The sequence below is a fragment of the Schistosoma mansoni genome (genome assembly GCF_000237925.1).
Source record: "Schistosoma mansoni, WGS project CABG00000000 data, supercontig 0126, strain Puerto Rico, whole genome shotgun sequence".
In the NCBI taxonomy this organism is placed as follows: Eukaryota; Metazoa; Platyhelminthes; class Trematoda; order Strigeidida; family Schistosomatidae; genus Schistosoma; species Schistosoma mansoni.
Genome location: NW_017386035.1, coordinates 866,967 through 917,620, shown reverse-complemented (window position 1 = coordinate 917,620; position 50,654 = coordinate 866,967). Strand labels below are relative to the sequence as shown.

The window sequence follows — 50,654 nt, the reverse complement described above, 5'->3', positions numbered from 1 at the left end:
AGTCTATGTCTAAATACTCTCCACTAGACTATACTATTACTCACTCAAAATTCCCATAGTATACAATCAGTTTCAACTCAACAGTAAACAAGTACATAGACCAGATCGTCATTTTCAGGTTGAAAAAGATTATATTTTACAGGTTCATTACAATAAACAGCTTGGATTAAACTAGACAATTCGAACTTTGCAGTTGAAGACAGTCAGTGTAGCAACGTCCTCTACAGCGATAGGCCTCAACATACACAAGGGAAAAAACAAGATCCTCAAATACAACACGAAGAACACCAGCTAAAGCTAGCCTTTACGTGAAAACTATAAAAAAAACCGATAGTGAGCTGAGGCGAAACCACAGTTAACTATTAATTTGAGTGAAACACAAAAAAAAAGAAGTAATCTACCGAACGCATAGCTCAGAATAGATTCTTTAGATCGGAAATGGTACTTTTGTTGCGTAAGAACACAGCAAAAGTTTGAGAAATGTAAATCATGTTAGGACTAAACTTCCCATTCGATTGGCTTAGTTGTTTGCGCGCCATTTGTCCAATATTATCAGTATCTGCGTGTTTTTGATGAGAAATTAAAACCAATCATTTTCTATGCCCTCGCTTCTTGGTGTTAAGGTTGGGTTACGCTGACCCACATTCCGAAATTCCACAACTTTTTTCCTCTTCCTTTCCTGAAAACAAACGTGAAATTTTAGAAACACGTAGAATCATATGCAACGCAGCAGGATATTATATTAAGGAGCAAATATAGTGAGCAGTTACTTCACCACCAGGAATTGTGCTACTTGGGTTACGGAAGAGGCAGAGGTGATCTGAAAGTCACGTTCGTGACTCCTTGGGTTTGTAACGGTTTCCTACAACTGAATATATATCCCACAAAATTTCCTTTTTCGATGTAAAGGCAGAGTATCTTGCATTTCTTGTTAGCTTGATAGATAAGTTAAATATTCTGAGCGCCAATCCTTGTCAATTCTTCATTCCGTGTCTGCAAGTGAATGATATTTGTGTCCTACAACGTACAAGTCGAACTGCGATATATGACATATCCCTAGTGGTTTTATGCTGCCCTGGGTTGGCTGTACACTGAAATAGGTAGTTTGTGGGTATTGTCGTGAAGTTTAGAGACAGTTTAACAAGTGGTAAAACCATAATTTCCGCGATTCTTGCATGTTCTTTCAGGAGGTTCATAGATGTTGAATCAGTAAATAAATCCCCATCAATAATTTGTTAGTCTTCGAAATAGATTCTGACCTCACTAGTTTTACTGAACATACCCTAGCTGAAAGCACTCAGTCACACATCCACGTCGGAGCAGAGAGTTTCATCTGTGCATCTAGACCTTATTTTCCAAAAACTACGAAAACATAACATCATTGTAAATATCCGGAAATGCCGAATCAGGCCAACCCCCTGGATAGTCTCGGAAATGCACCTGACTCTCAAGGTATTCGCCCATGCAAAATGAAGTGGCAACCAGTCCACACTACTCACGGCTGACCACAGCCAAGCAAACGTTGAAATTCAACCGCCTGACAAGTTTTTTCTAGTGGTTCATATGAAGCTGTGTGTCTCCTATAAAAAATATTGCTATACCAGATTCGTGGAAATGCAAACATCATTGATTTGGATGATAATCCGCAAAGGCATTTTCCATAGTGAAGAAAGCATCTTCAAGCCAGTAATGTTTGCATTCTCCAATAACAAATCATCTATCAGCATCGCTGTGGACACAACCGGCTGACCAGTCGCAGGAGTTTTAAGAAAACGCGTGCACGAAACTTGGTAACATTTACCGTTCTCATAGTGCGAGTGACAAGGCACAGAATTAAGGTATGGCAGTGAACTCTCAGCTATGTGTTAGGCCGTGTGACACTTCCAACACTCTGTGGAAGGCAGAGAATTCACTTTTTTTCACCGATCATAAACTCTTACCTTCTCTCTAAGTTCATCTCCAGACAAGTGCTCACCTCGAGAGTCTCGATAACTGGACTATATTTCGCAGTTTACTTCAAATATACAACATATCTCTAGAGCAAACAATCTAGTTATAGACACTTTGTCTCGTATACCCTCCTTGAGCAGTTCTAAAGGGATGGACTTTCCTTAACTCGTCCAGATTAAGAAGGTAGACACTGGTCTTCAGCACCAGTTATCTTCAACAACCATGGAACTAAGTGTCAAAGAAATGGAACAGGTGAATGAAGCCTTAGAGTGTAACACATTTACAAGTAGGGATAGTCCAATCGGGCCGAAACACTATCGACGCAATGCCTTCAATATGTTGCACAAGCTTTCTCTTCCAGGTGTTCGTGTAACCATCAAGCTTATAAAAGAACGATTTCGTTGGCCCGGGGTGAATTAAGACGTGAGGGTGATGTCACTCTCCTGTGTAAGCTGCGAGAAATCAGGTGACTAGACACAGCGAATGTCCCTTAGGCCCCTTCACAACTCCCGATGCTCGTTTCGACCATGTTCATCTGGATTTGTTAGGACCTTTGCCAGATTCAAACGGATGCTCTAGGCATGTGTGGATCGTTTCACTCGATGGCTAGAAGCAGTACTCATAAAGGACATTACTGCTGAACCAATGACCTGCATATTTGAACGCTGGTTAACGAAGTTCAATTGTCCTTCAACCATAACTACAGACGGTGGACGTTATTTCGAACCGGAACTATACGTTCTCTTACCACATTGCTAGAAATCATACTATTCTCAACGACCGCCTGCCACTCACACGAAGACGGGTTGGTAGGACGCTCTCAATAACAGCTAAAAGCTTCATTATCAGCTGCAAACGTTTAACAGTGGACTGACGCTCTTCCATTCGTTTTACTCGGTATTCGCAATGCAGTGAAGGCCGACATTGGGTACACTGCAGTTCATCTCGTTTATGGAACGACAATTCAAATTCCAGGAGAATTCGTGGATCCTTCATCTTTTTTAGTGAATGTAGATCTAAAATCCTACATGAACAGTCTTACGAACGCAATGCGTTTACTTAAACCTATTTCCACTCGACTCAAGTCTAATGATGTTTTCATTCAACCTACAATACGATAGAGCACACTTGCACATATATATAAATATGGAAATGAATGAATCATCGAATCAATTAAGCGATTAATAGTAAAGCTAGCAGAATGAATATAGGCAGTAAGCAATGCTTAAGCATACATATTTATACAAGTGCAACAATAATAAAGGTACAATAGTTTAGATATTTTGTCATTGTACGAATGACTCTGTCCGTTAAATACGTTAGCAAAAAGATTAAACAAATTACACGTGAAAAAAAACCAGTTGTACGTGAGCTGCCATAAAATTACTGCCTTGTGATATACTGGTGTTTGATTGACAAACCACTGATAAGCTTCGAGAATTATAAGGAGCGTCTCTGGATTCTAGGAATTCTGGACGCAACAATATGTGCATCGGTAGTTTATTGTGGCCGAGTACGGCCACCTCGATTAAGTGTTCCTGATTCCACGTTTACCGATATTCCCCACGGGTTTAGTGAACCATGTAAGTCTTCCAAGTTATTTTATGCTCAGCTTCAAGGATCATATGGTCAGGAATTAGTGTCATTAATAGCGTACCGTCATTGAATTGAGACATAATACTAACCCTATTGACTGTTTATTTTGTGAATAATTTTTAATGACATCGGTATAAAAACGTAACTGAATTTGCAAAAGTAATAACGAAAACAAAAGAGATCTTTGTTTTAACGTGTGAAGCTAGTCCTTAGTTGGGGTTTCAAGATTTAAAAATTGATGATTGTGAGATTTTACGAGCAGCAACGATCTTGGACTTTACATATAGGTGGGATAATGATGATTTACTGTCTACAGCTTAGATGTTTTCACTATTGAATGGCAAATGAAAATTGTTGAGTATTTCATTAGTGGCTTAACCATGGAACATAGGAAGGAACATAAACCGTAACCAAAGGGTGTTATTACGGACTTTTGTTGGCGTGTTTAGATCACAGCCTTGAGTTCACTCGTTCTGTTCCACAATCTGAATACAGACCTTCTACAACTACTAGTCTGTCCGCTTCTATGGGCAAAACGAGGAGTGTCTACCGGCCGAAAGACCACACCGATCCACAAATGTCAAATCGTGAATGATGGCTTGACGATTGACCACAAATGCTTTCAAAAATTCTCTAATTACTTCGATGGCGATGTAGACGAACCTGTACCGTATAAAGTCTGTGGGGATCACTACCTAGTGTTCTTTCCCGACAATGAAGTTGTGAAAAGACAAAGTATACAAATAAACGAATTAACGGCTTGGGTGTGTTTCAAATTGAAAGAAATCAAGCATCTGAGAACTAATGAAAACAACAGTTGATATATCTTTAAATCGAGCATCCATACATCCGTGGAAATAAGTAAGATATAGCACACGATATTTTTAAGTTTTGATTTGAAACAGCTGGAAAACCTCTGACTAGGGAAAATGTTAACCACCATTCATTCCTTACTGGCCCACTGAATCTTCACCGCTAAGCTGCAGAATCTTTGTGAATTTCGTGTTGATTTGGACCACCTCTTGAATACCAGTGTCACATCAACGTGAAATGACTGCAATAAATGTTTGTGGATGTCATGTGCAGTAAGACTGGTGATGAGCATAAGGAGAAAGTTGGAACACTTGAGCTACATTTAGAATTGGCCAATCACCTAATAGTGATCAATGTTTATTGTGTCAAGTCCTTGTTCAGTTACTATCATTCACAAATCACTTAGAGTTTCTTAAGAAACACAGATATAACTAATTTTATCAGTCACGTTGAGTAGAGGTGCCAGCGGTAATGTTTTATACGATAACAACTGCGTCGCTTTGTGAAAATCACTAGAATTGTGTGAGACTGCAATATCTTGGATAGACATTTGAAACAATGGAAACAAGCTATCTGATAGTACATTAATTTGTTTCGTCGGTGAATGAGGTAAGACATTTCGTAACTGCCAGAATTATGACAAGGGGAGTTAAATTTTATTGGGATCGCTAAAATCTCTTCAAGCACGATGACCTCTCGACTGAAAATAAACTCAACTCCGGTTCGTAATTTTGGCCGTCTACTTAGCGACCAAACGGGGTGGAGCTGGAATCATCGTTTACGCCATCCTTGCAAGTAGCGGAGGTTGGCTTGCCTCGTTCTGTGTGTTTTCCACCGACTTTTCGGTATCGCTTCAGAATTTAATCTATCAATGTCCCGGGAACTCGTGGCTAACGTAACACTCTTAATGTTGTTGCCAATGTTTTTAAATCAGTATTGTTTGTCGGATTTCGCTACTACCACCCAAGTTACCCTATTATTACCAACATACTTACGTGTTTTATGCGACAAATGTCAGTGTGTTCTGTTTTGAGTATTTTTTGTAGGTACCGGACACCAGCTTTAGCGTTTTCTGGCTTACACTAGTGTTGCACAGATCTGGGATTTCCTATCTCTTCGCATATTCGTTCCTAAGCGTTATTTATGATGTTGTCGGGAACCATGGAAGCAAACGAGCCCCGTTTTTTAATTCTCTTTAGTAATATCGATAACCTCCTTCCATCAACGAGTCAAATCAACTTTGGGTGTATATTTGCTGATATCAGCTTGATACTCAGGCACCTGACACCTGTGTCCGAGTCAGGGGTGATGTCATTCTCTTGCAGAAGGTTTGTTGCTGAAAATATAGTATTATAACATGATTTAGACTCTGTGTGCGGTGCATGAAATCAAGTCGAACAATGAAAAGCCAGAAATCTACTAACCTTATGTCGTGTATATCTGTAGTTTTGACCATGATCATATGAGGAAATTAAAACTTATGGACGTTTCCGTGAAGCAGTTTACGTCTACTCGACATACAACACTAGCAGAGGAAAGTAAATTAAACTGTTCTACCTATTGAATTTCGTTAGTTATAAAGCGTTCGAGTTGATCGCTACAGATATCAGTAGACATGGAACCTCGGTTATATTTATCTGGCAGAAGGAGAATAGGAAGTAAGATATGGTATGGATTATAAATGAATCAAAACCAATCATGACAAACATTAACCATACTGAAACATTTAAATTCAATAGTGAAAGATACTTCAGAAAGTACTTGTGCAGAACTAGATGGAGCGGAAACACAACTGAGCCGCAGCTGTCGACAGTAACATTGTATCTTTGGGTAGCAATAAAAATAACCGCATAAAAATTCGCATTGGTAGATTGAACGCTCAGACGCTTCTGATTGGCCCGTTCATAAATTATGGTCTTGCCTTATATTCAAGGTTATTCAGTTAACAATTCATTGGGAAGTAGCTAATCAGGTCACAAAGATTAGCACAAGTTTGGTAAATGCTTGTTCAGTGGAGAGTCACACTCATCCAATTCATGTGTATTTCGTAATTCTAAATGCTCTAAATGTGGTATGATTGGACACATACAGTCAATTTGTAATACTACTGCCAATTTCTCTGCAACTAAAACTAAACGTTGTGATTCTGGTCCTATTAAAATGAGCACTTCTAATAATCACTTATCCTTATCCACGACTCTGGAAAACAGTATAGAGTCACATAGTAGTCCAGAATTAAATGAAACTCGGAATCATTGTGAGACAGTAGTTTCTAATAAACAAACTTCTTATCAGTTTTCTCATGTTATTGTACCAGACATGGTTTGTCCCAACGATTCACATATTCTTGATGAGAGTTGTATATATATATATATGAACAATTTGATATAAATAGTAACATTAGACGTAGGGGATAAACATGTGATATAAGATTTTTCTAAGTTTGCTAGTTCAGTAATTGTTTAGGTAGTACATTTATTACATGTATTACAGCAATCCAATGAATCAGCAGGAAACTCTTAATTTTATTCTTAAGTGGATAGCCTGCTGGTTTATGAACGGTGTTATTTAGGTTTACTTCCTGTGTCAGAACGAATTATTGATAATTATCTGCAACTAGAGAAAGTAAAATGAGACAGAGAGCATGTAACAACAAAACAATGATTACCAAAATGTGTCGTTCAGGTTAACCACTGTTCATGTTAGATATTATTCAAATAAGTTAAGGCTGCTAGGAACAGTGTTAACGTAAAGTGACAGCAGGTAAGTGGTTTTACTTAGGGGATTCACTAAAAAGAATGGCTAAACATTTAAAGTTCTATAATCTCACTTGTGGAGTGAGTTCTTACAAACCTGAGGAAAATATGTTAAGTGAATCAAATCATGATCGAAAATCTGATGAAGTTTTGATAGATGGTTGTTCTAATGATCCATTATCCTCCAATGACATTTACAATAGATTTGAAGAGAATGTTTCAAAAGGAACAAACTCTGATGTCATTCGTCCTCATAATGCATTTGTTTCTTGTGGAAAACTTGTTCACTGAGAAGCACGAGTACTAAATGAGTTCGATTTTGATTACAATTCATATCAAATGTTTATCGTTATCATGAAGTCACGTTCAATGAATACTCTGGTCAATGTGAGAAATTTATTTTAAATGAAGCCACATTATTCCTAAATTGGGAATATGATGATTGAACATTATTTCGTGGGGGAGTGTTGGAAAATATATGGTTCAAACTCTAGATATCAGTGGTTTTAGTACATAGCCGAAATGTTGATCATGTACAATTCCAGGACCCATGTGATTCCGTTCGAATTTTAGTTGGTAATTCTAATACTAATGAGTATATTCTAGATCATACAGAATCTACAGCTACTACACAATCGGACAGACACATGATGAACCTAAGGAGAAGAGGTACGATTGATTTTCATCTAAGCTGTGGCGGTTGTTGTGTTTGTATCAAATAATGTTTCCTTTTTACTCGATGACTGCTAGATTTACGATTCTAAATACGATACGTTTGTTCTTGCTCATATAGTTCTTCTTGGTCAAATTGCGTCAGTCCTAGGATTTCTAGTTTGTACTATAATTCAAATACCTCAAATTATCACAATCACCCAAGACAGTTTCATGGGGAATGCTAGTGGGCAACCTATGCTCCCCAATGAGGAGCGACAGGAGTAGGTAGGTAAATGAAAAAGAAAACGATGTTATTTCAAGGACAAAACTTACAGTCGTCTAGGCAACATGGGTGATGTCAGTGAAATGCAACTGAGTTCTAGCCAAATTATTATTCACAAATAGCTTATCGGTACATAAGCGTTGTGAAGAAATCATTTTGTGAACACAGAACAGGAATAAACGATTATGTATCACCAAACGAATAATAAAATAGAAGGAAAGATTTGTTTAAAAATAAACAAACAAATAAGAAACTAAATCACTGTTGCAGTAAGGTTTGATGGTAGAATAAGCGTTTTTGCAGTAGTAGTTAGGAGTGATGCTATGAGTCTCAATTAATCCCAAAGGACAATCAAATATCAATTTGTATGAGTCACATATAGGTGGTGAAGATTAAACGAATCTGGAAAATTTAATTTATTTGAGTGTAACACAAGTTACTGTCTTAATTACAAACTTCTGATACTTAAGAATAATATGTATTTAGAAGGAAAAGAGTGAACGAGAAAAGAAATGAACAACTAGTGAAAGGGTTCAGCCATGATAATGAGAGTGTAATGAATATCAACCTCTGAGGTAAAACATCCGGAAGCCGAATGGTTGAATGTCGAACAGTTCACCGACCTTCATTAGGGTCACGGACAGCCAACGAGCATCAATCATTTGTAAGGCATGGACTTACTAATAAAATAGTGTTCATGCTCTGTTCCCTTTGCGCATCCTCATTAATATATTTGTGTAATAACGTCGTTTGTGTTGTACGGTCGTCCAAATAGCCATAGCACCTGGAAAATAATACATCTTCTTCCTGTTCTGGTCGACAGGGATTCTGTGTGTTGTGTGCAATTGATCCTAACCGATTATACTAAAGCGGCTCGGTCGTTTTTGTTCCATGAGCCGTAAGCATCGTAGATCTATACCGAACTTTAATAACAAGATACAATAACGAGGAACGGAGGAGTTTTTAGACGAGCCTACTCACCTCATTGTATTTTGTCTTCGCATTGACTTTATCAGTCAGAAACGGATACTCCAGAAGTAATACTAGTGATAATAGTATTTAATCCGTCTGAGCAAACTTAGATGAAAATTATCAGCATCATTGAGGAAACTTTGCTTAATAATGTTGACAGTGAAAAAAGCTTAAGTTTTTCCATGTATGATTCTGACCAGTTCTAGTGATTTAACCATATCGAGTAAAGTCCCAAAATTTTGTGAGGATGATGTTTCAAATGAATCAAATCCTGACCATATTTATTTAAAGCGTGGTCAGAACTCTGATGCCATTTCATCAGATATGGTTTATTCTCATAATGATTTACCTAGTTTCTAGCGGAATCCTAATTAAATGTGAGAAACAAATTGAAGATGAGTAGAGATCGGATTACATTTCTGATAGTGTAGCATCAGATGTCATTTGCTCTCATAATAGATATATTTAGGGTGAAATCCCCGATGAATGGTAAATATGTTCTAAATTAGTCAAATTATGGTCTTATTTCTGATATTGTATAAGATGTTGGATGTTCTCACAACCTATGCATGTCGAGTAGAATACTCAGCCAGTGGCATGATGAAACAGAAGACATAGAGAGCTTGTCCGAAACAGTAAGAGAGCCAGTTCTCCAGATGTAAAATTTGCACAGGCAGGAATTTTTGTCTAATTCAGAATTATCCTGATGAGTATGAAGTAAATGCATATATCCTATTTGAATGTCATGTAGCCGAATCAAACCTCTATGAATCATGTGTTAATTACACATATCGACTCCAAGAGTGCACGTTCATGTTATGGCTAAAGCGATGGCTTCGTACTTTTCTCTCGTGAAATGTGAAACGAGTAGTGCATCGCACTTTTTGTGAAACTCATGACTGACTCTCTACACTTGACACGCCCGTAGCATGATGGAATCGTATTTTGTCGTAGGAAACTTTGAATTTTTCACATAAGCCAGCGTAAACAACAGAAAACGAAATACCCCCTTCCTCATGGATTGTGGTTGTGTAGATAATAATTCTTGCCCCATTTTGACTGGTTGCCAGTTCCGTGTGTAAGCATCACATGTGGGTCCTTACTAGAGTAACGCCCATCTTAAAACCTACTTCGATCAACAAACAATTTACTTCATACACTAACCTTAATGCGGGTAGTGTGCAAGTTACTGCATTTTTGTGGTTTGCAGCTGAGTAGCCGCGAACTATTATACAAGACAAAGAGGTTCAAGTATCTGTAGGAATACACGTTTTAGAAAGTCCTGAAACTTTTAAAAGTTCCTGGACTGATGCTGGTTGCCTCCTAGTACTATACACCAATATCACTATTTTTATTGGAAGACCCACCAATCCCTACGTATGTATTCATTTAGTAAATTGCCAGCATCTAACTTTTCGAAATCGGAATTCGTGTCATTTAGCATATTGTCGACTACACGGTGTAGGGTCACTGAATATCGAACAGATCATTGATCCCTGTCAAAGTCAAGGATAGTCAACAGGCATCAATCAATTACACGCCATGGACTGGCCCACGCGGCAGTGGTTGTTCTTTCACTTCTGTAATTTCGTGGTTGTACCTTGACTAATATATTCTTGTAATAACGTCTTTTGTGTTGTACAGTCTCCATAGCGTCCATGATTCTTTCATGCGTCGATGGTCCAATCCACGTAAGGGCCGGTCGTGAGTTGTGACTTCAGCGTTAGTTGGTTCGTCACCATTCTCGTCTAACTCTAGTAGGCCCCCAATCATTTCGACATAGAACGTCAACGTAGATGATCCTACACTGGTGAGCAAGGCTTCGAATAACGCAACCTATCATTATGATCTTTTTTCTATTGCATTCTATACTTTTTGTTTTCATCTTTAACTTCGGCTATCTTTATCAGTTTCTGTGAACATTCGTTGCTTCATATCATTGTTGATTAGTATGTAGTGGATGTCGAGTCGTGGACGGACTATGATCACCACTACTATTCGATTACGTGTCCAAAAACGACTGGGTTCCCTTGATAGCCCGTAAATCAGAAGGCTTTACTAGTCCAGATCAAGTATATTTATTGGCGATCTCGTGGTATCGAAATAATACCGAGACGTGCCAAAGAGTACAAGCGAATAAGCAGTGCGTGAACAAGCTCGAACCAAACAAGGCGGATAGCGGAACAAGAAGTGAAACTGATACAGTTAAACAAATATAGTAAAACAATCTCTGGTACGATTGGTTACAATAACAATAATTGTTTCTGTTATTCCAATCGTGTTCTTATCGAGACTGGCCGGTCACTACAAGTATTTCAACTGAAATAATTAGTTCGATCGATAGAACTAGCCAATCAACTACGACTATAATCGACTATCATGGTTCTTTAACAAGCATTAGCAGCATGTAAATGCTCCTGTGTAATATGTCTGTTAAAATATCTACCACTCGTAAGTATAGCCTCAAGGCAACACGAACGCTTATCTGTTTGCAACTTACCTACTTGTATAACCAATATAGGATTAACTGTCGATTATAAATTCATCTTTCTGCTTAATCACTACCAACTAACTACTATCAGAAATTATCTACTAGAATATTTTACTTTTTGACCACTGCCTGCCTAATTTCCAATTGCTGAGTTCCATGGCGAATCAGAGGATACAAATGCTAGAAATTTACGGTGAGTTTGAACTAAAAATTTCCTGCAATGTTAGATCTTGTTTAGACTGTTTCGCCAGGCAATGCTACGTGTTTGGCTCAAATTAAATTTGGACGTATATCAATTCAGTCTCCAACGCTTCGTTAATCTACGAATTCGATCAACAAATTTCAATTACTTGGGAGCAAGAGTAACCCAGGCGAGTTTCATAACTGTGTTAAATAATTTCGTATAATGTTTATGATGTCTAATAATAATTTCGAGGCTACTTTCACTTAGAGTAGTCATACATTCTGTCACTGCCGTCAAGTTTTAGTCGAAACTATGTACATTTATGACTCGTAAGTCAAAATGCTGTAGAAAAATGTATTACGTGTACACGAGCAATCTTAATCCATATCCTTACCAGACATTCATCGTACTTAATATTGTCACTTAACGCTAGATAATAAGCTCTTTTACGAAACGATCACGTTATCTAAACCTAAACTTTAGTTACATTGGTGGTTACCATTTAAATTAATGTTTACTATGCGCTTTGTATTTGCTGTTATCTCACACGGTAAATCATAGCTCGATTTCCTTATTGCACGAAAGTCACTTCAATTTCTTCGGTTTATTCACATGCAATATGGGTTTGGAAAACATCTAAACGACCTCCGAAACTCTCCACGAACCCCACGATAGTATGTTTGCTACTGTACATCCAATCGCTACATTAACAATGCCCAAACGAACGTTCAGTACAATTGTCAGTATACGAAAGAATGTTACTTCGATGTGACATTACAACACATCCGAACTATTGTAGTTATTCAACTTCGACGTCGTATTTTTTTCATCTCATGAGGTATTGTTTCCGCGTTGCTGTTATCTAATAGATGATTTCGGTACATCAATCGGCTGTTCAACTACTCGACGATCTAAAGCCTGTCCAGTTCAATTGGTGGTTTGACGACACTCATGCACACGAATCATCGGTTTACGCAGTCGAGCGAATCTCCTGCAAACTGACAACGATATTGTCGTCTCGACCCCAACACTGACAGCATTTTTCACCGATTTCATTGACATGAGTCCAGAGTGACACTCTTGGTTTCTTATGTTCTTTTCGACATTTTTCGGTTCACTCATCAAACACATGTGCAGCACTCACCATTTATCATCTTTTAGAGATTTCATCGTGCCACCTTCCGCTCTCGCTCTGTATTCTTCGACCCATATTTTCACAGCAGTTATCAGTTTTTCCAAATTGACTGCAAGTTGATCAGAAGCTTCACACAAGGAAACCACGACTTATCTTCACGGTTATACTTCTGTACTTACAGTTAGTCTGTTAAATATAGATATAACTAGAAATCGACGCTTACGAACAGTTTTCAACGACACTTACTGACTTTCTACTGTGTACCGAGGACAGTACAAACATTGGCATCGATTATTAATACACTTATCGTACTATCACTGTGACATCACTACTCTGCGGGCAAACTTAACGTTTCTCGTCTGAGGAACTCAACCACTTGTCATAGCTATATTTTTCCACGCGACTTGATAAAACTCTAAAATGTCATGTTTCTTTTTCTATTATTTCTATGGTTGATCGCTTAACATTCAACCAACGTCCTTGTTACGTGTTATTACTCGCTTTCCGACCAGTTTCTGCAGCCTCCTTTCCATTTCTCTTACAGCTCGGCAATACCCGGAGGATTCATATTAATCGTCTGGCAACCTCCGGCGCGCGACTACTCCCAACATGTTTGGTATCGATTCAAACGACCGTTGAATCTGGTGGGGGAGTATTGTAGGGTCACTGAATATCGAACAGATCATTGATCCCTGTCAAAGTCAAGGATAGTCAACAGGCATCAATCAATTACACGCCATGGACTGGCCCACGCGGCAGTGGTTGTTCTTTCACTTCTGTAATTTCGTGGTTGTACCTTGACTAATATATTCTTGTAATAACGTCTTTTGTGTTGTACAGTCTCCATAGCGTCCATGATTCTTTCATGCGTCGATGGTCCAATCCACGTAAGGGCCGGTCGTGAGTTGTGACTTCAGCGTTAGTTGGTTCGTCACCATTCTCGTCTAACTCTAGTAGGCCCCCAATCATTTCGACATAGAACATCAACGTAGATGTTCTACAACGGGACACAACACAGACTGTGTCTAACTCGTAAGTTGCATCAACGTTTATTTTTGTTCCTGCAGTGTTCAATTTTCAGTGACAGACGCCTCAGAAGTAATGTTTTGTACAAACGCTGTGTCTCTGGAGTCTAGAAGTCTTCACAACCCAGTTAACTGCCACAATAAAGAGGAATCGCCAGAGTAAGCAATTTTGCTTGACACCGGTCTTCAGTTGGAATGCGTCTGTCAACTGTTCTCCATGCACCACTTTGCAGTGTAGTCCGTCGTATGAATTGCGGATGATGTTGACGATTTCCTCAGCTACTAACTCAATAGTGTCGAAGAAGGTTCCATAGTGTTCTCCTATCCACAGAGTCGAACGCTTTCTCATAATCAAGGAATTTGATGTATAGTGATGAGTCCCATTCAATTGATCGTTCAGTGATGATCCGTAGTGTCGCAATTTGATCTGAACACGATCATTACTTACGGAACCCATCCTGTTGATCTGGAAGTTGGGCGTCAATTGAATCTTTTGTCCGGTTCAGCAACATTCTGTTGAAGACCTTTCCTGGTGCTGACAGTGGTGTGTTGTCCATGTAATCCTCACATTTGTTGAGATCTCATTTCTTTGATTTTTTTCTTTCCATTTTGTTGTTACTTGTTCTTCCCAAATATTTACGAAGGAAATGTGGAGCACGTTTACATTCACCTCTATATCGGAATTAAATGTCTTATCTCGTTCAGCTGCTCTCTCACTATCATTTTGTCTGATACCCCTGTTGTTTGTGCGGTAACGGCTATAGGAAGGTTCGTATGTGTTGTTCTCATGTCCGAAAGGCCCATCTTGGTTTCTTTATCCAAACGTTCTCTAGAGTGCTCTGCTTACCTGCACCGCTGGTCTTGAATCTCAGTGAGTGGCTCTCCTTCCTTCTTCTCAACTGATCTCCTGCACGGGCGATATGTATTTACAATTGATTGATCACTGTTTAGTGACTAATAACGTGTCAGGTCCTTCTTAGTGCAGATCGAACTCTACCGATCAAGTGACACGGGGTCAACTCCACCAGAGAGCACCAGTCACCTCAAGATTACAGGTACACCTTGCTGATGAGTAAAAACAGCACAAGACCTAGATCTAAGGTTTCCTGCCGACTACCTTTGACCAACACCTCATCTCAACATAGTGCACGCGATGTCAAGTTACCTAGACTAGTAGCCACATTGCAACTTGGTCGACAAAATTTGACATGCACTAAGAAGGACCTGGCAAACATGGCACTGGTCACTAACCAGTAGTCAATCAATTGAAAAGACTAAACACGTATATATCTAATGTCGAGATTATCATGGACCAAGTATGTTAAATGTAAAGGGAATTTCAATCACTTTTACTGTAAAAGTTTATTTAAGTGACAGTATATATTTACAACTCAACAAAAGGAAACGTCAGAGGAAAATGTTGCAGTCTCACAGCAATAGTGGAAAATATATTAACGACCACCATGAGCAGTAGTTTTATCAGTCCTTCGGGTTTCTTTATGTTTGTCGATTAACTCTTGTCGACGTTGTTCATGGTGACGTATAAGATCCTGATGTTGAATTTGAACATCACCTAAAGCTATTCGTTCTTCTTCTAAGCACAATCGTGATCTGTAATGTCCAAAAAAGTCAAAACATGTACTAAACAATATATATTTACTTGATAAAGGAAATAACCTTTCGTAAAGTTAACTAAATCAAACTCTTTGGACACTATTATTTAGATAAGTATTTATTAGAGTTTCTTAGTACACTTTGTTTAATAAAACTAATGTGAGAGAAAAATAGAGGAAGACTATTACTTCAACTACTTTGTTATTCATCTTGTTGTACTGATTTACTACGACAATGTGAGCCGAAGCACTGTTTTGTCATTTTCATGTTGATTGTAATTTACTGATTGATTAGACAGGATGCAACTATCAGTATTTAGTAATTTACTTCATTGAAGAAGCATTATCAGAACCGTAAACAATTGGCAAGAAAATGTTAATGTGTAATATGTATTCTGTACATTATCGTAAACCCCATTCCTATTGATAAGACAAGATATCCTTTTTGAAATCACTGTGAGTAAAATGCTGGACGACTATTGTAAAATGGTGAATATAATAAATTTATTTCCTAACCTTGTTAAATTCAGATTAACAGTTCAGAGACTGTTACTAAAGAGTTACCACCTAAAACCTAATCTTCAGTATCGATGACATTATTGAGATGACTGTGAATGCTTTCTAAACATTGGACCTGCAATCGACGTCGTTCAGTCGTGACATCCAGATATATAGTTCTCAAATAATATTTAGCTGATTAGTGATGTGTTCATAATAGTAGTATGTGGTCTAAACAACACAACTAGAAATTTGAATTGAATTTACATTAAGTTTGTTCGTCGCCACTAAGAGTGAAAGATAGTAAGGGTTTTTAACATGGACAGTGATAAAGGTAAGCGGCGTAAGATTTCTAAATATGGAACTTCGATAATGCGATATGAAGACGAAGTTTATCAGAATTATGTGATATATTAGCGCAATACATTTCGAACAATCTGATCACACATATACTTGTTAAGACATTTTTATATGAAAATTAAAAGGTCAACTAGACAGGTTAAGGTAAGAAAATAAATAAAGTACACAAAAACAATGTGATGACTACTCTGGATAATAAATCAGCATTACCAGGATAGGTTAAGGCTAAGAACAAATTGTTTTTGAACACATAAGGGGGGTTTCAATTTCCGTATAGCCAAGGCTTCAATAAACCTTAGTATACGTCCTTGAAGGCTTTTGTACAACACTACAAACGCTGATTCGATGTCAACCTTATGACCAGTTTCAACCAAATGTTTCGCAATGGAGGAAGATGTTTGTCTATCCTGTGATCTTATTTGACCATTGGAATTCATTTGGTTCTTCAGCCATTTAGGTATGTGTTCCGCCACCCTTATTTGCAGATCACGATTGCTCCTCCCTATGTACGTGTTTCCGCACATACATGTAAATTGGTATACACAATGGGATGTGACACAATCGCTTATGTGTTGTTTAGGTTTTTGGTGAAACATCGACCTTGTCTTTTCAATGATGACAAGTTGAGCTGCATAGAATGTCCTGTTTATGGCTAATTTTAGTCTCCGTCTCAATATGAGACTATTTGAGTCACTTCTAAATGGTAATGTAATATAAACTCGCTTTTGGGTGCCAGAAGCGTCATAGGCCTAATCGTATTGCAACTCTTCCAGCGGTTTATGAATAACCATTATTCAATAACGTATCAGTTAAAATATATAAGAACACTCGTCTAAATTAGAGCGAATGTCACAGTATTTGAGCGCCAAGTTGATGTAAGACATTAAATAGGAATAATATATATTTGTAAAATCTCAGCGAATGAATTTGGAGTAAATCCAACGTTTCGCCTGGCAATCTGGTCCAAGCTTTTTCAAGGAATTATAATCAAATATCAAAATTATCGAATATAAATAGGTACATGGTTCTCCGGGTTCATTGTACACTGAATAGGTCATCCAATCAATGTTAACAAAGTCTACACTAGGTATGTGTATTAGTGTGTAAGAGATGTGTGATGTGAAATGATAAGCGTTAATATAACATATTGTATAGAAAACGTAAGAGGTGAGAGGAAAAATTACATTTACACTATATATTGTCTCTTATCAGTGAATTTATAAGGAGATACCTCAAGAGTTGATGAGTCAGAATATTTTCTTAACTTATAGAATAATATATACACAAATAAATGTATGTATATATCTTTGAAATTCAGACATTTATGATCATATTGTAAATTTTTAAAAACTGTATGTATGTGTCATTTCTAATGTTCCAGTTAATTGTTTAACAAATTCCGATAAGACAACTGATTAGAATCATTGAAAGCAATTGTTGTCAATTAGATAATACGAAATAGATAAAAAACGTTAAGGAGTTCAGGTTTTTACTTATTAATGATTAGCTGCCATGCACTGCTAATTGTATTCCATCCCTCCTATTATTATTGTTTGGATCAGCCCAAATGTATAGGGCTTCAGCTGTTTGCCTTTCCTTGTAAGAATTGAAATCTTTTTGAAGGATTTTTGTGTGAACGAAATCAATTGTATGACCCGATTCTATCGAGTGTAATGCTATCGCTGATTTGTTCTCTCATCTGAGGATTTAGGAATGTGTTTCAAACATCGTTTGTGTTCCTTCACCCTCACATTCAGTTGTCTCGATGTTTCACCTACATATGTTGCATTACAGTCACTAGAGTTGGCCTCCTTTATGTGCATTTACAAGTTCAGCTACTCCTGTGGAGATAGCTACATCGGGCGTACTACTAGGCAACTTAACCAACGAATGAGTGAACATCTACCAGCATGGTTTGGAAAGGGCCAAATAAAAACAATACGAACTTCTATCTTGGCACATCTAATTGATAGTGGTAATATTGTTGATAAATTGAAATCATTCCAAGTGATCTATCGTATACCTCCATCATTTCCCAACGGAGTTCGCTCCCGTCTACTTCATATAGCAGAAGCCATAGGAATTCGTACATTCCATCCCAATTTATGTGTACAGAAAAAATTCGTAACCCCCCTATCCCTTCCATGGCCGGACATAACTTAATAAATGACATTATTATTATTTGTAAAATTTATTTTTCTATAGTTGAAAGCGTGAGTCTCCACAAAACCCCTTCTATAATAAATTTATTTTTATTTATTATCTTAATTTGGTTATCATTTTTTTGTAATTTTCTACCTCTTTCCGTTTGTATTCTTCACTATCTATTTACTTACACACTTCTTATTACGTAATGATTTTAATGTTTTGTGATTACTATTCTAAACAATGGTTCCCTTTGATAAATTTGAACAGAGAAATGAGAAGACAAATTTTGTGAGATAGTACCACTTCGTGCTTTCTCGTCAGTCACATACAAGCAACATGTTATTCGTGTAAATACAGTTTTGAAGATAAGGTCAAAATTTCTTATTTAGCATGACATTCACTCACTAGAACCATGGTAAACAAAGGTCAACGTACAGTTGTTTTTGAACACACAAAGTCGGACTTTTCCGACCAATCAAGATAGCTTCGAGTAGTTTGAGTGTGTGTGGGTTTTGATGACATGTCACAACTCTAAAGGCTGATTTTGGGTCAATTTGATGACCACTCATCATTAGATGTTTTGCAATGGACGAGGCTGGGTTTCTTGATCGATCTTGAGATGACGGGCTAGGTGGATGAATCATTACTATTCTAGTCTATTTACCCACGTTTGACCTCTTATGTTTAATTATTGATAAGACTTTTGTTATCGTAATTTACTATTCTTACTACTATCAGTACACCTGTCTTTCCACTATCAACTTGTACTTTTAACTATTATGCTTGATTACGTATTCTATTTCATTGTGATTATTGACACAAATAGCCTTGATTGGTCTAACATTTTCATATAAATATTCATGTATATTAGAGTAAAGCCTGATGGCAATCTACGAATTATCACGGAAGTCAATAGTTTGGACGCAATCGGAAGTAGACTTATCCCCCGATAGTTGTTGTTACAGGAACGAAGTGAACCCTTTTTAAAGATAGGGATAATTATCGACCGATTCCACGATGTTGGAACACTCTCTAACTGCCAAACCTTTGTAAACAACACAGTTAGTTCCTTAACCAGAAAGTCACCACCATCTTTAAAAAGGGCCGGAGGTAAGTCATCTGGGCCCGGTGATTTGTAGCGTTCCTTGAGAACTTCCGCCTCGTTTGGTGGATCAGTCGTCACCGGCCATGGAGGGCAGGATAATCTGGTTGGTGTTGCCGGAGCAGCAGGCCAGTTGAACTGCCCTTCAAAGAATATCCTACATTTTTCACTTCTGGATAACATTTTTTCGAAACGATTCATGTTTAATTGTGTACTAAGATCAATTTTACTGTCTCAACTCCTTCGCTCTCACCTTGTTAATTCGCCCTTTCATTGCATCTATGTGATATGTAGTAATGTGGACTAATATAAAACATTTATGCTAGGTTCTACATTGTTTCTGACTGACTGAAGTATGAAGACTATCGCACCAAAGTTATATGTTCTCTGTTCTTTGTGATGAGTGACTAATAGTGTGCACAAGAAGAGGGGTAGCATATACTAGCACATAAATATCAACTTAATAATAGAGGACTAAAATTAGTAAAACCTTACCTATACATTTTCATCAAATCATATCGATCGACAAGATTTATTTTGTCTTGAATTTCAGATAACTGTTGTGGAGTTAAATAATCATACATGCTGTCATGTATACCACGGTAACCATGTAGATACCATTTGAAGGCCCATGGTGGCGGAAGTAGTTTTACCTATAGTAAATAAAATATCAGTTACACAGATTTTAAAACATAAGAATTGGCACAATAGGCACAGCTTTAACTTAAATAAGGATGACATTAGTATGATAACTATCAGCAGTCAACAAATTTGGTTTATAAACTAATACCATTACATTTCTTTAGTAAATATAGAAAAACTTGTTAAGTGGGACATAAAAACCAATTTAATGTTTAGTATAGTAGATCTACGTTTTGACTGTAGATAACGTTTCATAGTGTTTCAAAATTACATTAGCAAGGCAGAATACGTGACCGTGGTTGAGATAAATGTATATCAATGAGTTACTACCAAAAAGAGATATATAATAAAAATACAGTTAGTCGTATACAACGTAGAACCTGGCACGTGTGTACATTGGTTCAAGTTTCCACATTATATTAAGACAGTGAGATAAAATGATCAGGCTGAATTCTAGAGTACTAGTGTGGTGTGGTCTACTTATATCTATATAAGTAGTATATGGTGTTGGTCAGACATAGAATGTATTTTGGCAGAAGACCGATGAGGAAAGAACTGAAATGAAGCGCAATCGTTTGGAAAATGCATGAGCAATGGAATTAGAGAAGAAACAGTGAAGATTGAAACAATTGGTTGTTAATTTGCAAATTGACTGTTCATTGTTTGGTTATCAGAATTTACCGAGATAGTCTGTAATGTTTGCCTAAATACATTCGATTGTCCCCAGTCGTGTTCTGTTCACTACACTAGGAGTAACAGGATCAGCCATAGAGAAAGAAATGCAGTATAAGATTTTGAGACCCAGGATCTAACGCAAGACAGAGTGGATTCATTCATACCGCTGAGATAGATTATAAGCCATATCACACGATGTCTTTAATCACCTCTTACGACCATTGCACTGACACCAACCAGGTAGTCTACACCTGCTAACATGGTTCAAAATAACAGTCAACAACTTTACGGACTGACGCCATATCTTTGTTTGTTCGCCCCCCCCCCACAGCTTTCTTTGAACTTACTCCTACATGAGACAACACTTGATGTAGGCGGTGGACAGGCATACGTAACACATATCCCAAGCACATCAACTGATAGAAATTTACTACCTCATCAATGTGTGCCTGGTCCTACGTTGTAGCTGACTGACTGACCTCGTCAATCGATTTGCCATCTCTACTTAGTACCCTATTCATAACCCAGTAGTCACAAAATACACGAGTAATGCTTTGAAGAAATCAACCAAACTTCGTTGATACAAGTGGAACAATTAAGGATCCTAAGAATAAATATATTATTAATAATGTTCTACTTGAAAAAGTCTAACATCATTAAAAAAAAGAATCCCCTGTAAATGTAACAGTAAAATGTTAAAAGATTCAGAAAATAACTAAATTCATATATGGATATACGAAAGTGTTCATATAAAAGTAATAATAAATAACTCTGTAAGATGAAAAACTTTTAGATCTTCTATTTGAATGTGGGCAGTAAAAATGGAACTTTGATTTGCTAAATACTCTGAAATTAAGTGATAAATCAATATTTATCCCTGATTTATATCATTTATTGATCAAAAATATCATAATAGAAACATGAATAACTGATATTAGAATTATTAAATCTACTGGATGTAAAGTGACTTTTAGATATCAATGTATGACAACGGGTTATATTGTTTGCAAATTTCATAATGTGACTTCCACTTGCGAACTTTGTATAAAAGCCTTTTATCTTGAGGCGTGAAAAAAAACATTTTACTGGTCAGTTTTTTCGTCTTTTGGCATCAGTTCACCTATAGGAAACTTGTATCTGTAATTTTATTTTGGTGAGTAATCGTCAGTTAGACATTCCACATATATTCTGATAATTGATCGTACGACAATAAACAGCTTTCTTAATATTTCTCCTATATGACATATTGCCCAAAACGAAATAATTTAGATTGATATCCTGTTCAAAATCAGCAAATATATATGGAAAAACAGTGGGTATAACGTTTAGTTTTTAGTTTCATTGCAAACTGAGTTCAGTTCATATAACAATATCAAACAGAAAAGAGAAAGTTGCTATGATTAAGAGAATCAAATGAATATCCACCAAAAATATTGGTAAAATTAAGTGGTTCCTACTTTTTTATGATGATATGGTAACAAACATATATTACTGTCGCATTTACCATTCATAAAGGTTGTGAGTATAATATCTAACATGTTTTCTTAAAAACGAACAACAACTGCAACAAGCAAATAAATTAAGTAACAAGATATGACTACTAATGAATAAGATTTCCTGATATTATTATGATAGAAACATACTTTCTTATCATTAATTGGGACAGGATCAGAAGGATTATATGGAATACGTGACATATCAAATGGAAATCGACTTTCATCCAATGGAGCATCACGTAAATACAAAAGGTTACGATCTAGACGTTTCTCTAGTAATAATACTTCAATTGACTGAATGGTTGGATTATATAATTCATACTGAATTTCAACAGCTAAAATAGTAGATAATGAGAAAGTGATTTGACTGTTAGTTAAAAGAGAGTATTATATTTTAATGTGTACGAACGAAAAGGATTCATCGAAAGTTATCAGATTTGTTAAATATGCGATATAGCTAGAATTACTAAGGGAAAACAAAACTAATTTTCAAAAAAGAACCATACACAATCGGTAGAGGGTTTCAGGCTAACACATTGTTAATAAGTACTGATTATAATAATGTAAGAGCATACATTATTGACCAAAATATGTTTTCTGAATAACAGCTATATGAATTAATTTTTTCAGTCACTGGATCAGAAAGGTTGTAGCATTATTCTTTGCTGTGATACCACCTAGTGACGTATTGTTATAAACGTAAATGATGCTGGTCATAACTCTAGGGGTTTCTTGTTATAACAGTCCTTTCACTTCTCACACGTATGTGGGACGTTAAATTACCTTAGACGAATATCTACACTAGATTCCCACCCAGTGTCTATTCTACAGGACTTCAACACAACTCGGATCAAGAACACGAGATTAGCCTGACTACAATGTCAATATATTTCCACACCAAAATCCGACACAAGGAACAGTCAATCAATAAGTGTCCATCAACAAGGAACCGTTAATACATAATAAGGATAGGGGAATATATATAACACATAACACCTATCATCCTATCTAATGTCTGACTCATCAAGACAACCCGATCGTTGCTGCTACCTTGACGTGGTGGTCGGGCTTGCCTATCGTGATGATTCAATCGAGCTGTACTGGCTGGAACAATCGTTCCTCAAGGTCCTACCATGCCAGGCAGGTCGTTTGAAGAGCGGTGAGACTAAAAGCAGCAAACCCAAGGTCCGAAGGCGAAGTCGTACTGCTGACTGTACAGAGGTGTGACAGCAGTAAGGTGTTTCCTTCAGACAACCAGCATGACAGCAATGCTGCCTTCACACAAGGAGGGGTGGGGTTAGAAAAGGTCGACCCTAAAAATGCACACCTCGCCTTATCCCACGGATATCCGTCTCCGGCGGTAAGGTCCTTTGAAGAACGGAGCTAACACAAAAACTACCCACAAAAAGGTCGTGTGTGACCGACCTCAAGCAGTTGTCCCTTGGGCACTGCGGTCACGCTCTCAGGTCATTAAGACCACTCCTAACCCAATTTCCTTTTCAGGTACCTCTAGAAGAACCCTTCCACGGTGTGGGCAACCGGGAAGTGATAACTGCCCTCATACCTCTAACAGCACTCAAGACCACTGTATTCATAATCAATCTCCTTCTTCAATTCCTACTATTCCTTCTACCTTGACTTTCAACACTAAACTTCCTCTCTCGGTTTCCTCCTCAAGTGTCACCATGGCCAACGATTCTAGTGCGCGAAACGCTGTCCCAGGTCTACTAAACTACACATTGGAGCCTTCAACGTACGTACCCTATGCCAAATCGGTCAACAGGCCTCCTTAGCCAAAACCCTAGAATCTCGTACCATTGATGTATGCTGTGTCTCCGAAACACGCATACAGGATCCTAGTGTGGTCATTCACTTGACCTCACCTCGCCAAAATGGACAGCCAACGAAATACATCCTCCGTGTATCTGGCGACCCGTTGGCTAGTTCTCGTGGACTTGCAGGTGTAGGCATAGCACTAAGTACAAGGGCAGAACAGGCACTATTAGAATGGATCCCCGTTAACAGTCGCCTGTGCTGTCCGGCTAAATGGCTCCGTAAGAACTCGGAAGGATAGGGACACACGTCGTTGCCTTCTCGTCGTTTCTGCCTACGCTCCCACTGACTGCAGCCATGATGAAGTAAAAGATGAATTTTACAGAAAGCTCTCTGAGCTTCTTCAGAAAGCTAAGCGCTCAGACATAGTAGTCGTAGCGGGTGACTTTAATGCCCAGGTAGGCAGCTTAATTCAAACAGAAAGACATTTAGGTGGGTGTTTTAGTATTCCGGCTCAACGAACCGATAATGGTGATCGTCAGTTGCAACTATGCTCAGACAATCGTTTATTTTTAGCAAACACTAACTTTAAACATAAGGAGAGACATAGCCTAACATGGCGACCACCTGCATCAAAACAACGATGGACTCAAATAGACCATATTGCCATCAGCCATCGTTGGAGAGGCTCGATTGAAGATTGTCGCTCGTATTGGAATACTTGTTCAGACTCTGATCACGCTTGAATACGAGCGCGCATTTGTCTGCGCCTCACTGGACGCAGGAAAACTACACTAAGAAGACCCATTAGGATTGAACTGGAGGACGAGAAAGCCAAATGCGAATTCCAGAAACAACTGAGTTCACATCTAGGCAGTTCTGTAAACGAGACTGACCCAGATGCTGCTTGGAAAGACACACGAACAGCTGTGGAAACAGCAGTAACATCTATTCGTTATTTAAACCATAGGGCTCCAAAAAACCAGTGGATTTCTTCTAAGTCTATTTCACTGATGGATTCACGTAAACTCATCCCATCAGGCTCTGAACACGACGAAGAGCGTAAACAAATTAGATCTAGGTTAACTAAAAGCCTAAGGAACGATCGTGAGCAGTGGTGGGCAACGAAAGCAAAAGAGATGGAAAAGGCAGCGGCTGTAGGCAACACCAGGCAACTATTCAGACTAATAAAAGAAACCGAAATTAAGAAGTCAAATGTTAGTGAAACGATCTCGGCAAAAGATGGAACCCTTATCTGCTCTCAGCCCAGACGTTTAGAACGATGGGTGGAACACTTTAAGGAGCAGTTCAGCTGTCCTTCAGCTACTGCACAACTACCCACTATTCCCAGACAGTCTGAATGGAACATTAAAGCAGGTCCCCCGACCCTACCTGAAGTTCAAAAAGCTATAACTAATTTGAAACGAGGAAGAGCAGCTGGTCCTGATGGATTGGCTCCAGAGGTCTTTAAATATGGTGGTCCAATTTTAGCGATTAGGTTGACTAATATTCTGGCTAAAATCTGGGAGACGGACGTAATCCCATCTGACTGGTCACAATCTCTTATTGTCCCAATATATAAGAAGGTGTCCAAATCATCCTGTGATAACCATAGAGGGATTAGTCTGACTAACATAGCATCTAAAATACTAGCCTCAATAATTATAGGGGGCCTAACTAAGACTCGTGAACTCCAAACACGAGAAAATCAGGCTGGCTTCAGACCTGGTCGTGGCTGCATCGACTACATATTCACTATTCGTCAGGTTTTAGAGCACAGACATGTTTATCGGCGTCCGACAATGATAGTTTTTCTTGACTTGAAAGCAGCATTTGACTTTGTAGACCGAGAGGTTCTGTGGCAGTGTCTGTCATTGAAAGGTGTACCTCAGAAGTACATAAACCTTGTGAAGGCTCTTTACTCGAACACAACCAGTCGAGTGAGAGCTTATGGCGAACTATCATCTGACTTTACAACCTCAAGTGGTGTCCGACAAAGTTGTCCACTATCCCCATCTTTGTTTAACTTCATTATAGACCTATTGCTGGAAATAACACTCTCGTCGACTGAATTTTCAGGAATTGATCTTCTACCAGGAGGTTCACTTATCGACTTAGAATACGCAGATGACATAGTCCTGTTTGGTGAACACGCTGGCAAAATGCAGTCTTCTGTTAGAACTGTGTAATAATGCCAGGATATTTGGGATGCGTTTCTCCCCATCTAAATGTAAATTGTTACTCCAGGACTGGCCTGCGTCAACACCTGAACTAAGGATAGGGAGCGAAGTAGTCGAACGTGTCGACAACTTCACTTATCTTGGAAGTCTGATCAGCCCTAATGGGTTGGTGTCTGACGAAATCTCAGCACGGATTCAAAAGGCTCGTTTGGCTTTTGCCAACTTACGTCACCTATGGCGAAGACAAGATATCCGTCTATCAATTAAGGGACGAGTATACTGCGCAGCAGTTCGTTCTGTTCTACTTTACGGCTGTGAAACATGGCCATTAAGAGTAGAAGATACTCGTAAGTTACTAGTATTTCACCACAGATGCCTTAGAAATATTGCTCGCATCTGCTGGGATCACCGGGTAAGTAATAGTGAGGTTAGACGCAGGGTATTAGGGAATGATGGTAAATCAGTTGATGGAGTCATGAATCTTCATCCACTGAGATGGTTGGGCCACGTGTTACGTATGCCTGAACATCGATTACCACGACGCGCAATGTTGACTAGTGTAGGGGATGGTTGGAAGAGAGTTAGGGGCGGCCAAACCAAAACATGGCATCAGTGCTTGAAGTCACTAACTTCTAGTCTGAGCCATGTTGGTAGATGTAGACTACCTGGTTGGGGTCCGCGTGACTATCGTAATAAATGGTTGGAGACTCTGGGTGACATGGCTCAGAATCGATCACAATGGCGTAGGTTTATACATTCTTTATCTTCCCTTAAACCTTGAGATTAAAATTTCTCCATAACTTTTTTTCCTTCCTATACTATATCCTTATATACAACCTTTCTTTATATACTACCATCACTAAATTAATTACTTCTATGAATCCGGTGTTCATCTTGTTGTGCTAACGAGGTATGGCAACTTGGACCGATGCATATGTGTGCCTGGTCCTACGTTGTCGCCTACTGACTGACATCAAGACAACCAATCATCGTCATTCTCGCCCATACATCACGTATCCATTATTAAAATATAAAGAGAAAAACACACGAGATGAGTTACTCACAGAGTATAAGATATGTGGTCGCGTGAAGGTAATGGAGGTATATTTTTTTAAATTGAGTGAGCGAGTGTAGCTATCTACATGCCCATTGTTACAAACCAACTATGAGGAATACAAATAAAAGATCCGTTTTAAAAAAGAACAAACCTGTTTTCTCAATCACGTTACGAAGAGTAAATTTTGTCCACAAACCTTCATTAAAGCGTTCTATACAAATACCCATGAATCGATGTGATTGGTCTGGCGCAAATTTATCAGCAGTCCTTACGGCAACAACTGACCCTAAAAAAACAACATATATTAAGAAAATGCTAAATTTGAACATTATAAAGAATTGAAATTATGTATAAAGCTGGAAAGGCAAGAAATAAGTCAAAGTGTAAGTTGAATAAGCTAGTACTGATGAATTATTTCGTACAGTTTAGACAAACTTTGTTTTAATATATATATGATTATATCATTGCTTTGTAGCTATATTTTTATATTGGTTTTGATTCATTAATTAATGTTATATTTTCATCACTCAAAATGAAAAGTTGATTAACCACAAAAATCATAGTTTCCCAACTCAACAGTCCTATTAGTCGATTTGCAACCTTTCTGTTGTGGTTAATAGATAAATTAGTAGGTCGTAAACGAGTCTAATCATTGTATAAACACATCAAAATCCATCAACATGAACCTTAACTAAATCTTACACGTAGGGAAACTTGTCAATATAATAAGTACCAAGACCAATCAATTTTAAACGTACGCTCACAGTCTGGCACATTGGAGACTAACGACTTTACAATTATCTGATACAGATCAATAGAACTAAAAAATTATGAACGTGTTTTGTATGAAACATATGATATAATGACAATTACGAACAATGTTGATTTATTTAACAAGCTAGTATATAAGAACAGTTTCTACAACAACACCTATTTTGAAATTCCGCATTATTTAAATTCCATAATTATCTTTCTAGAATAATTTACTGAGACAATTAAAAAACAACACATCTACAAAACAAAAATTTATGTAAAAGGCAATCCAGTAGGTTTGCTGTGTGATTTAGTGATAAAACCAGTCACCCAAAATATTTTAAATGAATCAAAGCTCAAATCTATAACTTAATGATTGAAAGTGAAGAGATCAAACAACTGAGCTACAAACCTATAGGTCAATGAACTACGAAAATAATATATGCTAATAAAGACGTTGAGAATATGAGACTTTTTAGTATGACTCCCACACTGCCAAATCAGAATATTGTATATCAAGAAACTCATCAGGATGGTGTTGTATAGATGGTTCTTAAGCGAAAGGGTTAGATTCATCCTTAAACTACTGATGACAAAACAGATTGGGTTAATCCGACACTAGAAATGGTGATTGAGTGGTACAGGGATCCAGCCGAGAGGTTAAAACAATTATCCGGATTATTACGGAGACAGGTGTGTAAGTATACTCTTCATAAAACATTTAAATTACATTATTAGTACAAAAACATTGAAATTCACTAAATCTAAAACACATCTTTTTCTATTTACAGAAGTGCTTGATATAAATACATGGTATAGTAATTATATAATAACGTGAATAATTGATAACATTGCCTAGAAAACTATTGGATTAAACAAAATTTGTATTTGGTTTATCAAAAAGTCGGTAGATTACATACTGTATTAGCTCGGCTTAGGTACCAGCAATATAGGAATCCCTTTAATATTTACTTTTAGTTTAGTTTGGAATTGCCGCATGAATATATGAAGTTTACTATTAGAAATATTTTTGGCTCATGGAAACGACTTTAAGAATTCAGTTCTTTATAATCAATGTCTTATCAATCATATTTTGTTTTCTAGCTATCTACGCTGAGCGCTTGCTAAAACATTTTTTTTCTTGTTAATATTCCGATAAAGTTAGTTGCTGTCCTATTCTTGAAGACGGTCGTTAAAAAATTATACACAATAAATGTAGTGTAGTGGCTTTGCTTCGTTAATCAATCACCCCAGTAACCGTTATAATATAAATCGCAACGGTGTTTAAAATCAGAAGGCAAAGAGAAGCGGCAACTGCAGTTTATCATCGGATAGCGCAGACCACAAAGTTATGAGCACATCAAACGAATCTGACGCAGAGAAGCGAATAAGCATATCAGTCAGCCACAACATAGAACCTCGTACATACGTACATCAGTTCGAGTTGCCATGCCACATTAGTACAGAGGTACAGTTGTCGGTTGAAGTCCTATAGTGGTAGAAGTAGTAAGAGTATAAGCAGTAATTCAAAAGATTGGGGTTTGAAGATGTTATTCAAGGAGTATTATTCAGAGTAATAAATTTGGAAAGAGAATACAGATAGAGACATGAAGAATTCAGAAGATTAGAATTTGGGAGAACACAAAGAGTGGGTGCACCTTTGCCATTGCTAACGACTTTGTGTTATATCTGGCCGATTGTGAACGCTATATTCGCTTCCCTAACTAGTTCCGTACCCCCGAGCTAGAACTACTCCGTGACTTGAAGACCAGAGAAAAGGCACAAAGTGTATGGGAAGCACTTTACTACAGGGTTCATTTATGTACAGAAAATATAGGGATTTTATAGTAATTTAAGAGTCCTTGAGTTTTACCGAAAATTCTAGAATACTGCTAAACATAGTAGCAGTGCATTAATCAGCCAATCAGGATCTCCACATGTGACTTTTCCATTTTCGTTATTTTAGTAACATAACTTCTAATTAATCGCTGATTGGTTGAAATGCTCCTTGATGACCCATGAGCTTGTCATGTCGCTTGCGGGAAAATTGCAGGGTCATCTCAACATTTTGAGCCATGTCATTCAACGTCTATAACGATCGATTGCTATCATCTCGCGGATCTCAACCAGGTAGTCCACAGCTACCAACATGGCTCAGTCCAATTGTCAGTGACTTCATGGATTTGTGCCACGTTTTAGTCTGGCCGCCCCTATCTTTCTTCCAACCTACTCCTGCACCATAAAGCATTGCACGTCGGGACAGTCGGTGGTCGGGCATACGTAACACATGTCCCAGCCATCTCAACTGATGAAGTTTCACTACTTCATCAATCGATTTGCCATCATTACCTGGTACCCGTTCCCTAACAACTGCACTACTTACTCGGTGGTCCCAGGATATACGGGCAATGCTTCGAAGACACCTATGATCGAACACTAGTAGCCTACGAATATCCTCTACTCTTATCGGCCATGTTTCACTGCCATAAAGTAGGACACAACGAACTGCTGAGCAGTAAACTCGTCTTTTGGTTGGTAGAGGGATATATCGCCTACGCAATAAATGACGCAAGTTGACGAAAGCTAGACGAGCCCTCTGTATCCGTGCTGAGATTTCGTCACAAACCAGACCACAAGAGCTGATGAGACTCCCAAGATAAGTGAAGCGGTCAACACGCTCAACTACTTTCACTCCCAATCATTAGTTCAGGCGCCGATGCAACCCAATCAGTCAGTTACAACGTAGGACCAGGCACACATATGCATCGGTCCAAGTTGCCATACCTCGTTAGCACAACAAGATGAACACCGGATTCATAGAAGTAATTAATTTAGTGGTGGTAGTATATAAAGAAAGGTTGTATATAAGGATATAGTATAGGAAGGAAAAAAAAGTTATGGAGCAATTTTAATCTCAAGGTTTAAGGGAAGATAAAGAGTGTATAAACCTACGCCATTGTGATCGATTCTGAGCCATGTCACCCAGAGTCTCCAACCATTTATTACGATAGTCACGCGGACCCCAACCAGGTAGTCTACATCTACCAACATGGCTCAGACTAGAAGTTAGTGCAACCCAATCCTGAAGTAACATTTTGCACTTCGAGGGGGAGAATAGGAATAAAGTTCCACATACTTGAACCTTTTGCCCTAGCGATGCTAGGTGATAAAAGGACGTGAGAAGGGTTAGTCGTGGAGATAAGAGAGTTATTAGGAAGTGTAGGAAGAATTTGAATGTGACCAACTAGGTCTTGTGTGCTGGTACGGGTATGAGGCCTAATATCACTTCCCGGCTGCTCACACCGTGGGAAGGGTATTTCTTGAGGAACCTGAAAAGGAAGTTGGATTAATGTTGGTCTTAACGACCTGGGAGCGTGACCGCAAAGCCCAAGCCCCCAAATGCCCTGGTACGGCCGAGGGTGGGGAGAGTCCACTCTCCCTCTCGAAATGCTCTCACATAGTCACGCGAATATATAGCCTCTGCCAGGGAAGTCCTACTCACTGCCTTCTCGTGGCGGGGGTGTTGTTTACGAAATCGAGAGGACGAAAAGCGAATCTCCGGCGCTTTAACCGGGTTGGTGGACACAGAGGGTCCACCTAGGGGAGTTGGAAAACCCTGGTTCCAAACCAATGGTGCACATGGGCTCCAGTATCTTGATGGAACGAATGGAGAATGAACCTGTTGTTGGTCACCGGCTACCATGGGACTGCATCTCCTCACGATGCTCCACTGCCTTGTGGGTTGGACCTCTAGGTCAAAGGTCAAAAGCTCGGGGTGTGGTCTTCTAAGAAAACCACCTGCTTCAGTCTGGGCACCTGTGCAGTATCACAGCCCTCACACAAATCGAATGAAATGACGCACTACACTAACTACACTGCTCGTGTGGCGCATATGTATCTGGTGCCCTTTTGTACCAATATATACGTGTTTAAATAAATAAATAATAGAGTTTTGAACAATCTACGAATTATCACGGAAGTCAATAGTTTGGACGCAATCGGAAGTAGACTTATCCCCCGATAGTTGTTGTTACAGGAACGAAGTGAACCCTTTTTAAAGATAGGGATAATTATCGACCGATTCCACGATGTTGGAACACTCTCTAACTGCCAAACCTTTGTAAACAACACAGTTAGTTCCTTAACCAGAAAGTCACCACCATCTTTAAAAAGAGCCGGAGGTAAGTCATCTGGGCCCGGTGATTTGTAGCGTTCCTTGCGAACTTCCGCCTCGTTTGGTGGATTAGTCTTCACCGGCCATGGAGGGCAGGATAATCTGGTTGATGTTGCCGGAGCAGCAGACCAGTTGAACTGCCCTTCGAAAAACTCTGCTAATCGTCCAAGACATCGACAGATGTTAGTGACTGACATCCCGTCATCTTCACAGATTGTTTCGCTTACACCAGACTTCTTTCTGCTAGTGGCTCGGATGAGTCGGAAGAGCTTCCAGCAGTTACCAGATGCAGCTGCTGCTTCCAGCTCATTAGCACACTCCGACCACCAGGCTTCTCGATTCTTACGCAAGCTTTGCCCAATTTCGTTAAGTAACAGCCTTCGTTTGTGGTCAAACTCACAGTCACCCGGAGTACACTGACGGGCTTCGATGAGTTGTAAGGAGCCTGAGGAAAACCAGTGCTTATAAGCGGGACGTTTCGTGAAGCCGCAAGCGACTTTACTCGCCATTTTCATGGCGTCGTGTAATTGCAACCAATGCTCATCTATACTTTAGCTAGCCTTGAACCTAGCTCTGTTTGATAGTTAGTTGCCACAGAAGCTGCTATGTTGTATGGTGTAGGAGTAAGTTGAAAGAAAGATAGGGGCGGCCAGACTAAAACGTGGCACAAATCCATGAAGTCACTGACAAGTGGACTGAGCCATGTTGGTGGCTGTGGACTACCTGGTTGAGATCCGCGAGATGATAGCAACCGATCGTTATAGACCTTGAATGACATGGCTCAAAATCGTTTGTAATGGCAAAGGTGCATCCACTCTTTGTGTTCTCCCAAATTCTAATCTTCTGAATTCTTCATGTCTCTATCTGTATTCTCTTTCCAAATTTATTACTCTGAATAATACTCCTTGAATAACATCTTCAAACCCCAATCTTTTGAATTACTGCTTATACTCTTACTACTTCTACCACTATAGGACTTCAATCGACAACTGTACCTCTGTGTTAATGTGGCATGGCAACTCGAACTGATGTACGTATGTACGAAGTTCTATGTTGTGACTGACTGAAGCTGCAACCAATTTACGGAGATCGATCCGTTTGGGACGATGAATTTATTGGCCACTGAAAAGTAAGATTAGCGCAAACAAGGGCATGATCAGACTCCAGATAGGTACTCCAAAAGGAGCGGCATTTTCGTACACAACCACGCCTGCGGTAACTGATCGCGATGTGATCAATCTGAGTCCAGGTGGCACATTGGCGATGACTGTGCCGGAAGTTATTGCTAGCCAGAAACAGGTTGTGGACTGCGCACAGTTGCATTAGACAGTCCCCGTTATCTGACCTGCAACCAATAAGTCTCCGTCAGTTACCTAAACGACTCTCTTCTGTGTCTAGACACCCGACCTGAGCGTTCAAGTCCTCGGCTAGTACTACAATATCTGTCGAGAGAACTTTCTGGAGAAGAACTGTTAACTGGTGGTAGAATTCGTCCTTGATTGCATCCGGGCTGCAATCTGTCGGGACATAGGCGGAGATGACGAAAAGACATCGTTTCTCACGCCGATTTCTTCTCACTTTGATGGAACTTTGTAATCTAACAGCACATAACCGACTGATAATGAGGATCCAATCGATTAGTGCTGCCTCAGCTCTAGCGCTTAGTGCGACACCAACGCCAGCAAGACCAGACGAGGATGCCACAGGGTCCCCGGATAAACGCACGTGAAACAAGCTTTTCGGAGTGACAGATGGATAGCGAATTTGTAGTACTTCACCAGAGTCTTGAATACGAGTCTCGGATAGACAATAAACATCGACATTAAGACTCTCTAAGGACATAGACAGCCCTATCTGTTGTCCGATCTGCATTACTGTGCGAACGTTGAAGGAAGCCAGTTTGAACGGCGTACGTGGTTTCAGTATTCATAATCGGTGGAAGCATTCACTTTCAACCAGACAGTGACTGGAGATCGTTTAGATAAGATAGGATTTCCACCATAGGCGACCTGCTGTATAAGTTGGAAAATAAGAACACACAAAAGTGAGAATAGAGTAGACAAGTGACGTAATATATAAAAAAATAAAAATGCATGTTATCCAGTGAATGTGAATTGCCCGAATTTTAATTGAAGCTAGAATAGTGTTTCCAGTAGTAATTGTCATTTCATTTATTTATACGTGGGCTGTGATACCGCCCGGGTGCCCAAACTGAAGCAGGTGGATTCCTTAGGGGGCCACACCCGGAGCCTTTAACCTAAAGGTCCAACCCACGAGGCAGTGGAGCATCGTGAGGAGATGCAGTCCCATGGTAGCCGGTGACCAACGATTGATTCATACGCCATTTGTTCCTTCAGGAGCCTGGAGCCCATGTGCACCATTGGTTTGGAATCAGGGTTTTCCAACACCCCTAGGTGGACTCGCCGTGTCCACCAACCCAGTTAAAGCGTCGGACATTCGCTTTTTGTCCTCTCGATTTCGTAAACAACATCCCCGCCACGAGAAGGCAGTGAGTAGGACTCCCCAAGCAGTGGTTGTATGCATGTGGCCATGTGAGAGCATTTCGAGAGGGAGAGCGGGCTCTTTCCACTCTCGGCCGTACCAGGGCATTTAGAGGCATTAGCTAACAAAAAGTTTGGCGAGGGCTGTACCGTTAACATGGGTACTGATAACGAAGAATGTGTCAATGTCGTAAGTGCTGTCACGGCATGTGCCAGACACCCAACTGTGCAACACGATATAGAGCTTTCTACCCCGAAACAATTAATGGGCGATACACCATTAGATATTGGTGGCCAAGTTGCTACAGCAGCGACTTATTATCCAGGTAGAACCATTGTTGTCCCGAGTAGTTCTAATCTGGATGCTGCGACTGGTGGGAAATGGATGACGCAGAAACGTAGGAGAGAAGGAAAGATAGCCAAAGAAAGCGCTCGTTTAGTTGAAAAGTCCTTGTTGGACTCACATTCTACGTGTCAGATTACCTGTCAAAGTCCGAAAGTAAGACGATATTTAACCCTATCGTAGATGGGAAAAGTTTGACCTCATAAAACATTGTTGTGAGTCATTTGGTCGACTCACACGACACTGTTAAAAGGAAAGTTAACAGTAAGATGCCAGCAGTTAACAGACAGGATCTGACATCACGGTCGAAAGCCGTGAACACGACTTTTAAAGAGGTTAAACACGTTCCTAGTTTAATTACTTGGAATCTAGAAGAGGGCATAGTCGAAAAGTCATGTCACTGGTTCTCGCTCACATGTTACATGTTGTCGCGGATTTGTAATGTCGTTATTTATTAACTATTCACAACTTTTTTTTCGTCACACGTCAATTTTCGTAGTCTTTGTGCTTGTTGCATAGCGTTTATTCCAGTTTATTAGCAGCTTGACGTATTTGTTGCACACTACCTGGGTGAATGTTTAACAATCCTAATTTGGTTATTTGTAACAAGGCAGACAATGAGCCTGCTAAAAGACACACACACGATCTGCAGTTAGTGGAATATGTCGTCAGAAATGTGTTGCCTGAAGAGGTTTCAGGGGTACATATCACGAAAGTAATAAGACTCGGTAAATGGGTTGAAGACGAGACCCAATAAAGGAGGATCTTGAAGTTAGTACTCGGGAATTTTGAGGAAAGAGACGTAATATCGAACAAGGCATACAAAACTCGTGAATCAAATATTCATATTCGACCAGATCGACCACTTGAGGATCGAATCAAGTGGAAGAATGATCTAAACTCCCTTACGATGAGCGTTTAAAACGCCTAAACCTCTTCCCCTTGTCTTAGGGACGCGAGGTGACCTTATACTGGCATTTCGTATCTTTAATTATGATTCGGGTACTAATATGTCTTATCTTTTTGCTCCATCCAGCACTGATAATCTCCGAGGTCATACCAAGAAGGTTCACAAACCGCGATCTAATAAACTAAAGGTGGGGTCCCGTTTTTCTCATCGAGTTGTCAATGACTGGAACGCCTTACCCGAATAAGTGGTATCAGCCCCATCAGTGAACATTTCCAAGGAGAAACTGGACCTTCACTGGAAGGCAAACTGTAGGGTTTAACACAGGTTCACCAACCTACTATCCTTATTACTGAAGACTGAATGCACCAACAAAAGGTGTCCTGGGAGGGAACTCGGGACGTATATGATTTGATCACGGCTTTTGAAATTTCTAGGAATCTCCTGTTATAATCAATCCTAGGTAGAAGTGTGAAAGATTTAGGAGATACTAATACAAATACCACTATCCAGCATATGGTAAACCGCTATCAGATCACCTCGTAACCTATGGTAATATAGCAGAAATAGGTCTATCTTCGTAAGATGGGTCAAGAAGACCATTCACCATCTTGGTCCGTCCTCTTTAAATCCTTCCAAGCGTAGCTGCTTCGTATTCAAGTGAAAGAATTGCTGCTTGGACATCATATTCCAAATATAACCTCACAAGTGTTGGGTATAATATCGCAAACATCATTCCATCTGAATCACAAATTACCCATTATACCGGGGAGCCTTTGGCAGCTACTACTATAGTTACCCATATTTCTAAAACTGTCTCATATTATGACTCCTAAATCTTTACGACTAGTAACTTTGGGTAATGACATTCAGTTTGTTTCTCAGATATGTAATTCGACACATTGATTGAATTGTATTACTACACTCTCACTATAATTGATTTCTAATCACTTCTGGTTTTTCCACTCAACCACCATATTCGAATCTTATTGTAATTGTATCTTACCAGTCGAGCTGAATGTGTATACGTCACCCATAAGCAATAGAATATATGACTGCTACACTTGGTTGTTCACGTCAAATCGAAGAAAAAGACTGGATTTTTCTTTGCGGGACTCCATTCCTCAAAACCACATGGCGACAGAATACCTGTTATTCTCACTCATTGCAATATATATATATATATATATATATATATATATATATAAATCTAAAACTTAGGTGAGAAAGCTTATCGAAGACTTTACTTAGAACTATCCAAGTCAAATCTGCTGGGATATTTCTATTTTTAATTCCAGTCTGACCTCTTTCTAGTGAGTTTTGGTAAATCAGAAATGAAAGAATCCCATCACTTCTCTAAGCTCATCTTTCAATACAGGGGAACAGCCTTTTGGGACTATTTTCGTAGTAGGTGACTTTAATGCTCAAGTAGGTAGCTTAAATCAAACAGAAAGACATTTAGGTAGGTGTCTGGTATTTATTTATTTATTTGATCACATAAATATTGGTACAAAGGGTCACCAGATACATAAGCGCCACACGAATCTCATTTCATTTGTGTGAGGGCTGGAATACTACCGCCCAGGTGCCCAAACTTAAGCAGGTAGTTTTCTTAGGGGCCCACACCCGAGGCCCCGACCGTTGCTGCTACCTTGACGTGGTGGTCGGGCTTGCCTATCGTGATGGTTCAATCGAGCTATACTGGCTGGAACAATCGTTCCTCAAAGTCCTACCATGCCAGGCAGGTCGTTTGAAGAGCGGTGAGACTAAAAGCAGCAAACCCAAGGTCCGAAGGCGAAGTCGTACTGCTGACTGTACAGAGGTGTGACGGCAGTAAGGTGTTTCCTTCAGACAACCAGCATGACAGCAATGCTGCCTTCACACAAGGAGGGGTGGGGTTAGAAAAGGTCGACCCTAAAAATGCACACCTCGCCTTATCCCACGGATATCCGTCTCCGGCGGTAAGGTCCTTTGAAGAACGGAGCTAACACAAAAACTACCCACAAAAAGGTCGTGTGTGACCGACCTCAAGCAGTTGTCCCTTGGGCACTGCGGTCACGCTCTCAGGTCATTAAGACCACTCCTAACCCAATTTCCTTTTCAGGTACCTCTAGAAGAACCCTTCCACGGTGTGGGCAACCGGGAAGTGATAACTGCCCTCATACCTCTAACAGCACTCAAGACCACTGTATTCATAATCAATCTCCTTCTTCAATTCCTACTATTCCTTCTACCTTGACTTTCAACACTAAACTTCCTCTCTCGGTTTCCTCCTCAAGTGTCACCATGGCCAACGATTCTAGTGCGCGAAACGCTGTCCCAGGTCTACTAAACTACACATTGGAGCCTTCAACGTACGTACCCTATGCCAAATCGGTCAACAGGCCTCCTTAGCCAAAACCCTAGAATCTCGTACCATTGATGTATGCTGTGTCTCCGAAACACGCATACAGGATCCTAGTGTGGTCATTCACTTGACCTCACCTCGCCAAAATGGACAGCCAACGAAATACATCCTCCGTGTATCTGGCGACCCGTTGGCTAGTTCTCGTGGACTTGCAGGTGTAGGCATAGCACTAAGTACAAGGGCAGAACAGGCACTATTAGAATGGATCCCCGTTAACAGTCGCCTGTGCTGTCCGGCTAAATGGCTCCGTAAGAACTCGGAAGGATAGGGACACACGTCGTTGCCTTCTCGTCGTTTCTGCCTACGCTCCCACTGACTGCAGCCATGATGAAGTAAAAGATGAATTTTACAGAAAGCTCTCTGAGCTTCTTCAGAAAGCTAAGCGCTCAGACATAGTAGTCGTAGCGGGTGACTTTAATGCCCAGGTAGGCAGCTTAATTCAAACAGAAAGACATTTAGGTGGGTGTTTTAGTATTCCGGCTCAACGAACCGATAATGGTGATCGTCAGTTGCAACTATGCTCAGACAATCGTTTATTTTTAGCAAACACTAACTTTAAACATAAGGAGAGACATAGCCTAACATGGCGACCACCTGCATCAAAACAACGATGGACTCAAATAGACCATATTGCCATCAGCCATCGTTGGAGAGGCTCGATTGAAGATTGTCGCTCGTATTGGAATACTTGTTCAGACTCTGATCACGCTTGAATACGAGCGCGCATTTGTCTGCGCCTCACTGGACGCAGGAAAACTACACTAAGAAGACCCATTAGGATTGAACTGGAGGACGAGAAAGCCAAATGCGAATTCCAGAAACAACTGAGTTCACATCTAGGCAGTTCTGTAAACGAGACTGACCCAGATGCTGCTTGGAAAGACACACGAACAGCTGTGGAAACAGCAGTAACATCTATTCGTTATTTAAACCATAGGGCTCCAAAAAACCAGTGGATTTCTTCTAAGTCTATTTCACTGATGGATTCACGTAAACTCATCCCATCAGGCTCTGAACACGACGAAGAGCGTAAACAAATTAGATCTAGCCTAAGGAACGATCGTGAGCAGTGGTGGGCAACGAAAGCAAAAGAGATGGAAAAGGCAGCGGCTGTAGGCAACACCAGGCAACTATTCAGACTAATAAAAGAAACCGAAATTAAGAAGTCAAATGTTAGTGAAACGATCTCGGCAAAAGATGGAACCCTTATCTGCTCTCAGCCCAGACGTTTAGAACGATGGGTGGAACACTTTAAGGAGCAGTTCAGCTGTCCTTCAGCTACTGCACAACTACCCACTATTCCCAGACAGTCTGAATGGAACATTAAAGCAGGTCCCCCGACCCTACCTGAAGTTCAAAAAGCTATAACTAATTTGAAACGAGGAAGAGCAGCTGGTCCTGATGGATTGGCTCCAGAGGTCTTTAAATATGGTGGTCCAATTTTAGCGATTAGGTTGACTAATATTCTGGCTAAAATCTGGGAGACGGACGTAATCCCATCTGACTGGTCACAATCTCTTATTGTCCCAATATATAAGAAGGTGTCCAAATCATCCTGTGATAACCATAGAGGGATTAGTCTGACTAACATAGCATCTAAAATACTAGCCTCAATAATTATAGGGGGCCTAACTAAGACTCGTGAACTCCAAACACGAGAAAATCAGGCTGGCTTCAGACCTGGTCGTGGCTGCATCGACTACATATTCACTATTCGTCAGGTTTTAGAGCACAGACATGTTTATCGGCGTCCGACAATGATAGTTTTTCTTGACTTGAAAGCAGCATTTGACTTTGTAGACCGAGAGGTTCTGTGGCAGTGTCTGTCATTGAAAGGTGTACCTCAGAAGTACATAAACCTTGTGAAGGCTCTTTACTCGAACACAACCAGTCGAGTGAGAGCTTATGGCGAACTATCATCTGACTTTACAACCTCAAGTGGTGTCCGACAAAGTTGTCCACTATCCCCATCTTTGTTTAACTTCATTATAGACCTATTGCTGGAAATAACACTCTCGTCGACTGAATTTTCAGGAATTGATCTTCTACCAGGAGGTTCACTTATCGACTTAGAATACGCAGATGACATAGTCCTGTTTGGTGAACACGCTGGCAAAATGCAGTCTTCTGTTAGAACTGTGTAATAATGCCAGGATATTTGGGATGCGTTTCTCCCCATCTAAATGTAAATTGTTACTCCAGGACTGGCCTGCGTCAACACCTGAACTAAGGATAGGGAGCGAAGTAGTCGAACGTGTCGACAACTTCACTTATCTTGGAAGTCTGATCAGCCCTAATGGGTTGGTGTCTGACGAAATCTCAGCACGGATTCAAAAGGCTCGTTTGGCTTTTGCCAACTTACGTCACCTATGGCGAAGACAAGATATCCGTCTATCAATTAAGGGACGAGTATACTGCGCAGCAGTTCGTTCTGTTCTACTTTACGGCTGTGAAACATGGCCATTAAGAGTAGAAGATACTCGTAAGTTACTAGTATTTCACCACAGATGCCTTAGAAATATTGCTCGCATCTGCTGGGATCACCGGGTAAGTAATAGTGAGGTTAGACGCAGGGTATTAGGGAATGATGGTAAATCAGTTGATGGAGTCATGAATCTTCATCCACTGAGATGGCTAGGCCACGTGTTACGTATGCCTGAACATCGATTACCACGACGCGCTATGCTGACTAGTGTAGGGGATGGTTGGAAAAGAGTTAGGGGCGGCTAAACCAAAACGTGGCATCAGTGCTTGAAGTCACTAACTTCTAGTCTGAGCCATGTTGGTAGATGCAGACTACTTGGTTGGGGTCCGCGTGACTATCGTAACCAATGTTTAGAGACTCTAGGTGACATGGCTCAGAATCGATCACAATGGTGTAGGTGTATACACTCTTTATCTTCCCTTAAACCTTGAGATTAAAATTGCTTCATAACGTTCTTCCTTTCTGTACTATATCCTTATATACAACCTTTCTTTTTATACTACCACCACTAAATTAATTACTTCTATGAATCCGGTGTTCATCTTGTTGTGCTAACGAGGTATGGCAACTTGGATCGATGCATATGTGTGCCTGGTCCTACGTTGTAACTGACTGACACCCGAGGCCTTTGACCTAAAGGTCTAACCCACAAGGCAGTGGAGCAGCGTAAGGAGATGCATTCCCATAGTGGCCGGTGACCAACAATTGGTTCATACTCCATTTGTTCCTTCGGGATACTAGAACCCACTTCGTAGTGTTACTATTTGGGTAAGAATTAAACACGATAAATAATTCAGTGCAGATGTTCCGAAAATTATTTGCATATCTTGAGGCGTATATAAATAACTGCCAGGTAATTTTTTAATGAATGGGAATTTTGTTATCAACCCAATGTAGTTCAATAGTCGCAGTATTGAATTACGCACTTACAGCTTAACGACTATACTATGGTCAACGTAAAAGATTTCTGACCGATATTTAATATTGTTATTGAAGAATTTAACAGAACCGATACAAAACATATGACATACTTCGTCTCCTTTTTTGGTTCTTGTGGTTGGACTTCCCATAACCTTTGTGTTTTTAGGGCAGGATACGCAACAAAGTCCGATTTTCGATATTTATCTAGAGCCTCATTACTTATTTTCTCTAAATACTGCTTTCTGTATTCAGGTGGTAGTCTTTGCCGAGAAAACCTACAAGGCACTAAAGTATGGAGTAAATAAAAAGTAGTTTTAATACAAGCTTACTAAGAATTGGAACTTTGGAAACTCTTGGAATCACTCTTGTAACAAACATACTAGCCATGGACTTAGAAATTACCTAGTAAGAAAATAAAGTGAAATTTAACAAATACTCAGCACTAGAGAATTAGATGATGATAAATGACTACTTTTAAATATTAAACAAACCGACAAAACAAGTGCTGGTTTATATTAATAACTTAAAAATGAGCTTAACAACAGCCGTAGCCATTCAATAGTTATATCCATTCTAATTCCTTTGGAATTAATCCTCGTCAAACATAGGGTCTAAGAAACATGTATTGGACCACATTGCCATACTAGATTACCATGAGATGAAATTAACAAGATGAATAACAAAATTGTTCGGAATAGTGTAGTAGCAATAATCATGAGAAAGAGTAGGCACTGAGAATAAGGTATGAAAAGATAGGGTAGAGAGGTTCAGATGAATGTAATGACGATCGACAGGAAAACAAAAAGTTAATAGATCTGCGTTATTGTGAACGATACTGAGCTATATCAGTCAGCATGGTACATGCGTATATCTATTTAAGTTGCCATACCCCGTTGGCACATCGAGACGAAATTGTCAAGGCGAATACTAAAGTAGGAGAGGTAGTGATGGGATTATTAGCAACAAGAGCCTCAGGACACTGTATTATGTTGGGGTCTTCACAAAATCAGATCATCTTAGTCCATATCATGTAATGAGTTTCCATTATTTATTTATTTATTTATTTAATCACATATATATTGGTACAAAGGGCACCGGATAAATATGCGCCACACAAAATAATGAGAATGGGAGGAGAAGGAAGAAGATTCGTATATATAAAGGAAGGAAAAAAAGAAAAGGAGAAGAGTAATGATGGGGGGAACTGAAATGTACAACCAGAAGAGCTCTCTCAGTTAGGAAAGTTATAGCCGCTCTTTATGAAGAAAGTAGAAGGTTACAGCAGGATCGCCACTGGTTTCTATTCTGAGCCATATCTGATAACGTCTCTAGCCACTGTGTTGCACCATCTCTCGGACCCCAGACAGGGAGTCATGAAGGACCAACAGAAGCCAGCCCTTTGCAGCTTTCTTTCATGCCACGACACCATGTCATACACTGACCTCCTCTCCGCTTTTTCCAACCAGTCCCAGAGTCGGCAAATAATGCACGACGTGGAATTCTCTGGGACGACATTCGTAAAACATGTCCAAGCCACCGAAGTCGATGTTTCAAGATGGTGACACCAATTGAATTATCGTCTCGGAGCCCGAGCACACGATGCCGAACCTCTGCATTACTAACATGGTGTTGCCACTGGATGTCAGCAATCCTTCGGAGACAACGATGATCGAACACAGAGAAACGTCTAACATCTTCAACTCGGAGAGGCCAGGTTTCACAAGCATAGAGCAAAACTGCTCTAACCGACGCGTTGTAGATCCGACCTTTTACAACCAGACTAACATCACGAAGGCGCCAAAGATGGCCCAGATTGGCATAAGCCGCTCTGGCTTTCATTATACGTGCATCAATCTCATCACTCACGCCACCACCAGCACTTATGTAGCTACCTAGATACACGAACTTCTCAACTACTTCAATCTGCTCACCATCCAGGGTGAGTACAGGATTAGAATCCTGCCAGTCTTGTAGGAGTACTTTGCACTTAGAGGGTGCAAAGCACATGCCGTACCTGCGGACACTGATTGCCAACTGATTAAGTGCGGATTGCATGGCTTGGGCAATATCGCACAGTAAGACAATATCATCCGCATACTCGAGGTCGAGAAGTTCTCCAGGCAGCAGATCCACACCGCCATTACTTACATCCATCAGAGCTGTTTCCAGGATGTCATCGATGACAAAGTTGAAGAGGAATGGTGAGATTGGGCAACCCTGCCTATCCCCGCTGCTCAAATGGAACAAAGGAGAAAGGTGGTTTTATGCCCTCACTCTGCCTGAGGTGTTCGTATACAGGGCCTTTAAGATGTTAATGAACTTCTCAGGCACACCCTTCTTCAATAGACAATCCCAGAGAACAGTCCTGTCCAACGAATCGAAGGCAGCCCTGATATCAAGAAACACTACGATTGTTGGCCTGCGATAAGTATGACGGTGTTCTAACATTTGGCGGAGGGTGAATATGTGATCAATGCATCCTCGACCAGAACGAAAACCAGCCTGCTCCTCGCGAGTCAATCGTTCTCGGGTTTTAAACAACCTACGAAGAATGACAGAAGCCAATAGTTTGGACGCAATCGGAAGTAGACTTATCCCCCGATAGTTATTACAGGAACAACGTGGACCATTTTTAAAGATAGGGACGACTATCGACTCATTCCATGATGTTGGAACACTTTCTTGCTCCCAAACCTTTGCAAACAACATAGTCAATTCCTTAGTCAGGAAGTCACCACCATCTTTAAAAAGAGCCGGAGGTAAATCATCTAGGCCAGGTGATTTGTAGCGCTTCAAGAGTTGGAGTTCCTTGCGAACTTCCGCCTCGTTTGGTGGATCAGTCGTCACCGGCCATGAAGGGGCAGGACAAACTGGTTGATGTTGCCGGAGCAGCAGGTCAGTTGAACTGCCCTTCGAAAAATTCCACCCATCGTCCAAGACGTCGAGAGATGTTAGTGATTGGCATCCCGTCATCCTCGTAGATTGTTTCACTCACACCAGACTTCTTGCTGCTAGTGGCTCGGATGAGTCGGAAGAGCTTCCGGCAGTTACCAGATGCAGCTGCTGCTTCCATCTCATTAGCACGCTCCGACCACCAGGCTTCTCGGTCCTTACGCAAGCTTTGCCCGATTTCATTACGTAACAGCCTTCGTTTGTGGTCAAACTCACGGTCACCCGGAGTAGACCGACGGGCTTCCATCAGTTGTAAGGAGCCAGAAGAAACCCAGTGCTTGTAAGCGAGACGTTTCGCGAAGCCGCAAGCGGCTTTACTCGCCATTTTCATGGCGTCGTGAAGATGCAACCAATGCTCATCTATACTTTTCGGTGGGATGGTAGCTAGCCTAGAGGCTAGCTCCGCTCGATACTTACTTGCAACAGAAGTTGCAGCCAGTTTACTAATATCAATCCGTTGGTGGTGGTCAATCCTTCGGCCACTGAAAAGTAAGGCGAGATTGGCGCAGACCAGGGCATGATCAGACTCCAGATAGGTACTCCAAAAGGAGCGGCAGTTTCGTACACAACCACGCCAGCGGTAGCTGATCGCGATGTAATCAATCTGAGTCCAGTCTTGGGATGCAGAGGGAGGACGCCAGGTGGCACACCGGCGATGACTGTGCCGGAAGTTATTGCTAGCCAGAAACAGGTTGTGGACTGCGCACAGTTGCATTAGACAGTCCCCGTTATCTGACCTGCAACCAATAAGTCTCCGTCAGTTACCTAAACGACTCTCTTCTGTGTCTAGACACCCGACCTGAGCGTTCAAGTCCTCGGCTAGTACTACAATATCTGTCGAGAGAACTTTCTGGAGAAGAACTGTTAACTGGTGGTAGAATTCGTCCTTGATTGCATCCGGGCTGCAATCTGTCGGGACATAGGCGGAGATGACGAAAAGACATCGTTTCTCACGCCGATTTCTTCTCACTTTGATGGAACTTTGTAATCTAACAGCACATAACCGACTGATAATGAGGATCCAATCGATTAGTGCTGCCTCAGCTCTAGCGCTTAGTGCGACACCAACGCCAGCAAGACCAGACGAGGATGCCACAGGGTCCCCGGATAAACGCACGTGAAACAAGCTTTTCGGAGTGACAGATGGATAGCGAATTTGTAGTACTTCACCAGAGTCTTGAATACGAGTCTCGGATAGACAATAAACATCGACATTAAGACTCTCTAAGGACATAGACAGCCCTATCTGTTGTCCGATCTGCATTACTGTGCGAACGTTGAAGGAAGCCAGTTTGAACGGCGTACGTGGTTTCAGTATTCATAATCGGTGGAAGCATTCACTTTCAACCAGACAGTGACTGGAGATCGTTTAGATAGGACAGATTTTCCACCAAGAGCGAGCTGCTGCATAAGTTGAAAAGTAAGGTTACACAAATTGGGGATAAAAGGGGGTGAATTAGTGATTTGGTAAATAATAATAATAATAATGCAAATTGATTTGTTTCTAGTATGAACGAGAATATAATTGTCAGTTGAATGTTCCATTTCATTTATTTGCGAGAGGGCTGTGATACTGCCCGGGTGTCCAAACCGAAGCAGATGGTTTTCTTAGGGGACCACACCCCGAGCCTTTGGCCTTTGACCTAGAGGTCCAATCCACAAGGCAGTGGAGCATCGTGAGGAGATGCAGTCCCATGGTAGCCGGTGACCAATAACTGGTTCATTCGCCATTTGTTCCTTCAGGAGCCTGGAGCCCATGTGCACCATTGGTTTGGAATCAGAGTTCTCCAACTCACCTAGGTGAACTTTCCGTGTCCACCAACCTGGTTAAAGAGCCGGACATTCGCTTTTCGTCCTCTCGATTTCGTAAACAACACCCGCGCTACGAGAAGGCAGTGAGTAGGACTTCCCTGGCAGGGGCTATATACGCGCGGCCATGTGAGATCATTTGGGGAGGGAGAGCGGACTCTCCCCTCTCTCGGCCGTACCAGGGCATTTGGGGGCCTGGAAAGTTTTATGAGGAACTCATGATTTCCAGAAAGACAAAAAAAAGTTACATAAAAAGGATAGTGGACAACCCTGACACAACCCACTTAGTAATGACAATTCCGATGCCAGTTTTTTTTAAGCTCTGATCCTTTCAGATTCAAATTTGTATAGCAAGGACACAAGACTTACGGCCTATGTTAGTCCTTTTTTAGTAAGCTTCTGTGAGTCTAGCCTCCTCTTGCAGATCAGTTTGTGTTTGGATAACAGCCTAAGAAAACGTTGTACTTCTTAGTGCGCTTTTCAGTGGAAAATACAGCCACAAAATTTCCTGCTCAACAATCAAATGCTGCCTGGAGGTCAAGGAATAGTGACAACTAGGCATCAGTAGGTATCCCTATGTTTTGGAACTTGGCAAAGTCTAAAAATGTGGTCAGTACATTTACGCACAAGTCCGAAACGAGACCAATATCCCCAGATTTACTTGTTATGAGCCCTCCCTCAGCGCTGGATGATTATATAGGCTACTATTCTGAAGATTACATGAGTCAAACTGCTTATGTCACTAGAGGGTGTCTATTACTTCTTATAAGCTGAAACAATCAACAACCATGAGCAGTCAGATATGACTGAGCCCAACTCACGAGCTCTAGCTAAAGTTTGTAAGTTACTAAATAGTTAGCAACACCATGAAACTAAACAAAATGGGGCACAATCCCCCAGAAAGCTTACCTGATAACAGCTAAACACAGAAATTATAATAATAATTTAAGAATTCTTATTGGAAGTGTAAATTACAGACAGATCTGTTTGTGCTCCCTATATATATGATACCTAGCTTCGTGTATAAGCATCACATGTGGGTCCTTACTAAAGTAACGCCCATCTTAAAACCTACTTCGATCAACAAACAATTTACTTCATACACTAACCTTAATGCGGGTAGTGTGCAAGTTACTGCATTTTTGTGGTTTGCAGCTGAGTAGCCGCGAACTATTATACAAGACAAAGAGGTTCAAGTATCCGTAGGAATACACGTTTTAGAAAGTCCTGAAACTTTTCAGTTTCAGTTTGGAAAGGACAGGAGGCTTGATGGCCTGTGTTAAATGGTTCAAATGGTTGAGGACGGAATAGAAGAAGCTTTCGCTTAACGGGCTTCCGTGTCTGGTAGCAGTGGATCACCAATACCTCCAGGCAAGAACCTAGGTATATGAACGATAACAGAGGAAAAAAAAGAACTTGGTAAATCATAATAATATGTTTTCCTTAGTCCTTAGGAATAAGTCAAGTTTCCTCTTAAAGGACTCCTGGGAAACCGCTTGGACTAGCTCAGTCGGTAGCGAATTCCAGCACTTGACAACTCTAACGGAGTAGAAGTTGTGTCTGCAGTCTGTTCTGCTACGTAGGGTCTCCAATTTCTGGGTGTTACCTCTCAGGTTAGTGTTGTGACTAAGCTTAAGAAGATGTTTAAGGGGATGACCAGAAGTATTCAGGATACTGTAAGTCATAAGAAGGTCACCTCTAAGACGCCTGTACTCTAATGGGTAAAGGTTAAGTGATTTGAGGCGCTCTTCATAAGGTTTGAATTTGAGTCCCCGAACTGATTTCGTGGCTCGACGTTGTATACGTTCCAGAGTGTCCTTATCTTTTTGGGGGGAGGGAGGAAATACTATGTTTCCGTACTCTAAATGGGGACGAATAAAACTGTTGAAGATTATATGGAAGGTTCTACCGTCAAACTGGCCAAAAATGCGCTTCAATGTTACCAGTGCAAGGTTTGCTTGAGAGGCGTTTTTGTCACAGTTCGCATACGATTTCAGGTCATAGGGTACCAACACTCCTAAATCTTTTTCGACTTGGGAAACTTCTAGAGGGGAGTTACCTAAGTTATAACTATAGTCTGCAACATGTCTCAGATGGACTACCTTGCACTTTGAAGTGTTGAAGGTAAGTCCGTTGTCGTCTGCCCAACTTTGAAGTCGGGTCAGATCCTCCTGAAGAACTAGTATATCATTATGATTACGTATCTCTCTCTAAAGTTTCACATCATCAGCAAAAAGCAATAATTCAGATGAAACTTGTTGAGGAAGATCGTTAATATAAATCAAGAAGAGAAGAGGTCCTAGTATTGAGCCCTGGGGGACCCCACTAGGACATTCCATAGCCTGAGAGAGAGTGAAGTTAACCCTGACCTTAAAGTGTCGGTTTTCTAAATATGAAGAGAGCCAATCAATCAAACGGGGTGTTATACCCGATCGTCCAAGCTTCTTGATAAGACATGCGTGGTTGACCCCATCAAAAGCTTTTGAGAAGTCCAGGTAGATGACGTCAACCTTCCCCTTGCGATCAAGGATGGTTGTCCATCTATCCACCGCAGTCAGCAGGTTGGTCATACAAGAATGACCTTTTCTGAAACCATGCTGTTGAGGTGAGAAGAACTTTGAGGATGATAAGTATTCTAGTATACCGTCGTATATTAGGGATTCCATAATTTTGGAAGGTATGGAGAGAAGGGCCACTGGTCGGTAGCTTGAGGGTTCACTGCGTAGACCTCCTTTGAAAATTGGTGTGATGTGGGCCAGCTTCCATATTTCCGGTAGTTTGTCTCTGCTTAGCGAGTGTGCAAACACCACGCTAAGTGGTGTCGCCAGGATTGAAGCTGCTTCCCTCAATACAGCGGAATGAACCATATCCGGACCAGGAGAAGTGTCTTTTCTTAGGTGCTGCAGTTTACGGAGCACCAGGTCAGCACTCAGGTCCACTTCGGAAAGTCCTGTACAGGTGCAGGTGAAGCTTTCGTCAGTATGGTTGATGTGGGTCAGCTGGAATGTCCGGGAGTATTGTTCAGCCAAAAGGTTAGCGGCATCACTGTCGTTATTGGTCGGGCCATTAGGACCAAGCAGTTGGGAAACTCCAGTTTTGCCTTGTCGAAGAGAAGCTGCGTAACGGAATAAGCTCTTCGGATTGGAGACAAATTTATCGATAAGCTTGGTCTGGAACTGAAGCCTGTCTTCTCTTATTGCCTTTGTGCATATGTTCTTTATATGTTTGTATTGCCTGTACGCGCCGTTGTTATCAGTTCGTTTATATTCAGCCCAACAGTGCCTTTTGCGGCTTAGCAAACGACGAGTGCGGTTCTTGATGATTGGAGGTTGTTTGTAGCTTTTTGGGACCATTTTAGGAACTGAATGCTCAGTAGCACATAAGATCGTGTGCAGTAAAAAATCCCAATGAGCATCCACTTCAAGTTGAGGGTGAACATCCCAATCCACCTGTTGTAGATAGTCCTGTAAAGCTAACACATTCAACCGTTTGAAGTTCCAGCGCTTGTTGCTAGTAGGATATCGTAGCTCCGTTTTGCTGACAAAGCTGAATGATAAGACGGCGTGATCACTTTTCCCCAGGGGAGCCAGGATTGAGAGGTCGTCAACTAGGAATTCTTCATTTGTGAATACCCAGTCTAAGCGCGACGGCGTCTGACTGTTTCTCCAACGGGTTGCCGACTTCACATTTTCGAATAATCCCAGGTCGCCGATAAGGTTGAAAAACAGAGCTTCAGTAGAGTTAGCACCACCAATGTATGTATGTTCCACGAAGTTGATTCTAGGAAGATTGAAGTCCCCTAGAATCAGGATATGAGAGAATCCGAGACGCGTAGAGCGAGTTAATCCTTCCAGCAGACGTTCGTCATACTCGATGTCGGCAGTGGGCTTCCTGTAAATGACCCCAACTAGACACCTCGAGGTGGTAGACAATCTTACTGAGCACCATACTGACTCATCAAGATCGAGAAACTCTTGGTTGTGAAATTGGTGCCCATCC

The 50,654-nt window shown here is 40.4% G+C and overlaps 1 protein-coding gene across 1 annotated transcript; it reads right to left on the bottom strand.

Moving 5' to 3' along the window:
• Nucleotides 1-15,199: 15,199 nt before the first annotated feature.
• Nucleotides 15,200-42,301, bottom strand: Smp_138670 (39S ribosomal protein L19, mitochondrial precursor, putative). The gene is made up of 6 exons (XM_018790231.1): nt 42,224-42,301; nt 42,005-42,179; nt 27,555-27,688; nt 22,541-22,728; nt 20,076-20,233; nt 15,200-15,470 (listed from the first exon to the last, which is right to left on the bottom strand). The coding sequence occupies exons 1-6, from the start codon at nt 42,279-42,281 to the stop codon at nt 15,311-15,313; spliced, it is 873 nt and encodes a 290-aa protein (XP_018646407.1). The 5' UTR covers nt 42,282-42,301; the 3' UTR covers nt 15,200-15,310.
• Between the last annotated feature and the right edge of the window lie 8,353 nt (nt 42,302-50,654).

Coding starts and splice junctions, on each gene's coding strand:
- Smp_138670 (XM_018790231.1), bottom strand. CDS start 42,281: ATGGCTAGTATGTTTGTTACAAGAGTGATTCCAAGAGTTTCCAAAGTT. Junction 27,689..42,004: donor GAACCAAAAAAGGAGACGAA/GTATGTCATATG, acceptor TGTTTTTTTAGG/GTCAGTTGTTGCCGTAAGGA. Junction 15,471..20,075: donor GATTTGATGAAAATGTATAG/GTAAGGTTTTAC, acceptor TGGACATTACAG/ATCACGATTGTGCTTAGAAG.